The following is a 71,586-nucleotide window of genomic DNA, read 5'->3' on the forward strand; positions in this document are numbered from 1 at the left end:
GTGACCATGTCGTCGACATATACTTCGATGTTTTTGCCGATTTGATTTGCGAAGACTTTGTCCATAAGTCGCTGGTAGGTTGCTCCTGCATTCTTTAGTCCAAAGGGTATGCTTTTGGTGGCCATGCTAAACATTCTAAAAGATCCTTTGCTACCACACAGTCATCAGTGGTGTGGCCATGCTTCTGGTGGAAGGCACAATATTTAGATTTGTCTACGTTCTTAGTGTCTTGGTAGGTGCCGGCCTTTCTTGGTGGCTTGATGAGTTTTGAATTTAGAATTTCTTTGATGATGTCCTCCCGTTTATTGTTAAACTACGTGTAAGAATCAAAGCGAGGTGTTAGTTTAAAACTTTTCTTACTGTTCGGAGGTCTGTCATCATCTCTGTAGTTCGGTTTGTCGGATTTCCGAGCTTGTCTGATCTCCTCAATATCTATTTGGCCCTTGGCTTTCTCCCGGAACTCGGCAAAGGTTTTGGGCTTGGCTACCGCAATTATTTCCTGGAACTTCCCAGGTCTGAGGCCGCTTTTGATTGCATGCAAATGGACTTCGGGATGGAGGTCGGGTATGCTGATGGCGACTTTCGTGAAGCGGGTCATATAATCCTTCAGACTTTCGTTTTGCCCTTGCTTGATTGTATTCAGATAGTCAGAATCATGCAGGTATATTGCTGATCCGGCGAAGTGATCCTCGAAGAGCTTGGCCAGTTGTTGAAATCGCGAGATAGAACCTGCAGGCAAAGCACACAACCAATCAAGTGCAGGACCATCTAAATAATTCGGAAAACAGCGACATAGAACAATATTTGATGCCCCGTTGACGATCATTATTGATCGGAACTTTTTGAGAAACTTCTTTGGGTCTCCGAGCCCATCATAAGGTGTGAGGGTTAGTGGCAAGGTGAATCTCTTTGGCATTTCGAAGTTCATCACTTCTTCTGTGAAGGGTCCCACAAGTTCGTCGGACTCTCCTTTGTCATCGTCGGGTTGAACTTCGTTGGCTCGGATAGTCTCCGAGACGTGTGATGGTTGAGAATGATGTTCATTATCCTCTGGTTGCTGATGATGAGTCTCGTCATGTTCTATCCGAACATGATTCAACTCGGCGATTTGAGCAGCCATTATTTGATTTTCATCGGCCATCCGTTGATTGGCTTGTTGTAACTCAGCTATCATCCGCATAAGTTCAGATAGCGAAGGAGGTGGTACGTCAGCCATGGGCGTAAGCAGGGGTAATGGGACCAAAAGAAAAATTTGATTTCCTCGGCCCACGGTGGGCGCCAATTGTTCTTGCTTGCGAAATGGAGATATTAACCGAGCTTATACGCTTTGAGGCTGATCGTCCGATCCTTGAATTCTGAGCTTTTCTTTATTGTGTGACGTGAATAGTGCGAACAAATGAGGGGGGAGTGTACCTGCAAAGGCACTCCAAATCTTAAGTCAGTATATTGCATTATCTCTTACTTGTCGAAGAAAATACTTTACCTGGCTTTTATATGGTCGACTGCTCGGCTGTTACGTTTCTAGTATTTAAAGTCGGTTACAAAAAGGTAGGTAACGTCCCTTGATTATGTTACCGTTTTATCGTCGGTTATGACGGAGCATTTATCTGACCGAGTTATGGCTCATGAATGGAGGAGCTATAACGGACCATGCCGAGTTATAGCTCGTTTATGACGACCATATCACTACTCATAAATGCAAGGTTACTACGCAATTGGTAATAACATGGTGTTCCACCTAATGTGATTCTATTTGAACCCAAATAGACATAAAAGGCTATACCACTTTGAATTGATTTGAATTATCCTAAATAAATTCAGTTTTTCTAGAGCATGAAATAGTGACAGTGATATACATAAACTGACCTGGAATCATTTTTGAGGATTTTGCCAGTACCTGCAAGCAGACAACAAAGCAAATACACCACCACCATTAAAAACCAGTATATTGAAGACACAGAAATATATCACATCCGTGCAATGGAGGTAGGTCCAAAATCTCTAAAAAGGCCTCTTTCCAAAAAAACAGTTTGAAGAGCTCATACAATGAAGAAAAGTAACATGCCTGAGCCGGGTAACTAATATACTTGAGTGCTTCAATTCCCATCGCTGGACCAATAGTGTTGGTAATTCCACAACTCCAGTAAGACCACCAAGGTGCACCACCAGTACTCCCATTTGACCATATCTTAATCACTGTATTATTATTATTTTGCAATATCAAAATAACATAAGCAACCACACTAAAACGCGCATAAACACAAAGCAGAACAAACAAAATTTCTTTCATTCTATACTGTAACTTGCAGAAATGAAAGAACCAAACAAAGAAGTAAAACAGGGGCTCACTTATGTAAGACCATATCAAACAAACCACATTCTGCGCCAAGTTCAGAAATGCAAGGTGCTCAAACCTCTCGCCATTTGGACCGAACCGCTTTGTGGATCTGACTCATTTTAAAAGAGAAAAACGAATTCAGAAACGAAAATTTAAAAATTTTTAACAGAAATGATCGAATCAGCGTGTCTTACAGAGTTTCCTAAAGAACGCCTTGGTAGATGTAGGCAGACCAGATGCCGGCGACACAGAAGGCCAGAACCAGGATGCGGCGGAGACCGGATCCGTGAGCCTCCATGAATGAAACGACGGCGTTTTGAGGTTTATGTACTTTAATTATGATGATGAATGAATGCCACGATATGTGTGTGCTTCGGGAGAAAGACGGGAATATAGGACGGTGGGATCGGTGCGCGCCAACTTACGTCGAAATTCCACGTGGACGTTTCTTATTGGTTTCATATACACTGTGGCTCTGCTCATTCGCTGATGCTATAAAGTGGTGGCATGTTTCTTCTACAAATCTTCACTTTCATAGAGCTGGATCTTTATAAAATTTTAGATTATTAATATTTTTTCTTTTTAAATTTTGCTATTTAATTTTTTACACTAAAATATTAATCTTTTAATATTTTTATGAAAAATAATAATATCATTAATTCTTGATAATATCATTACTGTATTATATATTTGTATAAATTTATAAAAAATAAATAATATTATTAGAATAAGAGTGTTATTATTTATTTATTTATTTATATATTATTATTTATCTTATAATCAATACAATTGTATTTTTTTAAAAATAATTTAATTAATTAAATCTTTTGAAATTAATTTAGAGATAATGTAATATTTTAGAAACAAATTTAACTGTTAACTTTTATTTTTGTGCTAACCAAGAGGTGCATTAAAATTAATTACTTTAGGTGTATATCAAAATTAATTATTAAAATAAAATATATATGTAATATAAAATACATTAGACTTACAGCTGATTTTAGCGTGTAAATAATATTTTTAATTAAAAATGTGCTTTTAACTTAATGGTATGTGTTAAGAGTTTGTTTAGGTAAGCTTTTAAAAAAATATTTTTTTGAATTTTTTTTAATTTTATAGAAAAATAAAAATAATTTTATGTTTGGTTATCTTATGCAAAAAAAAGTTTATTTATTAATTATGATTAAATATAATAATCTAAAAATATTTTTTTTGTTTATTTATTACGTAAAAATATTTTTTTTTTAAAAAATTTAAAAAAATAAATTATAACTTCTCAAAAAAATTATTTTTTAATATTTTTATTTTTATTATTATAAATTTATTAAATATATTAAAAATAAAAAAATTCATTAAAAATTTTTTTACCAACTTATTCGTGCTCAAACAAATACTAAATATGTGTTTGGATTAGAGTTTGCAAACGAGAATTTGTATAAAATTGATTTTATAAACTTTGATTTTGATAAAAAGTGAGTTCGTGTTAAACGTGATTTATGTTTAGCAATTTTGTATCAAAATGGATTATAACAAAATGAATATTATTTGGATTACATCATTCAAAATTACGTTTAGACAAAAAATACTAAAAAAAAGACATAAATTTATATCATTCAAAACTATATTATTTTAATACTATTTGACTATAATTTCTTTTAAAAATAATTTAAATTTATGTGTTAAAATTTAGTACTCTTTTTGTATTTAATTATTTCTAATGAAATTTATATTATAAAAATTAACAATAATAAATAAAATATATACTAATTTAAAAATATATAATAAAAAATATACAAAGTCAAATAAAAAAATAAAGTTCTATAAAAAAATACGTATTAATAAAAATGATTAAAAAAATTTATATGAACAATGAATACTAAAAAATCTATTAAAAAAATACAATAATATACCTAAGTGAACATTAAAAACATTCTAAATAAAAATATTCATACTATTAGCAAGAAAAAAATAAAAATTAAAACTTTAACAAAGAGTACTAATAATAATATTAAAAAAAATATTTGTTTATAAAGCATAGTTATAGCTATAAAAAAAATATTTAAGAACTCTTATGATTATTTTTTTAGTATTTTTTATTGTAAATGAGATTAAATGACAAAATTAGTAGAATGTCAATTAATTTTTTAATTGATCAAGTGAACGCAAAAGCTAAATGCAAAAGTTACAATTGGTTGCTTCTGATAAACGGGAGTTCAAATCCAGAATTATGTTCGCGTTTAAAGAAAAAAAAGTTAACCAAACAAAATTATAACGTTCAAAAAAAATTAAACATATTTTTTGTGCTTCCAACATGTTTACCAAACATTAATACAGCCTAAATCTTCATAACTGAAATCTATTCCCATGATAGCAACTTCATTATTTTTCTGGCACACACCTAAACCACCACCTCTCTCTCTTTTCCTTACCTTTCTCATCTTCCCTCTTCTTCCAACTTTTTTTTTTAAATTCTGAATCTGATGTTAATTATTTAATTGTATTTTATGGTGATTATTTAATTGTATTTTATAGTGGTGGTATGACATACTGAAATGCGATTTTCCTCCTCATCAAACATGGAAAGAGCTCAAGCGACTTTAAACTAAGAATATGCATATTAAAATATTGAATAGGGTTTAAGTTCAATTTGAATAAATAATTTAATTATTTTTTTTTAAAATAACTTAAACAATAAATTTTTATATTAAAAGTAGTTTATAAATAAATTATTTTATATTTAATTTTTTAATTCTAAAAGTGTTTATTTAAAAAAAAATATAATAAAAAATTTTATTATAAAAAAATTATTTTTTTTATTTTTTTATAAAATATAAATACTTAAATAATTTTTTTTAAAAATTTTAAAAATTACACCAAATATTAATACTATTATTTTTTATAAATTAAAAATTTAAAAAAATAACTTTTAAAATTTCTCAAACAAAACTTTAAAACACCTCAACCCTTGGAATCAGGTCAGTGGGATCCAATAAACTACTCCATGTCTTGCTTGACTGAACCATTAGTATGATTTATGAACCATTGACTCGGCCATGTATATCATCATTGGGGTATTTCATTATGTATTTGTATTCCTTTTCAAGTTACTTTGCTACAATTTTCTTGGTGCACCAGAGCTAGCATAGCTTTTCTGCCTCCGTACATTATTTTATTTTTAAAAGCAATTATTTAAGGTCAACCATACGTATTCCAAAATTATATTGTGATCGCCTGATCGAAGTTGGCTGGTTAAGACTTTGCTTACTTTTTTTTTAATTAAATAAAAAACAATCATTCAACTATGCATATCCCCAATTTCTCAATATTTTTGGTGTTATTTAAATTATTTTTTTAACAATTTTAACTTTAGAATTTAAGGTCAAAGGAATTTAGAGTTTGGTTTGTCTGTAAATTTTTTTTTCTAAAAATTTGATTTTTTAGTATATATATTTTTTTAATAGGAGTTTCATAAATGGATTTGGATCCTCTAAAGTTTGAATTTCACTTTAGAGAGTAAAGTGTGATCTTTTACCATTAATTTTATAGGTGGGACCAATAATAAATATGAAAGAGAAACTATTCAAGGGTAGAGATCACACTTTACTCTCTAAAGTGAAATTCAAACTTTAGAGGATCCAAATCCTTCATAAATAGATTCCTAGTTTGTGTTTATTAAAAAATTTGCTAATAAAAAACAAAACGAACTAAATCCATGAGAATTTTTCAATTTGAATATAATTGATTATTTTGCATTAATAAAAATTGAATTTCAAACAGTATTTTTCAAATGAAAAACGTACATATAATTTTTGAAAAATAATTTTTTTAAAAGTTATAAGTGAAATTCAAATCCGTAATTTTTTAAATGAATATAAAAAAATTATACTATTTAAATTATAATTTATTAGCGACTGCTATCTCTTAGCTATTACTGTTAAAATTTAAAAATATATCCAACGTGGCATATTAAATATCTACTTCACACATCTCTGATAACTCAAAACTTTTATATTGGAATGCACACTTATGAGTCTTAAGCCAAATAGGCATCAGATTGTGAATTTGTGAGTCAAGAATACACAAATTTGAGGAATTAGACTTTGTATTGGAAATTAGAAATAGGATTAAAAGTAAATCAAGTCACTTTATAACTCAGTTTGAGCTCGATTCGTTAATAGCTCGTTAAGTTGAGTTGAGTTTGAGTTTAAAATTGAGCTCATAAATTAAATGAGTCGAGATATTAGCTTATGAGCTGAATTGATTATATATATATATATATATAATAGTTTAAATTAAATGCATATAGGATATATGTATTAATAATAATAATAATAATAATTTTACGTATATTAATGTTCTTAATTATTTAAAATTTTATAATAACTTTTTATATATAATTTTGATAAAAGATATAAATAAAAAATTTATAATTTATAGATAAATAATATATAAAATTAATTTTTTAAAAATATTTTTAATATATATAAGTTATAATTTATTGATATAAAATTATAGATTATGTTCATATTATTTGAACCAGTTCGTGAGTTCGAGCCAACTCATAAGCTTTCGTTTAATCGAATTTAAACTTATAAAATAGGCTTGATTGTTAATGAGTCGAACCATGAGCCAAGCTTAATTTTTGTGAGTCGAGCTTAAACTTGGTCTAACTCAACTCAACTCGACTCACTTTCGTCTCTAATTAAAAGTTATACATTTTGGAGGTGTTTGATTGACGTGAAAAAAAGAGAAAGGAAATCGAAAAAAAAAATTGAAAAAAAAATTATTTTTTTATTTGATTGAATAAGAAAAAGAATGAATAGTATAAAAGAATTAGAATTTACTAAATTTTTTCTTTTGATATTAGATGGAAAAAAATGTACGTGATATTAATATTGTTTTTTATAATATTATATATTATTTTTTATATTTTTTATTCATCTAAACATATCTAAAAAAAATAAAACTTTACTCAATTTTTTTTTCTGTTTTCTTTTTCTCTATTTCTTTTCTTTTTCTATTTCAGCGGTTAGTGGCTAAATAGGATTGGCAACATAATTTGTATCCAATCTATTCTAATTTTGTCGTAGCAAATTGGCAACCGAATTACAATTAGGAGAATTGAATTAAGCGTCGAACAAATTTTATTCGAATACCCAACATCCAATTTGCAACTTTAATATAATCTAAATATGTATATATAATATATAAATGAGTAAACATTTGAACTCAATTTTTTTCACAAATAATAGCTAATATTATAAATAAATTTGCTAATCATACATAAATAATAGCTAATATTATAAAATATAAAATGATTAAATATTGTATTTGAATTAAAATAAATTTATTTTTTAAAATTGAACTAGTGTATGTTCCCGTGCCCTGCACGAAATAATACATAAAATCATATAAAATTTTTTTATTAAAATTTAAATGAAAAATATCTATAGTAATTATTATTATAAATACTTTACAACTTAAAAATATTAAAAATAAATAATATTTATTTTAATTAGTTTAAATTGGTTGAATGATCATCTCATTTGTCTGCTTAAGTAAGTATTTGGAGTTCGAATCTTGCATTGTATTAGTTAGCAACAGACCCTTAATAAATAGAGCATCAATATGTGGTGGATTAGTCATCTATTTGCCGAGTTAGGAAATCCGTAAAAAAAAGTGTATTTGACTTTAAAATAGATTAATTTTTCCTTAATAGCAATACTTATGGACTTTTGTCTTTGTTAAAATTTACTTAAAATAATTTTATTTGTTAGTATTATATTCATTCTTGAAGTCAAAACAATATGATCAACATTGTTTACTTGTTAAAACTTCACATTTTATGAAATGATTTTTAAATTTTCAAATTCATAAACTTATATCATTACAAAAGTTATTAGATCGATTAATATTTCTTGGTAATATGGTGTACCGAAACACCATCATTGAGTATTAGTTAGTGTGAAGAGAAAGTGAGAAACCAATAACAACTTTTATTATTCGATATATAATTTATTCTATTGAAAAATAAATTAATATTTTCTAAACTTGTAAATATATTTTCTTCTAATTTCTTACACCATTTTATTTGACAATATTTACCATTAAAAATAACAAATAATTATACTGTCCTACAATATATATAATGTACAAAGTAATTTCTTATCTTAAAATTAATTCTGGTTAGTGAGATAAAATTTAAAATATTTTTATTTTCTTACTCAAATTTAAATTTAAATTTAGAATTGATTAACAACTCATCTTTTTTTTAATTTCAATAAAAAAAAATGTATTCGTTAGATGCAAAATATTCAGCATTTAATAATTTCAATCATTTAAATTTTAATTATCAAAAATTAGGTTAAAAATTAATTATAAACTTAATAATCGATAATATATATTATATTAGTACGTAAAGAACTATATTTTTTCTGATAATATATATATTTTTTTATTGTGTGCTTTTATAATTTAACATTTTAAAATTTTTTTATAATAATTTTAAGGTAAAAAAATGATATAAATAAGATTATGTCAATATTAAAATAATAAAAAAATATTTATCTAATAAATTTGAAGAATAAATAATATATTAACAAAAAAATATATGGCAACAGATGAACAGAAATAGCGAAAGTGGTTTCAGGAAGGTAACAAAAGTCATTCTCCTCTTCATGCACATTTAGAATGGAAATTGTGTGAACATTCAAATCTTATTGATCATGCTTTGTATGCAGAACGGATAATGCTGTGAAAAATCGCTTCTCTACACTCTGCAGAAAGAGGCAAAAATATGAAGCTTTAGCTAAAGAGAACAGCATTTCATCACACATCAATTCAAATAACAAGAAAATTATTTTCCAACATGCTTATAATACAGATGCAACATCAAAATCTGCTATATCTATCAAGAAAATGAGGTAAAGTACGATTTATGAATCCCAATACACAAATTTACAAAGAATGATGCTAAAATATTCTCCTATTGTAATGCAGGAGGGCTCATATCACGGATGATGGAAGGAAGATCAAGTTTGGAGATAGATCACATTTGCAAAATGGAACTTTGATAAATCAGCATCCAAGGACACCATTCGCAGTATCATAAACAATTTGCTAGACGAGCTTCAAATTTGTAATGCCAAGTTTAGTAGTTCTGGGAACTATCTCGAAATTGAATTTTATTAGTTACATACATAACATGATTCTCAAATTTTGAAACCTAAAGCATAAAACAAGTTGTAGTTAAGATGTTCAGCAAATGTAACTTTGGCCATCCTCCTATTCTAATATTAAACTGGTTTATTATGCCTTTGCAGCTCAAAATAATAAAACTCAAGGAACATTCCTAAAAAGGGATGACCCAAAAATAGATGCATTAATGCAACAAGCAGAGTTGCTAAGCTCACTAGCTCAAAATATTGATACAGAGGACATGGACCAAAGTCTTGAAAACACGTGGAAGGTGAACCTCCATAATCTCTTGGCCTGTATTGTTTTGATTTTGAGCATTGAGCACGTTATGTTTTTGTCATAATTGAAATATGTAGTTGGTTTCATGACCACAGCCTCTAGTAGAGACAACATATTTCTAGTCTCTAATAAAAGTTTCAGCATCAACAGAACCAAAGCAGAATCATAGAAGTCACATTTGTAGCATCAAAATGTTTTTGAACCGAACCAAAGAAGCAAACAACTCGAAATGCAAGATTCAAGGTTTAAAAACTTGCTGATATTAAAAATATGGTTGAAGACTTGAGTAGTAATGAGGGAGGCCAGCCATGTTGGAGGTACTTTAAAGACTTTAAAAATATAATTTCCTGTATGCTTAACAAGAAGACTAATATTTTTTAAATATGATTCAGGCAAATGGATCTGTATGAAGACTCTCCAGCCAGTTCTGAATACAGTACAGGATCAACTATCCTCCCTCTCTCAGCTGGTGACATTATGGAACACTCTTCACACCGGGATATAGAAACTGAAATGAAAACCACACAAATTGAAGATAAGAAAGAAGTAGATGGATGTGAGAGCGGTGTTCTAGTTACTGCAACCCTGGATCAAGGTAACATAATTCATTATTAAGAATGAAAATTCTATCATTTTTCTAAAGTATATTACTTTTTCTCCTTCATGTATTAATACCCTTATCATTTTAATGAACCAAAATGCTAATAAGATATACATATTTCCATAGTAGATATGCTGCTGAATTTAGAAGAACAAATAAACAATGATAGCGCTGTTTCTGTCTCATCAAGAGTGGAGTTTGGTTCCCCTGTTCAAGTAACTCCGATATTCAGATCTTTGGCTGCAGGGATTCCCAGCCCACAATTTTCGAAAAGTGTAAGTTACCTAAACACCTTGGGATTGAACAATTTTAATACCAACAGAAATACTATCACAGTAATAGTAACAACTAACAAGTATGAATATACTGTTAATAACATTATATATTTGGAAACCCCACTGAACTAATGTTCCTATAAAATCAATAATCAATATGAATCAGAAGCAGGACTTCGAGAAAGCTATTAAATTATCCATTCCAGCAGTAACATGATAATGCGGTGCAATTTAGGTGTGGTGTTGGTTAGGTTTTAATGTAAGGGAGTGGAAGTTGATAGATGATATCAGCATCTACAATTATACAAGACAGACATATGCATTGCTTAAATCATAATTAAGCTAAGCTCTAGAACAGAAGGACTAGAGTATTATAACAGTACTAAATACATAGCATGAAGCATATTTTGTTATCTCCTCCTAATTAGTTTCATCTGTATACTTGCTATGAGCAATTAGCCAATTAGTCGTTACCCTTTTTCTTGTCATGCATTCCAATTTGTCAAAGTTTGAAGCTAGACTAACCATTTGTTCTTGAACTTCTTTCAGGAAAGGAACTTCTTAAGGAAAACACTAGGAGTGGAGTCTCCATCTCTCAACCCAAGTGCTCAACCATCACAACCGCCACCCTGTAAAAGAGCCCTACTATATAGTTTATAATCCTAGATCCCAATATCCATAGGTTATTTTCCCCTTTCTGAATCCTTGACATCCTTCTTTGCCTAGTTTGAGAAACATTTAAATTTTATTCTGCCCTAAAACTTTGAAAGGCATACCCTTGGCAAGAATGTAATGGTATGTTCTTGCCATCTTCAACATATCTAACAATATCCTTCCCTTCACTCAAGGGTTACCTCCTAGATAATGGCACCAAAAATCAGTGTGCTTTTAGAGTGTGATTCTTTGGTTTGTCTTCTTTTCACATTATTCTGGGTTTGTTTTTCTCCAATCCAGCATTTTGCCTTTTTTTATGTACAGAGCCTGGTGTGTTATCATTAGTCATCTTGCGCATATGTATACATTGGCATATCGCCTTTCCTACTACATATAATGAACAAAAACATAAAGAGAAAAGTTGCAAAAAAAAAGGGGGAAAAGAAGTGTGTAATAGAGGATTTTCATTAATTAGTTGGAACCTAGATTCTTATTTGTTTGTTTTTGGTGTACATAGATTATAGAATAAATTATCTTCCCCCTTTTTTTTTGTTTCTGATGTACCGAAACTTAAGTATAATTGAGTGGTATTTTGGTTTTGGTGTGCTCAATGTTGTATCTATTTCTTACACAACCAAATCTAGAGAATTCTTCAAACAAGTAATCCCAATTAGGCATAAACAAATTCTCTCACTCTCTGAACATGAAAACAGACATGTACATTGTGCTTTCATACAGAAGAAGAAAAAAGGGTTCTAGACAAAATTATGTACTTACATAAGATAGAGGGACCCTGTGTTGTGTTGTGGCAGATTCATGATGCATGCAGATTGCAGAGCTTTCCTTCATGGAGTGCTTGATGAGTTAATTAGTTCCATGGCTGTTGATGGTGGTTGTGAAGTGGAATCCAGAAGGCATTACATAACAAAATATAATGATGAATATGAAAAAGGCATTAGCTCATAAAGAAGGAGGGAACAATCTACAAAATAAAGCGCCTTCCTTTACTCTTAACTTTCTTCATTAAAGGCAAACTGCACCTATGACTCTTTTGACTACAGAGTCAACACTTCTAGTGAGTTTTTTGAAAATCTGTAGTGCTCTTCATATAATTCCATGCAAGTATGCAATTTCAAGGGTGAGAAATTTAGATAAAATTTTTAACTTTTAGTATAAAAGAAGTGCTTTTTCAATCAATCCTGTAGCACTCTCTATCCAACAAAAGGGTCTTTTTAGCAACATACTTATCATTTGAGAATTCTAAAGTGATGCTACGAGCTAATTCTATCTAATTGTTTCCTTCATTAAGTATTTTCATTGACTTGCAATTACTATTATTTACAATTTTCAATAGATTTTTTTTTTGGTGTCACAGATTCAAAGTCTAGATTTAAGTTACAGTTACACAATTGATCTTGCTTGCGAAATAGAGGTGATAACTGAGTTAAGTCCTCAGAGGCTGAACGTCCAACTCTTGAGTCCAAGCTTTTCCTTTGTGTTGTGGTGTGAAAGTACGAGCTATAAAGATGAGGGAGAGTATACCTGCAAAGGCACTCTGAAACTTAAGTCAGTATATTATCTTGTTCGAATGATCTTAAAAGAACATTTTACCTTGCTTTATATTGTAGGCTATTTTTCCGTTACGCTTTTGGTATTAAGGTCGTTTATGAAAAGGCGAATAACGTCTCTTTCTCATATACTGTTATATCATCGGTTATGGTGGAAGCACTTATTTGACCGAGTTATGACTCATGAATGGACGAGCTTATAACGGATTATACCGAGTTATAGCTCATGAATGGGTGGGCTCATAACGGACCACGCCGAGTTATAGCTCATAAGTGAGCGAGTTTGTAACGGATTTCACCGAGTTATATCTTATTTATTATAACCATATCACATCCCCCAAGCTTGGCCTGTGAAAAGTTTTTAATGAAGCAGATTGAGCTTATTAAGGAGTTATAACTCGGTGAGATAGGTTGCTGAGTGAGCCCCCAGTTCAACTTACTTCATTAAAAATTCTTTATGTTTGTGACGTGGGGAGTCGTGTTATTGTTTTTGGTGAGGAGAGAGAAAGAGTAGTGGATCATTAAAGTCTCTTATTTTCCCAAAGCAAATGCACCGTTTGATGTGATTGAGGAAGTAATTACCTTTACAATGTGGTTAAGTGAATGGTTTGGGAACTGAGTTGCTTATCCCTGACCCTTGGTATTTCTTCTTTGAAAACAGAATGAGTAAAAGAGGTATGCATGATTTTTATTTTATTTTGTAATTTTTCGTCTTCTTCTTCCTTCTTTGTTTTTGCTTTTGGTTCTGGGTTTGGTTATGGGGTTTGAGAAGGAGAAGAAAAGGGAGATTGATTGGTCCTATGACTGGGTTAGTGAGGATGTGAAGGGTTGGGTGTCTTTGTTTCGGGATGATGCGGCTGTGAAGGAGGTTGATGTTGGCAGAATCGTGAGGCCAGGGTCTGGGGTTCAGGTGGAGTTGCTGCCATGCAGTAGTGAGGATAGGATTTGTCATAGGGGGCAGGGGTTTGAGTATTTTTATATGCATAGTTGTGAGTTGGAAGAACTGAGAGTGAGGCTGCCATTTACAGTGTTTGAATGTCAAATTTTGAAGCAACTAAACTGTGCTCCTTCACAATTGCATCCCAATGGTTGGGCATTTCTGCGTTGTTTCAAAATACTGATGGAATTTCTTGAGGAGGATCCTTCTGTAGATTTGTTTTTTTCTTTGTTTCAAGCTAAAGAAGTTTGGAAAGGGGGTTGGGTTAATCTGAACAGTACTCCTGGGTTTGGTATCTTCAAATTATATAAGTCTTCTTTCAAGGACTTTAAGGAGATGTATGTGAAGGTGAGGAATGTTGAAAAAGAGTTTCCTTTTTATATTGACGAGTTCTTGGCTGAGAGGTTTTCCCTTTGGTGGTGCTCGGAACCCCAGAATATACTCGGGGATGAAGTTATAACTTCGAGGAATGTGTGTATAATTGAGTTTTTGGTGGAACAAATTGATCGAAAAGATTTGATCTCCATTTTTGAACTGTTAAAGTGGGAGGAAAATAGGGCTGCTGTGGTAGATTATATGGGTGAGTTGTGTATATGTGTTAGTGATTTACTTGTGTATTTGAGCCTTACTGAGCTGCTGTTTTGCTTTTTGAATTTGCAGGTGGTAAGTATCCGGGGGTGTCAGCTGCTTCACTTAGGTTGCGTTTTAAAAGTAAGAACTTGGAGAAAGAGGTGTCGTCGTCCAATCGCGAAAAAGGTGGTGGAGCTGGAGAATTTAGTCAACCTCGTTAGGGTCGGAGGAAGGTGATTGGAAAGAAGAGGAAATCGATCGTGGTCGATGTGTCCAAGGATACTAGCGAGAAGGAACAAGGGGTTTCTTTAGAGGAGATTCAAACTTTTGTTGTGAATCAGAAAAAGCTGCATGAAATGACCGAACATAGTGAGGGTATATCTATATGGGGGAAGGAGTATCCCTATATGGCTGTTCACGATGAGCATTGTCAGTCTGAAGCTGACGTATCGTTGGCGAATGAGGTTGGCAAAATGGCTGTTGGTCAGTATATGCAGGTAATGTCTTGTTATGGTTGTTTTGTTTGTTGGGAGTTACTTGTATATTTTATTGTTTTTTGTTGTGGTTTGTAGGTGGTTGGTTTGAGGTTAGCTAGTTTAGGTCATAGTCAAGAGCTGAAGCATAAAAAGGTGTTGGTGGAGAAGAATGAGGTTTTGCTGTTGAAAGAAGAATTGAGTAAGTCTAAAGGTGCTGTTGCCGAACTCCAGAATAAGTTGGCTGAAACTGAAAAAAAATTGAAGGAGACCAAAGAGAACTATGCTAATGATGTTGAGGATTTGAAAAAGAAAGAGGCTAACTTGGCGAGCATGGAAGCTCGGTTGATTGAGGTAACTGCGAAGCTTAAAGAAATGGAGAAGAAAAAGGGTGATGAGATTTTAGATTCGTTTGTTGAGGATTTTGAGAGGGCGTCTTTGCAGATGAAGTTCCTTGTGCCTGATGCTGATCTGTCTGAGATGGACCCTGGGAAGATTGTCCGAGATGGTAAAATAGTTGAGGACGATGGCATTACCGAGGATGAGGCAGAGAATGTTTAAGATATTATTGTAATTGTTTTAGTGCTGTTTATGTTTGTTTCTGTTTTGATGTTTTGATTTGGCAAAGACTTATTGATATTTGCTAAATAATTATCTACTATTTTGTAGCCTGCTAATAGAGTTTGTTTGACTTATTGTTTATTTGTGGCTAATTTGGATTTTAAATGTTTGAGAGGCCTTTGCATAATTGATGGGAATGTTCCGTTAAGAATATCCCTGTTAGAGTTTGCCGATAATGTTCGGATTGAAATTAGGCGAGGATACTCGTCTTTTTGAAATCATAGATAAATCTGTATCTTATGATATTTATTGTAAAAGCAATCATAGGAATGATATAGTGAGAAAGTTGTTATATAAGAAAGAGTGAAATAGACTTTATTCACATAGTAATATTGGCAATCCTTTGGATACAAAGGTTCAGGTAGGCTAGCCTCGTTAAAACCTCTCCAAGCAAAACCCTTTAGGGATAAAATCTTGGTAGTAGGAAAAAGAGTACAAGCCTGTCCCTGAGTTTTAACTATAGAATTTCTTTAAGGAAGATACATTCCAAGTGTTGGGTAGGATTGTACCATTTAGAGTTTCTAGTTTATATGCTCCATTGCCGAGGACTTGTGTGACTCGATACGGCCCTTCCCAATTTGCGGCGAGCTTGCCATGCGATGGTGGATGTCGCGCGAGCTCTGTCTTTCGAATGACCAAGTCTTTGAATGTTCGGCTTCTGACCGATTTATTGTAGCGCCGAGATAATGTTTGCTATGCGGCGCGTTGTCTGAGTGTGGCTATATCTCGGATCTCTTCAATGATGTCTAACTCGGCTCGCCGAGCTTGATCATGTTCGCCGAGCTGTGTCCTAATTGAGCTTTGGGAGATTTCTAGTGGTATCATTGCTTCAGATCCATAGACAAGTCGGAACGGCGTCTCTTTTGTTGATGATTGGGGTGTTGTATTATATCCCCATAGGACTTCAGGTATGAGGTCGGCCCATAGCCCTTTTGCATCGTCCGGCTTCTTCTTGAGTGCGTGCAAGATCACTTTATTTGCTGCCTCTGCTAGTCCGTTCGTCTGAGGATGTTCAACAGGGGCGAAATGTTGTTTGATTTTGAGGTTCTGCAAAAAAGATTAAAATTTCTGATCGGCAAACTGGCGACTATTGTCAGTTATGATATGACGAGGAATGCCGAAACGGCAAATAATGTTCTTCCAAACAAAAGATATTACTTGTTGTGATGTTATTTTAGCTAAAGGTTGGACCTCGACCCATTTTGAGAAGTAGTCAATTCCAACTATAAGAAATTTTACCTGGCTCGGCGCCGTAGGGAACGGGCCGAGAATGTCTAATCCCTATTGGTTGAAAGGCCATGTGACATCGCTATGATGCATATCCTCTGCTGGAATGTGGATGGTTGGGGCGTGCTTCTGGCAATTTATACAGGTCCTAACCTAGTTTCGACTGTCTTGTTTTAGTGATGGCCAGAAGAAGCTGGCACAGAGGATTTTTGAGGCTAGGCTCCGAGATCCTGTGTGTGTTTCGCAGATCCCCTCATGTGCCTCCCGTAGTGCTATTTCGGCTTCGGATCTGCTAAGACATTTGAGTAAAGGGCAAGTGTATCCTCGTCTGTATAAGGCTCCGTTCAGTAATGTGAAAAAGGTGGCTTGTCTTCGGAACCTTTTGACATTCCCAATGTTGTCTGGAATGTTGGATGTTTGTAAATAATTTATGAAATCTGTCTGCCAATCACTTTCCTAAGTAACACTTAGCACTTTTGTCAGGCCAACACTGGGAGATTTTAGAGTAAATTGATGTAATGTAGATATCTCGGACTGAGTACTGCCGAGCTTGGATAAAATATCGGCTCTTTGGTTTTGTTCTCTTGGTATGTGTTGTATTTCAAACTTTTTAAATTGTGAAATTAAATCTTTGACTAATAGTAAATATTTAGATAGAAGAGGGTCTCTTACTTGAAACAGGTCGTTTACCTATTGAACAACCAACAAGGAGTCACAATATACCTTGATTGTGTGGATTTGAAGATCTAAACAAAGCCGAAGTCCTACGACCAAGGCTTCATACTCGGATTGATTATTGCTGGCTTTAAAAGATAGGTGTAAGGAATGCTCGAGGATGGAACCATCGTCGGCTTCGAGTCGTATTCCAGCGCCGCATCCTTCTTTGTTGGATGAGCCATCTATGTACAAGGTTCATTGTTTTGTGTGGTTATCTTCTAATGGTATTGTAAGCTCTGGAATAAAGTCGGCTAAAAATTACGATTTTATTGCCCCTCTGGACTGATATCTGATGTCGAACTCAGATAGTTCGATTGACTATTTTATAAGTCTCCCTGCAATGTCGGGCTTGTGTAGCACTTGTCGTAGTGGGTGATCTGTTCTGACATTGATGACATGACTTTGAAAATAAGGTTGGAGTCTTCGTGCTGAGAAGACTAATGTTAAGGCCAGCTTCTCTATTCTCAGATAATTAAGCTCGGCATGGTGGAGTGTTTTGCTGACGAAGTAGACTGGTTGCTGAATTTTGCTTCTTTCTGTGACAAGAGCCGAGCTTATTGCCCAATCAGTAACTGATAGGTACAGAAATAAATCTTCCCCTTGGAGGGGCTTCTGTAGAATCGGCGGTTGCGAGAGAGTTGTTTTTAGTGTGTTAGAAGCTCTTTCGCAATCGTCTGTCCACTGAAATTTGTTTTTCTTTTTAATTGTTTGGAAAAAAGGATTAGACTTTGAAGCTAAACAAGGTACAAATCTTGATAATGCAGCAAGCCTTCCTGTGAGGCGTTGTACTTCTTTTATAGTCTTAGGACTTGTCATATCCAAAACTGCTCGGCATTTGTCCGGGTTTGCCTCGATGCCCCTGTTTGTTAATAAAAATCCCAAAAACTTACCACCTTGTACTCCAAAAGCGCATTTTTTCGGGTTCAGGCGCATGTTGTAATGGCGTATCTGGGCGAATATTTCTGTTAAGTCGTCAATATGGTTACTGCCGACTTTTGTTTTGGCGACCATATCATCAACATAAACTTCGATGTTTCTGCCGATTTGTTTGGCGAAAACTTTATCCATAAGACGTTGGTAAGTTGCTCCTGCATTCTTTAGTCCAAAAGGCATAACCTTATAACAGTAGTTTCCAAAGTCAGTAATAAAAGCTGTTTTACATTGATAAGAGGGATGCATAAGTATTTGGTTGTACCCTGAATAGGCATCCATGAAACTTAAGGTAGCGTAACCGGAAGCGTTATCTACCAAAGAGTCTATGGACGGTAAAGGATACGAATCCTTTGGGCATGCTTTGTTTAAATCAGTAAAATCGACGCACATGCGCCACTTACCATTTTGTTTCCTTACCATAACCACATTGGCGAGCCAGGTGGTAAATCTGATCTCTTTGATGAATTCGGCACTTATCAGTTTTTGTGTTTCTTCCAACGACGCTTTTCGTTTTTCCTCACCGAGTTTTCTTTTCTTTTGCTGCACAGGTCTCGCAGATGAGTTTATAGCTAGTTTATGGCTGATGATTTGTGGGTCTATGCCAGGCATATCTGAAGGTTTCCATGCAAATAGGTCAACTTGCTCTTGTAGGAAGGTGGTGACGGCGTTTAGTTCCTCTTTGCTTATTGAGTTACCTACAAAAGTGAACTTGTTAGGGTCATTGTTGAAATAGACCTTCTGTAAGTCGTCGGACGGAGTTGGCCTTTCCCGAAAGTCGGTTCTTGGATCTAGGTCGGCTAATGCTGAGCTATTGTGTGTGAGATCGACATTGTTAACTTGTTGTTTTGAATAATTTTGGAACTTCATGCCGATGTTGTAACAGTGCCGAGCTTCCTTATGATCTCCATGGATTGTGACGACATGATCGTCCTGCAAAGGGAACTTAACACACAGGTAAACTGTAGAAACAATGGCGCCGAACTTGTTTAAGAAAGGGCGGCCAAGGATAATATTATATGGATTGAAGCAATCTACTACTAAATATTGAATATCACAAGTTTTTGAAAGAGGATGCTCACCCAGTGTGGTTTGTAACCACACTGACCCTATTATTGGGACCCGTTTGCCTGAGAAACCGACCAGATCTCCCCCTGTTGACTGGAGAATGTTGTTATTGAGCTTCATTTTTTGAAATGTTGAGTAGAATAGAACGTCGGCACTACTTCCAGGATCCAGCAGTACTTTTTTTACCAGTAGATCTCCCAACTGAAGAGTTATAACTACGGGGTCATCCAAGTTCTGTATACTAGAGTTGTAGTCTGCTTGTGTAAATGTGAGCTGCGGTAGTTGTGTTGGATTTTCTGTTTCGTTTTGTGGTCTTTCTAACGAGCATATTGCTCGGAATGACCTTTTTCTCGCCAAGTTTGAAGAGCCTTCACTTGCATATCCTCCTGAAATATAATTAATGACTCCTCGTGGCTTTTCATAATTGTTCGCCGCTACCTTCTCTTTTCCTCGGTACTGTTGTTCTGATGAATCTTCGTTCCTGGAAGGTGTGGAATGTTTTTGGATGTGACTTCTGATGTACTTATCGAGATGGCCTTGCCGAGCTAAGCATTCTAAGAGGTCCTTTGCTATTACACAGTCATCAGTGGTGTGGCCGTGCTTCTGGTGGAAGGCACCATATTTGGATTTGTCTATGTTCTTAGTGTCTTGGTAGGTGCCGGCCTTTCTTGGTGGCTTGATGAGTTTTGAATTTAGAATCTCTTTGATGATATCCTCCCGCTCAGTGTTAAACTGCGTATAAGAGTCAAAACGAGGGGTTAGTTTAAAACCTTTCTTACTATTTGGAGTTTTATCGTCGTCTCTGTAGCTTGTTTTATCAGACTTCCGAGCTTGTCTGAGCTCCTCGATATCGATTTGTCCCTTGGCTTTTTCCCGGAACTCAGCCAGGGTTTTGGGCTTGGCTACTGCAATAGTTTCTTGGAACTTTCCAGGTCGGAGGCCGCTTTTGATTGCATGAAAATGGACTTCGGGATGGAGGTCGGGTATACTGATGGCGACTTTGGTGAAGCGAGTCATATAGTCCTTCAGACTTTCGTTCTACCGCTGCTTGATAGTGTTCAGATAGTTAGAGTCATGCAGATATATTGCGGACCCAGCGAAGTGTTCTTCAAACAGCTTGGCCAGTTGCTGAAATCACGAAACAGAACCTGCAGGCAAAGCACACAACCAATCAAGTGCAGGACCGTCTAAATAATTTGGAAAACAACGGCATAAAACAGTGTCGGATGCACTGTTGACGATCATTATTGATCAGAACTTTGTGAGGAATTTCTTCGGGTCTCCAAGCCCATCATAAGGTGTGAGGGTTAGTGGCAGGGTGAATCTCTTTGGCAATTCAAAGTTCATCACTTCTTCCATGAAGGGTCCTACAAGTTCATCGGACTCTTCTTTTTCATCCTCGGGATGAATTACATAAGCTCGGATAGTCTCCGAGACATGAGAGGGCTGGGAATGATGCTCATTATCCTCTGGCTGCTGGTGATGAGTGTCGTTATGTTCTATCCGAACATGGTTCAGTTCAGCAATTTGAGCCGCCATTATTTGCTTTTCGTCAGTTATCCGTTGATTAGCTTGTTGTAGCTCGGCTACCATCCGCATGAGTTCGGATAGTGAAGGAAGTGGTACGTCAGCCATGAGTACGAGCGAAAACAATGGGACCAAAAGAGAAAATTCTATATTTTCGGCCCCACGGTGGGCGCCAATTGATCTTGCTTACGAAATAGAGGTGATAACCGAGTTATGTCCTCAGAGGCTGAACGTCCAACTCTTGAGTTCGAGCTTTTCCTTTGTGTTGTGGTGTGAAAGTACGAGCTATAAAGAGGAGGGGGAGTGTACCTGCAAAGGCACTCCGAAGCTTAAGTCAGTATATTATCTTGTTCGAATGATCTTAAAAGAACACTTTACCTTGCTTTATATTGTAGGCTATTTTTCCGTTACGCTTTTGGTATTAAGGTCGTTTATGAAAAGGCGAATAACGTCTCTTTCTCATATACTGTTATATCATCGGTTATGGTGGAAGCATTTATTTGACCGAGTTATGACTCATGAATGGACGAGCTTATAACAGATTATACCGAGTTATAGCTCATGAATGGGTGGGCTCATAACGGACCGCGCCGAGTTATAGCTCATAAGTGGGCGAGTTTGTAACGGATTTCACCGAATTATATCTCATTTATTATGACCATATCAACAATCATATGTTATCATAGAACTTTATGAGACCCTTATCTTAGGGGACTGTGTTTTAGATTAACTGTTGTAAAAGAATTAAAGAAATGATCTTTTACATATTTAATTTAATACCACAAATAAGTAATAACACAAGTAAATATTTTTTTGAGTTTGTATTTCCATAAAAGATTTTAGTGTATTTAAAGTTGAATATGTACATAACAGCATAACGCATTATCCCAACTGTAATAATCATTGGTTTAAGTAACAAAAATTGAGTTAATATCAATAAAGAAATACAGCCGATTAAAAATTATTTAAGTTAATCTCCGAGGCGTGTAATAAGAGTCATACAGAGAATCCTGATATGAGATACACCACTGTGTGAATTCAAATTTTCTGAAGGTTGCTCCTCAAATAGCTAAATCTTCTGCAGTCTTTGTAGATTCTTCCCACTCAACAGAGAAGATACCACAATGCTAATGAATTTGCGAGTGGTAGTAATGGTAGTGTCAACCAAGGAAGAATGGAAAAAATAATGGATAGAGTCAGTGAATTATGAAGGGAAAGAAGGTGTCAAGGAAGTTTTTGCAGTTTATAAGCAATCAGACAGATTGAGAGACAAGGTTTGCTTATATTACCTTGCTTTTAAAGAATCCTGAGTTGCATTTGTAAATCCATCAAATGCAAGGTTCAGGAAACATAGTCCATATCCAAGGGGAGCATTTGGATGTGCTAACTTGCTCATAGTCCGAGTTAGTCTGCCAATAAGCATAAGCCAAGATGAGAAATTTGAAAGCTAAGCTGCATTCTCAGTCCACATGAATTTATATAAAAGATGATCATAGACTTCTCCATTTTTACATACATAAAGATGGTAAACAATAAGGAAACATTTTCCCCCCAAACTTCACCGAATATATATCTTTCATGTCCTACAAGTGAAAATGTGAAATGATGTGAAACAAAAATAGAAAGCTTAAACATAGTGCATTACTACTTAGAAATGCAAGTTAATATGCCATTGGTAATAACATGGTGTTACGCCTAATATGATTCTATCTGAACCCAAATAGACATAAAAAAAAAGACTCTATACCACTTTGAGTTGATTCGATATATATATATATATATATATATATATATATATATATATATATATATATATATATATATATATATATATATATATATATATATATATATATATATTGTGGTATTGAATCGATTTGATTTATCTTAAATAAAATTCAGCTTTCCTGGAGCATGAAATAGTGTTGGTGATATACTTATACTGACCTGGAATCAGTTTTTGAAGATTTTGCCAGTACCTGCAAGCAGATAAAAAAATAAAAATAATCGCACTTAAAAACTAGTATACTGAAGACACAGAAATAAACAAATAAATCACAGCCATGCAGTGGGAGATAGACCCAAAATCTCTATAAAAGCTTCTTTCCAGAAAAGAAATGGTTGAAGAGCCCATATAATGAAAAAAAAGGATAGTAACAAACTTGGGATGGTTGTGTCCAAAAAAAATTTAAAATAGTCTAGTGGTTAGTTTATTAATCTGCTTAAACAAGTGTTGGAATTTGAATCTGCCTTGTACATGAAGCAACTCATTGGCCTTAAATGAAATTTCGATCAGCGATAAATTAATTCTTGACTTGCTGAGCTGAAGGATACAGTTGCCAACCGAAAAAAAACAGATAATCATAAAATTGAAAACTTTAGTATCAAGCTTAGTCATTAAAAAAAAAGGCTTAGTCATGAATTTTAAGGTTACATAGTCGAGGAAACAGTCCCGTTAAGACAGCAAGTAACATACTTGAATGCTTCGATTCAGGGGCGGAGCTAGGCTAACTATTTAAGGGGGGCAGTGTTATATTTTATATTATTATTTCTATTAATAAAATTAAAAAAATATATATAATCTCAATCAAAGTAAGACAATAATATATAAAAATTACCACTTACAGTTTTGTATCATGAAAAGGCTATTCGACGTTTTTTTCTATTTTCAAAATCATCTATAATTGAATTTGTGTCGAAAATAGCTACTAATTCTTTTTCTATATAGATGACCAAATTGTCTGCAAGAAATTCATCAGCCATCTTACTTCGGAGTCTTGTCTTAACAATTTTTATTGCTGAAAAAGCTCTTTCTGTTGTTGCTGTAGACACTGGTAGAGTCAAAACAAGACGTATTAATCTATCAACCATGTGATAAGTTCTTGATTTTCTCGTTTCTTGCAACTTGTTGCACAATTCAAAAAGTGTACCAATGCCTTTCAAATGATTTGGTATATCATGCTGATAATGTTGCAACTGAGATTTCAAAATATTTAGCTCATTAGAAGGAAAGTCAAGGGGATAAAACTTCTCTGCTAACTTGCTAATTTCTTCAATATTAAATGATTTGAAATTGTCCTTAGGATCCAAAGCACAACTCAAAGTCAAAAGCTCTATTGTTTGCTCATTAAATCTACTATTCAACTCTTGTATCTGAAAGTCAATTGTTGTCAAGAATACATCTATTCGATAATGATGCTCAACTATCACACTTGGTTGACGAGATCGACCTCTTCCAAAAACATATTGTGCACTCATATTAGGGACTTCAATTTCATATTTTTCACAAAAATCTTTAACATTTGCAAGAAAATTGCACCATCCACCATCTCTTAATTGTTGAAGAAGTAACTTTGATGTAGAAACAATATGCATTGCATTAAGAATATCTTGAGATTGTTGTTGCAGTGCTTGGTAAAGAACATTAGTGATTTCCATAATCTCTTTCATTAAGTGCAAAGTGAAAATAAATTCAAATGACAATAATATTTTACTAACACCATAAGCCTCACCTCTTTGTGCATAAGTTGTCCCGTCTTCAATGATATTATTGAGAACAATGTTGGTAGCAGTAAACATTTTTACCAAACTGCAAATAGAATTAAAGTGAGAGCTCCATCGAGTATCCCCAACTCTTTGTAAAATGCTTATTTGATTCGCACCTTTGCCTGTTTCTAATTCATTTTGAGCAACTAAGTTTGCATTTTCAATTGCTTGCGCTTCTTGTAATTGATCATGTCTTTTTGAAGAAGCACTAACAATAGTGACAATAGAGTTTAATTGAGTAAAAAATTCATGAATTTGAAGTACCTCTCTTAAAGCTGCCACCAATGCTAATTGTAACCTATGAGCAAAACAATGCACATAGTATGCTTGTGGAGAATCTTTAAGAAACAAAGCTTGCAAATCATTCCACTCACCCCGCATGTCGCTAGCACCATCATACCCTTGACCCCTAATATTTTCAACTTGGAGATTATAATGAGAAATGACAGAAATCAATTCTTTCTTTAAAGTTGTTGCACAAGTATCAGTGACATGCACAAGATCAAAGAATCTCTCTTTAACAAAACCATCTAGAGTAACAAATCTCAAAACAATGGCCATTTGCTCCTTTTTAGATTCATCTCTAGCTTCATCAACAATAATACAAAATTTGGCATCTCCAATCTCTTCTCTAATTGAATTTCTCACATTAGTAGCAAGAATATGTAGAATTTCTTTTTGGACATAATTTGAAGTATACTTAGCATTTTTTGGAGCATTTTCCAAAACATTCTTTTTCACTCTTTCATTGTAAGATCCCAAAAATTTCAACATTTCCAAAAAGTTACCTCTGTTGCTTAAACTTTGGCTTTCATCATGTCCTCTGTATGCACAACCTTAAAATGGCAACCATCTAATGCAATCTATAGATGCTCCTAGTCGAATTCGATTCTTTTCAATCTCTTCTGATGTTTGCTTATGAAGAAGTCTGTCAATATGTTGTGATTGTTTCATCAAATCATCACATGATTTCAGCGCCTTATGATGGAATGAGTTAGGACCTTTGCCAATGTGATTCAAAAGAGCACATTCTTTTCCACTATTTACTTTCTTTCAATTCCTGAAACCATTCTCAATAAAAGCATTTGAACCCGTATTGATTGAAGGTTCCTTAGCAAAAAGAAAGCACGGAAAACAATATATAGCATCATCTTCTATAGAATATTCTAACCAAGATGGGAACAATTTAAACCATGAAGCTTGAAAGCGACGATGACTTTTATCACCAGAAAATGGATAATTATCAAGAATTGGTTGATTTGGCCCAACTTTAATATAAGCCCGACGGATTTCATCTCTTTTATTTGGAGGAAACTTCCAAATCATTGGTCGCATTCTAGGATCTCTTTCCAAACGAAAAAATATCCAGTTGATTTGGAAGAAGTCGTGGACGCTTTGAGCTATTCAATTGAGAACTTGAAGTAATGAAATTTGATGACCCCTCAAGTATTGGAGTAGTAATAGTAGAAGCATCTTCATTCTCTTGATCTTTTCTTTTTAAAAATGTATCAATAGTTTTGAACTTACTCATAATTCGAATGGACAAATAAGTTCCTATAATTAAAAATATATTTAGCAAAAAGTGCAAATTACAGTCTAAATCTTTATAAAATATAAAAATTATATTTCAATTTAAAATAAAATATTAAAATTCAGAACAATAATACTAACATCCTAGTATAAATAATATAAAATTGTAATTAAATAGTTAACTAATAAAAAAAACTAAATATACAAACTAACATATAATAACATAAACTTAATTAACAAATAATAATAAATTAACTAATTAAGTAAATAACTAAATATATAAAAAAGAATAAAAATAGAACCTTTTTTGAGAAAGAGGAGTGAAGAATCACTTATTGAATTACTATCTTTTTTTTAATCTGCAAAAAACAAAAAAAAAATAAGAGTCAAGGAGATAAAACCGTAAAAGATAAGAAGATTAAAGAGATAAAGAAGAAGAAGAATAAAAAAAGTTGTTCACTGAAATTTTGGAAAGTCAAGGCGGGAAAGGGGAAAGGGGGAGACTGGTTGTACGCTGGGAAATAAAAAAAGGGATAGGAAATGGGATATTGGGCTGGGTTTTTTGTAGGAATTAAATGGGAGGGGGTTGGGAAAGTTATGGAACAAAAAGAGAGAGGGGAGCTGGGAAATAAAGAAAGGGGGACCAGACTAATTTTTTTTTTTAAATAAAAACTAAAATTTTGGGGGGCCATTGCCTCCCTTTACTTATATGTACATGCGCCCCTGCTTCGATTCTAATAGCTGGACCAATAGTATTGGTAATTCCACAACTCCAGTGAGACCATGAAAGGGAATCACCACTGCTCCCACTTGACTATATCTTAATCACTGTAAACTTTTTCTTGGATTTAACTAACATGTATTAATATTTAATAGAATGTTTTAAATGTTTCTATTTAACAAATAAAAAACAAATATATTAAAAATTTAATTCTTTTACATTTAAAAAAAATTAATTTATTATCTTAACATGTGCCTTAGAGCACAAGTTAGATAAAAAATTTTTTTTTTGTAATATTAAATTAACATAGGTAATAACACCGAAATTAGGGATGGTAAAACTCCCCGAGACGCAGGAATCCCTGCGGGGACTGCCCCAAATGGAGATTTGACTGTGGAGAATTTTTTCTGCGGGGATGGAGATGGGGGACAAAATTTTTCTGAGGCAGGCGCGAAATCCGAGCGGGGATCTCCGCCCCGTCCCCGCTATTCTCCGAAATTTATAAATTTATTGAACACACACACACACAACACACACACGCACGCGCACACGCGCGCGTCTCACACACACACACACACACACAAAACTCTTAATCTTCATTTACATAACCCTTCTTCAACTCAGAGATCTCTAACGCTATCCATACTCCATCCAATCTCTCTGCAGCCACCCCCTCGCCACTCTCCCTTCTCACTGCATCGTCACACCTCATCGTGCCATCACCCTCACCACATCGTGCTTTCTATTTGCGGAGTTCCTTTTTGTAACTCTGCCTCGTGTTCATTCTCCTCTCTGTTGCCGCATCTCCCACCTCGTCCACTGCTTTGTCCTTTAGCTTGCCGTTGCGTCCTCCCACTGCGTCATTTCGAAAGAAGTCACCATCGTATTATTTAGACTTTTTGTATAAAATCTTGCTGTTTTTGTATATGATGGATACTTGCAGCTCTAATCATATGAAAATTAATAATTAGTTAGAACTATCAGATAGATGGGAAATGGGATCCTCGCGAAAAATGGGACCCCGTAGAAAATGGGGATGGGGAGCAATATTCTCCCACGGCGGAGAATGGAGACGAAAATGGGGAGCAAATCTAAGGGCGGTGATGAAGAGCAGGGAGGCATCTCCCGCCCCCGCCCTGCCCCGTTGAGATCCCTAACCAAAACACGCACACAAAGCACAAAGCAGAACAAACAGAGCAGAGTTTCTTTCATTCTACGCTCTACACTATAACTTGCAAAAAGGAAGGAACAAAAATAAATAAGATATCAAAGAACAGGGCCTCACTTATGTAAGTCCATATAAAACAAACCACATTCTGTGCCAAGTTCAGAAATGTAAGGTGCTCAAACCTCTCGCCATTTGGACCGAACCGCTTCATAGACCTGAACCATTCCAAAAAAGAAAAACAAATTTAGAAAAGAAAAAAAACAAAAAATTTAAAGTTTCCTTAAGAACGCCTTGGTAGATGTAGGCAGACCAGATGCCAGCGACGCAGAACGCCAGAACTTGGATGCGACGGAAGTCGGCTCTGTGAGCCTCTATTAACGGGGACCTATTAAGAGGCCTGATAAAATTTTATTGACATGAAAAAAATTAGTTTAGACTCAATTTAATCTCTTTTAATGAATATAAAACTCTAACAAGTACTAAATTCCCAATTTGAAATCTTTAAGCTGAGCATAAAAAAAACTTTATACTAAAGAGGAGATATTATAAGGAGGAAATAAAAGGGAAAAGTATGTGCGCCTTAATTGAAAATTTGATACTAAAATATACTGTTAGGAAAAAGAATTTTTAAATCAAACATTGCAATTTTTATTGAGTTCAATTTTACTCTTCAATTCATGTGAAGAAAGAAACAAATGCAAAAATTATGTGAAAACAAGCTGATAAAAAAACAGAAAGTATAATTTATATTAAGCAATTTAAAATAAAAAACAACATAAGAGAATGGTTTTAATCAATGTTCTGTAAACCGGTTCGGACCGGCCGGTCGAACCGATTGAACTGTGATCCGTTGCGAAAAACGACTTGGACAAATGTTAAAATTGCAATTTCAAAAGTCGTAATTGAACTGTTGAACCGGCCAGAGATCGGTTGATCAAATCGAACCGTGACCCGGCCGGTTTCTTGAATAAGGGGAAAACGAAGAACGCGTTGCTCTGTGGTGTGCCCCTCCCCTTTTCGTTCCTAACTTTCCTTCCTTCATTCATTCTCAAGGTTCTAAAAACCGGTTCGAACTGGCCGGTCGAACCGGTCAAACCGCGAACTGATAGAGAGAACGATTCTGACAGATGCTAAAACTGGCATTTTGAAAAACCGATATTAGACCGTCGAACCGGTCGAAAACCGGTCAGTCGAACCGAACCGGCACCGGACCAGTTTTCTGAATTTTCGCAAAAAGCCAAAAACGGCGCCGCTTGGATTGAACCCTAACCATTACCCGACCCTCACTCCAAAACGACAAAACGCGCAGCACTCCCCCCCATCACCCTTGACCTTGAGCTACTCCTTCCTCATGGTCATCGAGCTCCTCCCTCACTCCCTAACTTCCGTCCAGCCACCGGCCTGCTACTGCCGCCGTCGCAACTTCGAGCTTCGAAGTCACCGTCGAAACCTCCTTTTCCTCCATCGTGCAGCCACCGTTTGAGCTTCGAAACCACCGTCACTGGTCCTGCCTCCTGCCTCCTGCCTCCTGCCTCTGTCCCGCAGTTACTGTCCCGCAGTTACTGTCCCGCCGGTGCCAACTCTGTTCCACCGGTCAGCCCTTCGGATTATATACTCTTCCTGAGCCAGAGTTGTGCTTGATATGTAGTTTCCCTATTCTGATTTTAACATGGTGCTCATTTGAAGGGCAATATTATTTAAAATACTCTGCTTTTGTCTTACTTCATCCATACAGAAACCTAAAAGTGTACTACATTTTGTTTGTCATTGTTTTAAAAAAGACTTCATATATGCATTTTTAAAACTTTTGTCGGTGCAGGTGAACTTCTTAGCCAAACTGGTGGCTTTGAAACCCAGAGATACTATGCTTGGCATGATAAGAAATGTAATGCAAGAAAAAGATGAAGGTGTTGACAATGCTGGTAATGATAATGAAGGAAATGCTGAAAGGGTAAGTTGAATCGGCAAATGTGTTACTTAACTGGAGTATGTTAAGTGTGAGTAGTAAGAAGTAAAAATTTAGAATGGGGTAGAAAAGCCTAAGATGAGGAGAACACACTGTGTTATGCAAATTTTAGGCAATAAAAATATTATACCCATCATATCAATGCACTCCTTTTCTTCTGTCATTTAGTTGTTAGGGGGGATTTTTAGCAAATTCTTTAGGAAAATAAATCATCTCTCTTTTCCTGTGTGAGAACTTATTTAAAATTTTATACACAAATCTCATCTATGAAACATTCTCCCCCATCTTGATTCTGTTAACATACTCACCCTAAGTTTTATGCATGAATGCAAATTATAGCAACATAACATGTATAACTTTCATTATAATCAGGTGAGTGCGACAGGAAGGAAGTCGCATCTAGTACATCCTGGCATGTTTCTTGAGACCGTCTCCAAGTTAATGTCAAAGTCATGCTTGTTACATTTTATTCTTTGGTATGAAGCAAATTGGACTAAGATGATATCTTTTATGCACTTTTTTATTGTTTTTGTTGTCTGCAGTGAATTTGAAGTGTCGCGGGTTTCACCCATGTGATCATCTTATTAAATTAGAGCTTGTGAGTTTATGCTAATTTTGTAAAAGAGCTTATTTGGTTTATGTTTCTTTTGTTGAAAACTTTATGTTCCTGAAGAATTTCTTTGTAAAGATTTTATCATAGTATATGTTGCAGCTTATAAATGGAAATCAAATGAGCTCTAAATCTCTTGCATGCTTATGTCTTTCTATTTGTTTGATTAAAGTGCTTGACTTATGTATTCTTAGGACTGAGTGAACTTATATCAAGACAAATTGGAATGTTTGCTTGATTTAATGCAAGGTATGTGCTTATTTTTTAATAATGCAAGGTCTTTTTACTCATGACTGATCTTCTTGGAACACCATCTCTTGAAGCCATTGCTAGGGTCTGTTCTTCAGTTTCCCGTTTCCCTTCTCTGCCCTCCTTTTTCTTTCTTTGTCTTTTACTGTGGTGGCAATATTACTTTCAAATGTTGGCTGAATTAGCCATTGATGATAATACAGCTTCATAAAATGCCAGCTCTTAGAAACCGCTATTGACGTTAGAGAAAGACGCAGCTTCAAGGTAATGTTTCTTGTTACATCATTCCATCCTTCATTTCAAAATTTTAATTTTAATCTTTTAATCTAACATGTCCAAATTTATGAGAAACATTCAAGATGCCAAAGTGCTTGTGGGCTAAAGGAAAGAGAGACTAGATATCAAGGCTGCCCTATCCATTTCATTTGGTTTTGAGGGCCGCAATTCTCCAGCATTCCAAACTTGCTTTTGCTCTCCAGGTATATGTATAGATAATATCTCCTCAAGTCCTTATCTAAAGCTGCTGAAACTTTTTGTATCTGTCCTTTCAATCAGAATTAAATATTTCCTAGATTTGGGCTTTCCTTCAATTGCTTTCTTTATGTTGCAGCTCAAGCGGGTCATGGAATCAGATTCTGCGTTAACGGAGGACTTGATAGCTTACAACATCATTCCCTTAGATGCTGCATCTTCAACAAATGCTTTTGTTTCTTTCCCTGAGGTGATTGATTTTCTTTCTTACCCGTTTACCATTACAACTACTAATACTACATAGTGTTAGAGGCTTAGTGCCGCACCATTGTTTCATAGTTTTGGATAAAAACATATTCATTTCAGGAGTAATCTCTGCTCCTTTCTCACCCCAAGCTCCTAAAATGTTCATCACACAAAGCCTCTCCACTCCGCTCTCTTCTTCTTCCTCAACTTTCCTTGCTCCTTCCACCTTCAATCCCAGATAGTTTCCCTCCACTTCAGTGCACCCCATTTCATTTCCCTCTTCCCAGATAATGGGACCTCTTCTTACCCAGAAATCGTTTTTCTCAAAAGATTTAATCAAAATTGCTTCTTTGCTCTTTTTGCCCTCCAAAGTTTTTATTTTTGTTCTGGGGGGTCGTCTTTATATCTGGCCTAATGCAGGAGTCAGGTGACGTTGCCCGTGAAGAGCTTGGGCGTTTGCAAATGCATTGCGGCACCACAAGAAGCTAATACCGATACCATGCAAACAAAGCTCCCTTTTTTTCGGGTTGATTTGAATATCATGATTGTTCTTCTTATTATCCCACTATGCATTAGCTATATGGTCCCCTTTTGCAATTTCTTGAGTGAGAAGTTCATCACACAAGCTTCTTGGGTAGCAATTTCCGAGATTTTTAACTGCCTTGGAATGGTAGTCTTGTGCTGTTACTATTAAAGGATCAGGCACATAATCCTTTACAAGTTTTTTTTAGCTCGTAATTTTAGACTTATGTGTGGACTATTGATATTCAAATGAAATTTAAACCGTGTGTTGGATCCAAAAAGAAGAGCCTAAATTATTTTATTGTTGCTGAATTTGGATGGGTTGGCTTGTACTAGATTACTAGTGGAATCTAGTGGATTGTGTTCTGGAAGGGTTATTGGTAATGTCATGGTGGTTCTTGAAAAAGAGCATACACGTTTCTCCGTTTATATAGTATTCAAGATAAAATTTTTTGTTTCTTCTTTGAAGCCTACAAGATGAAGGTCTCTCGCAATGGAAATATTGCTAAACTTCAAGCCGGGTATCTCTTTCCGGAGGTATTTGCTGCTACTTCATCTTTCTGCTAACCTTCAAGCAGTGGTAGTTCATTAGTTCGTATGTACTTGAGTTCAAATGGAAATTCACTATGCATGATTTCTTCCCACGGGAAGCTTTGCACCGAAAAGATTATTTACATAAATGATTTTCATATGTTGAAGGGGACTGAAAAATTGGAAATGTATTGAGGCATTGAGCTTGATGTTCCCTATATATCGAGATGAAAGATTGCAAATTCTTTCAGGATAAAGAACATGTCAATGATAAACTTAGGAAAATTTTAAGTACTCTATTTATTTATTTTCTGTGACCAGTTTTCCCTTTTTAGTTTGACTATGGGTAAGTCAATTTATTTCTACTTGAACAGAATTAATATTCTTTCAGAGCCATGCATGTAATGTTAACAAGGGATGCCTTTGATTAACTCGTCAAATGATTTTAAAGGAAACAACTTTGATTAATTATTTTTAAGTATCCAAAAAGGAAATGAGGTGTAATATCTCACATGGTCTCACTCCTTAACAAAGCACTTCATTACTGAGATTTGTTTATCTATCACTAGAGAGGCATAAAGGAATAAGTTGTGGGATTTGTGTCATTTTACTCAATCATTATTCATATACATTATGTAATAAATGTGAAAGTGAATATCCTTCTCTTTCTTTCAACCTTTGACGTTGCTTTTTCATATGACATGCAACTACTTTTTCCCTCACTTTTCACTTCTCCTGTTTCCTTTGCTGTGCATATTTTTTTTAATTTTTTTTTTTGAAAAAAAAAGATTGCTAGAAGAAGGAATGCACACTTGCTTAAGTACCCTGATGCCAAAGTAATAAGCCTTGGAATTGGTGATACTACTGAACCCATTCCTAATGCCATAACTTCTGCAATGTCAAAGGTAAAACTTCAATGTGAATGAAGCTTCTATATTTTTCAAGTGTAGACTTTGAGCACTAATATATGTTTTGTTCCCTCTCTCATGAAAACTGATTAGCATATCTTGTTTTCCATGTATCAGAGATCACATGCATTATCAACTGTAGAAGGATATAGTGGTTATGGAGCTGAAAAAGGTGAAAAGGTATGTTGCATTGACATCTTCTAGAGCTTTTTTTGCTTTGCCCATTTTTCATTCTTGTATCCTTCCATACCTACTTTACTTTTTTGTCCTAGTTCCAATTGTAAAAATAATTCATTGCAATGCTAACTGGAAAATAAGAGGTGCCCTTTTTTTATCCTTGTAGAATTTCAGGAAAGATATTTTGACATATTTGTCTTTAGGAGCCTCCAACCACATCCTCATATGTTTGTCTGTTGCATAGTATATGCCTTTTCTCAACTGAAATTTTAGTGTAAAACAAATTCACGACTTGTTATAGATTTAAGCGGGTAAACTTTTGCAAGTTCTTCACTCTGGTTTTGAAAATGGATATTTAGCCTTCTTTTAATTCAAAATGAACTATGCAACATAAGCTTTAATTCAGAGTAACAAGCTTTAATTCACAATTGAAAAATATAGTTACTTCATTTTTTAAATCTATTATGTTTTTTACTTCATTTTTTAATTCTATTTTGTTTTTTCTTTGTTGCTAATTATTTTCCACATCAAAATTTATGATGCTTGGGAATTGAGGCCATCTCTTATCCATGTAGTCATTAAGAAGTGCAATTGCTTCAGCATTTTACCGTGATATATCTCGCCTTCAAATTTGTTTTATTTCCTTCCCCCCAAATCCAAAACATAATCTCCCCAACTTAAAATCGCATTTTATGCCATGTCTTTGGCCTTGACCACTTACTCTGATTGGGTTTGAAAATTCTTCCTTCAGAGAATGGGGCAGGGCCGTAGGGGTTAGGGGTGGCATGCTAATTAGCATCTGAAGTTTTCTGTAAAGCAATCAATTAGCTCTTCCTTAATCTAACTAATTTATTTCTTGTACTTTAATTCTGTGGCAGATTGTCTTAATCAAAGGCTTTGTGTGGAAAACAAGTTGGAACACTAGCTGACCAAACTAGATCAATAAGCTAACATTTAATTCAACCAAATTCAGTTATATTAGTTATCAAGCTGCTGCCGTTAAGTTGAGCACTGTGATGGATGCCTTGAGAAGAAAATATAAAGAAGACCAAACAGTTTCAGAGTGCATGGTGCAATCAATGGAAACTGTGTTTTGGAGCTGAAATCTCCAGTTCCCTATCCCTAGGATTTGAGATGGTGTTGTATTTAAGTATGTATTTCTGTAGGGAAAAAAAGAAAAGAAAAGAAAAAAGAATGCTTGTGTATATCATCCCTACATGAATTGTACTGTAGTATAGTAGTAGTAGTAGTAGGCTTCCTTTGTTAATAAATATAAACATATTTGGAGTAATTTAATTCAAAATCCAACTTTATTATTTGCAAGTCATTATGGATAGTAAAACCTTTAGTCAAACGTATTAGCATAGATTTGGGTACTCATCATTATTTGTAATTTGAAAGTTATATAATATCTGAGCATGCCTGCCTTCATGATAGCTCATCATAAAACTGCATGATTTCGAAGTTGAGAATGATTTTAAAGATTAAAAATAGTTTCGATGAAGTTGCATCTATGCTTAGTGGTTCCAATAAAGAAGTACTGAAAGAAACATAGTTAATGAATCAATATCTCCAAATTGCACAAGAACCTAATGCATTCCACTATTTTTGATCGGTTATGTCTAAAAAACTACTGATGAAAAATTAATTCTAAAGCCCAAACTCATTTTTAAACAATGGAATTTCACAAAGCTCTCAAATTTTATAAAAAACACTTAACACCAATAAGCAAGGTGCGGTGAGACAATGCCAGTAAACCACAAACTCCACTCCCACTATATATTTGAAGTATACGAGATCCTAACACTATATAACAACATTCTCTCCAAAACATGTAGAGAAAATAGGAGAATGGAGACCAACAATTCAAACTACCAAGACCTTAAAAGAGAAAAATAAATTAAGCATCATAAAACAAAACCGCATGAACCCTACTATTTCAACAGACATTCTCCAACAAGAAAGCTTTCAGCTACTGCATAAATCATAATAGATAAACTTCTACTGCTGCTTGCACTCTGGAGGTCACTCACCCTGTTGACCTTCACCAGCCGGTGCTCTTCCACCCTTCTAAAATTTTCCAGTCAACGTTGAAACAAGTTAGAAAGAATAAACTTATGGGCCTCAGCATCAAGCCCTATTTCGTTTATAATTTAGATTACAAAATTGACTATCTTACCTTGTGTGATGGCTGAAATGACATTCCAAACAAAATCATCGCCACAGCGGAGGTGATGGCAAGAAATAAAATACTTTAGATACAAAACTAACTAAAGAAATACAAGTGTTTCAGCATTTCAAAGCAATTAACATGAAATACCTTCTTTTTGGTCTTGGTTTCTTCATCCTCATCCTCATCTTCCTCATCATCATCATCCTCTTCAATGTCGTCTTCATCATCATCTTCCAGGTCTCCAAACTCCTCTCCCTGAATGGCCTCATCAATAAACCATGACACAGCATGAGGTATAATCTTATCCCTTATTGTTAACCTGAGCAAGTGTGATATGAGAATTCATCAATCATGGATTCAGAAAACAACATCAAAAAATATCAGAGGGAATGGAGGGAAACAAGTAAGCTCACCCAATGTCATAGTCTTGCTCCATCTGATTCTGAAGTTCCTCGGCCTGTTAAAGAGAACATTAATTAGCTCTGGCAAATAATCTGGTCATATCTAACAGCTAAACAGCAGGTTTTCAAATTTACAGATTTTTTACTTCTGCTTGTGTTCCTCTTAAAGGTTCAAACTAAAGACTTTTATAAAAAATGACTGTAAAAAGTAAATAAAATAAAATAAAAAGATTTACCATATCTTCATCAATATCTTCACCATCTTCAGGAACTTGTGGTGGATTGAAGAAACTCTCACAGTTTTCGGTCTTGTAATAGGTTTTGCGTTCTTTGAACCCTTCTGGGGCTTTTTCTTAAGAATCTTATGCGTCAAGCATTTCCTTGGGTGCCATTGAATTTCAGTCCTACAGGAAAAAGTAACCACCAAATTTATTTAAGAAAAAACCAACCCATTGTGACACAATATAGAGTTGTGGATAGCAAACAGCGTAATAAGCATAACAATAGCTCACCCTGTTTGTTCGAATGTCAATATTTGTTAATATTTGTTCAAATTAGTTCACTTGCTATAGTTATGGTGTCAGTATAAGCATAACAAAGAAAAAGGTAAAATGTAATAATTATCACATAACTACAAGATGTTCTGTCCCTTAAACTTTAATAATAAAGAATAATATATTAGATAATTGTGTTCCTGAGCTAGTTCTCACATAAAAAATAATCACCTAAAAGAGAGAAAAAAAAGGAAATGTCATAACATGCTTCCACGCTAGATAGATATGCCTGAAGGCCTTAAAAAATAGCAATAGCCTTCTTCTTCTTCTTCTTCTCATATCTGATTGGTTCTCATCAGACTGATCTTGCTTGACTATGGTATCCTCCCAGCCCTGTTCAAGCAAACAAAAAATAAGCAGGCTTCTTGGATATATTACTCCATGAGATCTGTTTATATATAACTGCAAAGGAGATGATAATTGAGATTTAGTAAAAGCAAATGTGCTTACCCTCCAGGGTGTACTCAAACATAAAGCATCATCCTGTTTGAGATCTCGTGAGACAATGGCAGAAAGTTCATCAGATAGCCATAATATCCATAAGTTGTAAGCTCTAATGCAAAGATCCCCTATAGTTCTATTGAGTTCTTCCAATTCATGGGTGGTACCTTCTCTTGCTCCGAAATTGGACCAAAATAGGCATTAAGACAAGTCTGAAATTCATTTTCCTCGGGCTGGACTTTAAACATAGAAAAAGTAGCTCCTGTCTTTCTAGAATTGGATTCTAAAACCAAACTCCACCAGCCATAGAAGGTCTGTTCAAGTAAACGTCAACATCATTCAGCATGGCAAAAGTGTCCCCTAATGATGAAATCGAGCTCATCACATCAACAGTACCAGTTAACTTTTCTGTATTGTAATTTGTAACTGCAAATAATTAGCATAATTAACACTTAAGAGAGCCAAAATGGATACTAAATAATTGGATGCTTCAATTTACACAAGAAGTAAATCATCTTAAATTTTAGGCATTCAAGTTATCTAAATGCATCAAGGATAAAATTTTAAGGTCGTAAGTCTGAATAAGATCCATAGTAATTTGACCTTTATGTTGATTGATTCAACTTACTTATATTTTTTATATAAAAATTTTGCTTAACTATCCCTAACCAATTTACTTTACAGACTGGAAGGACAGGATAAATTAAGCTAGCACTTCATCCTAACTTATAAAACCCTCAAGTTAAACAGGCAAATTGGCAGACTGCAACTACATTGAATGAGTGCAAACATTATTAAGAGAGTAAAAGCTTTATATTCTTCTTGCTTTCCCACTGATCCAAATTAGTTCACTTGCTATAGTTATGTAATTAATCTTCATCCATTTTCATGACTATACAATATATAAGCACAATACTACATGATTTTTATCTGCTAAGCAAAATAACTCTAATAACAGGTGCTAACTTGTAATACTCCCAGCAATCACGTGTCCACAATGTCCTGCTTATATAAACAAGTATACGAAGTCTTGGGGTTTTAGTTTGAGACAGTCTCAAGCATCAACAATTTTATTTATAATGGTTGATATTTTTAGTCAACACTCAGCAGTCTAATAAATACCATAGTTATAAAAACCGAACTGGACCGGTCGATTAGATCGAAAAATTAGTGAACCGGATTTTAAGTCGGTTCGATTTATGTTTTGAACCGTTTAAGGAAGAGAATCCGATAAGAATAGAAGAAACCGATTAAAATCGGTGAAAACCGATACAACCGGTCTAACTGAACCGGTCTGTTGTAAAAATTGTCAAAATGCTAAAGCGAAGGTTCGGAACCTTGGGAATGCAACCTCTTTCCCTTGCCATTAAGTCACCATGCTTCTTGCTATTGCATATGTCAAATAATAATTATATAGTATACATTTAATTACATAATATTATAAATATCTAATTTAATTTAATTTTTTATTTTTTATTTTTTGAATTAATTATATTTTAATTATGTGCCATTATTAATATAAATATAAAGTTCACTAAAAATTTATTAATTTGCTTGATCTATTTAAATATTAGTATTGTGATTAAGATTATTTGTTTTGACTTTTGATACTAGTGTTAAAATCTATTGATATTATAGTTAGATGACAGGCTTTATGAATGAATTGTTACTCTTATTGTGTCAAATTAAGATACTATTGTAGTAGTATTGATAAATTCTATATTTTTCTATTAGTTATTTTTAGAATTTGAGACTTGATTTTTCATAAAATGTTAGTGTAGATATGTATTTCAAATTTTAATTTTAAGTTTTTGATTATTTTATATTTTTTATTTACGTGAGACCGATTTTATCGGTTTAAACAGTGATTTATCGGTTGAACCATTAAACCAATAAACCAGTAACTTAACCAGTTTGATCACCAGTTCGATTCTAATAACTATAGTTAATACTATATTTTTAAATATTATTTATTAATTACTGATATTAAATAATAAATTGTGCTGATCATATAATATTATTGTTTTAGTTTTAATTGGGTCTGTAGTTATTTCTTTTGTGAAGTTCTTATTTACTTCATGTTTATTGTTTAAGTTTATTGCTTTTTGAGTCATGGTAGTTGAGTTTGGTTTGAATGGTCTGATACCAATTATTGAAGAAAATAAGTATCCATTCCAATCTTAATTCAACCAAATTTAAACTTATATTCATATGTACGGTTAATCTTGGTACAGAGAGGATTTGGCACACCTGATTAAATAGTAACATTGAGTAATAACTTCTAAGCAATAATAATTGCTGAAATAATAATAGATAACGATGTGTATTTATTTGCAAATAACTCCCATGCTTTTAGTTACCAGTTCAGGAACAAGACTATTTGATAAACATCTTTTTGCAAATTAAGTTAAAAGAATAAATGAATCATTGAAACAATGAATGAAATTTTAAAGGAAAGGACCTCACATATTAATAACAAACAAACCTCTTTTGTTTTGGTATGCAACTGGCACTGTAGCCTACCACCTAGTAAAACCAGCTACCAATAGGAGCTGTGCAGGTGAAAATTTTTATATGTATTAATGGAATTTCAACCATGTTCCATAATTATTATAATTTCTAACTCTTTGACTAGTTAAAAGACAATTTCAAGTTACCACTCATTGTCTATTTTCGAAAAGCATCTATAGATGGATGTTGATGCTTTTCTTCAAACATAATTTATTTTCCTAATCACATTGTTCTAGGTATACTTTCTCTTTAATGTTAAATGACTGCAACTACTTTCTTAACAGCGGATGCATTCCCACTGATCCAAATTAGTTCACTTGCTATAGTTATGGTGTCAGTATAAGCATAACAAAGCAGAAAAAACTCTGTGTACATATTTTTATTTAAAAAACGATGAGTGTGAGAGCGAGAGAGAGAGAGCGAGCGAGAGCTTGGGTGGGAACATGGCAAGGATCCTAGGGTTTGGAATCAAGAAGAGTATCGGCGGCTGGAGCATGAATCCTTTACCATTTTCGTGAGTAATCTTCCTGAGGACGCATCAAAGAGAGAATTATTCCAATTATTCAACTGGACGGAACACATCAATGATATATACCTATCCCGAAAACAAAAACGTGGGATCTTATATATGTTTGCTTTTATTCGGTACACAACAAAAGAAGGGGCGTTGAAAGCAATCGCAGAAATGAATTGACTGAGGCTGAGAGGGAAAGTGGTATTTGTGGGAGAAGCTAAGTACAGAAGATTGCCAGGAACAGCGAAAATTACCGAACGACAGGGAGATGTTAGGCAAGAACTCAATACTCGGGAACCACGCACGGAAGCAGTGCAGCATGATCCTGTGTCATCTGGACATGAACTAAGAATAAAGAAGGTTGAAAAGGACCTGTACGGAAATGGATAGACAAAGAAGGTAGAAGTAACAGTAGCGACATAGAATTTGAAATGGCTGCAGCGAAGTCTCGTCGGAGGCACGACGAAGGCTATTAATTTTGATTCTTTGAAGGAATTGGTTGCGAAGAACATCCCAAACGTCGTACAGATTCGGGAAATGGGAGCATACAAAGCGCTTTTAACGTTTGATAGTGTCCTACATGCTGAGGAAACATACACTTTTAAAATGAATAGCCTCCTACAACTGTTCCACAGTGTATGGAGGTGGGAGGAATCAGACCATAGTGAAACTCGTAGAGTGTGGCTGGAATGCTTTGGAGTTCCACTGCACGCATGGTCAGTCAACACGTTCAAAACGATAGGAAGTCAATGGGGTGAAGTGGTTGGATGTGATAGAGAGACAGAATTATATAATTCTTTTACTGTAGGATGTGTTCAGATTGATACTTGTGTAATGGATGTGATTCAAGAATGGATCCATATCACAGTTGGCTCAGGAAGATTTGATGTTTTGGTGAAGGAAGTTGGTCATGAGGCATGTAATCTGCAATGCATGGGAAACAGTGGAGATGAAGGAATAGGTGTAGTATGGAACCATGAAAACACTAATAAGACCTCAGGATTGGTCATAAGGCAAAGGCAGGGGACGAAAGTTTTGCATGAAGGAAGCCAGGACGAAGCGATGGTGATAACGGTAGCACGCGAGGAGGAAGAAGACAAGGGCAGAATAGTAATTCTAGATTTAATTTTGAATGAATGGCTTAATGGCAGTAATTATACCAAGCGCGAAGAAATCGGCCGAAATCAATCAGTTAGTGGCAAAAATCAAGGATTGCAGAATTTGGGGGGAAGGTACGTTATGAGCTATGAGGTAGATTCTGAAAAAACTGACATGTGAGGTTAATGGGCTGGGCAGATGGCCCACTAGTGACAAACAAAAAAAGAGTGGCCTAACCAAGCATTGGGCCAGCGGTAACAAGGAGCTTGAGGAGGGGAAGCTGGCATTGATGGGCCCAACGACATCAGCAACAAAGGAGACAGCTACCGGGCCCATTGTGATGAAAACGGTTCGGGTACCCAAGACATGTACCGGGTGCGGGTCTGGAACTGGAGAGGGCGAGGTATGCGGATCTGAGGGATAAGCCTTCGTCCAGGGCGAGAACGGCACGCACTATGGGGAGAGCCACAGCGGGACTCGGCTGGTCGGAGACCTACACTGCTGGCTGACTCGTGTAGGGGAGGAAGATGCCAGAACCATTGAAGAGGCGACGTTGGACGACGACGTAAGTGGGATGAATGGCAGAGCAGAAGTATTAGCAAAGAGGGACGGTGTTAGGGGTTATGGCATAGCGGAACAACGGCGGGTGGAAGCCGGCGGAAGTGGAGAAGCGGAGGTGATCAGTGCGGATAGGGGCGTGATATTAAATGATGCTTACAAGGATCAGTTCCTGATTCAAAATGGAAGAAAGGTGTTTCTCAAACATGTCCAGGATGACAATTTAGAGGATGAAGTGGGCCACAGAGGTACCGAAGTTGAAGCAGAAGACAGCAGCAGTCAGAGCTCAATATTGAGGGAACAATTACTGGAAAATGGGAGGGCTTGGGAGCTGGCCAAAAAGTCAGGTGCTATGCTTCGTAATGAAGAGGATGACATCATGACGATCCTCCAGGCACAGAATTAAAAAATAGCTCGAAAAAGGAAAGTGGCTAAGCAGAAGGAGAAAATGAGACGATGCAAGCCCAAACATAAAAAATAGGTGTGTAAGAAAATTTTTTAATGATTATTAGTGCTTGGAATGTTAGGGGGTTACGGGGGGAGGGGAAGTTGAGAATGGTGAAGGATCTTAAGAAAAAATATGGCTTAAATCTGTTAGGATTGATTAAAACTAAACGCCAGGTTGTGACAAACTTTGACGTTACAAGAATTTGGGGGCATGATGGTTCAAGTTGGGAATATGTAGGCTCTGATGGTGCGTCTGGTGGTCTTTTATTAATATGGGATGAAGGGGTCTTTAAAATGAATAATTGCTATAAGGGAGAGAGGTGGTTGTGTGTTGAATGAGTAATGTTAAAGAATAGCTTCAATTGCACATTTATCTTGGTCTATGGCGCACATAATAGAGATGAGAAGACTCGTGTTTGGGAGGAGCTGAGCTATATAGTTGGGCTATGCCAGGTTCCTTGTTGTTTTTTGGATGACTTTAATGAAATATTACATGTGGAGGAAAGGAAAGATGCAACTAGCTTACCATGGTCTGCGGAAGAATTCAAAGATTGGATACAAGATATGCACTTAGTGGATCTGTCACTCACTGATCGCAAGTTTACATGGTTTCAAGGACGATCTTGCAGTCGTATAGATAGAGCACTGGTTAATGTGGAATGGCTAGAAGAGTTTCCAGAGACTCGGCTACGAGGTGGCCCTAGGGGGTTGTCAGATCATTTTACTATAATAGTGGAGGACAAAAAGCTGAGGGGGGGCCCAAGGCCATTCCGAAGCCTTGATTCGTGGTTCACACATGACGATTTTCTTAGTATGGTTAAAGAGGAGTGGAGAGGGTTGGGGGACATACAGTTCACAGATAAACTGAAGGCGCTGACAATTCTGCTAGGAAGATGGCATAAGGCCAATTTTGGTGAGATGGATAACAAAATTAAAAGATTCGAGGAAAAAATCAAGAAGATTGATGACCTGGTGAGCAATGGAGTGTATGATGAAACGATGGAGGCTAGAAGAAAGGCGTTGGTTACTTGTTGTGAGAGATGGTATGTAAGAAAGGAAGTACATTGGAAATAGATGTCTCGGTCCCGACATGCGAAGGAGATGTATAAAAATACAAGGTACTTTCACAATATAGCTTCATCAAGAAGGCGGAATAATAGGATTGATACTCTGGTAATAAACGGCAGGTAGGTCAGGAATCAAGCGAGAATCAAGATAGCTATCAGAGACTTCTATAAGGATTTATATCATCAAGAAGCTTCTCCTATGATAGGATTCAGAGATGGTTTGGTAGGCAAGATAGATGAGGTGGATGCTATAAATATAGAAGAGATGCCGTCGGCAGAAGAGATCAAAGAGGCTGTGTGGGACTGCGAGTCATCTAAAGCGCCAGGTTGTGACGGGTACAACACGAATTTCATTAAGAGGTGCTGGGGTGAGATTGGGACTGAATTCACGGCAGCAGTGCTGGAATTCTTTCAGACATGCAGATTACCAGCGGATACCAACATCACTTGGGTGGCACTAGCACCCAAGTTCGTAGGTGCAAAGGAGATCAAAGATCTACGACCTATTAGTATGGTGGGGTGCGTTTACAAGGTTATCTCGAAGGTGCTAGTCAGCAGGATGAGGGCAGTGATGCCGGGGTTAGTAGGGGAGACTCAGAGTGCATTTGTTAAGGGAAGAAAAATACATGATGGGGCACTTATTACGTATGAAACTGTACACTGGCTTAAGTTGAGGAAAAAGGAGGTAGCAATAATAAAGTTGGATTTCCAGAAAGCATACGATAGAGTGAAGTGGAGTTTTGTTGACACTGTTTTACAGAAGATGGGTTTTGGGCATAAATGGAGAGCGTGGTTCATGGAGTGTGTGACAACTGCATCTATGTCACTTTTGATAAATGGCTCGCCATCTAAGCCATTCAAGATGGAAAGAGGTTTGAGACAAGGCGACCCACTCTCTCCCTTCTTATTTGTCCTGGTTGTCGATGTGCTACATCGAATGATTGGAGAGGCAATAAGGAACGGACGTATATCACCGTTCTTGGTTGGAAGAGATAGTATAGAATTGTCACATCTGTAGTTTGCGGATGATACTATTCTACTCTGCCCACCTGTAGAGGAGACTATCAAGAACTACAAGCGACTTCTGCGATGTTTTGAGTTGATGTCAGGGCTAAGGATTAATTTTGACAAGTCCAGTTTGATTCCAATTAATTGTGATGAGCAGTGGGTCCAGCGTATGTGCAACTTACTGGATTGTAAGGGGGACACTCTTCCAGTAAAATACCTTGGAATCTCTTTAGGAGCAAATCCGAGATTGGTGAAGACCTGGAAGCCTATAATAGGCAAAGTGGAGGAGAAACTCAGTCTGTGAAAAGCTAAGGTGCTAAACAAAGCTGGAAAGGTAGTGCTCATTAAATCAGTCTTAAATAGTCTGCCAGTATATTATTTAAGCTTGTTCAAGATACCGAAGGCTGTTGCTGTAAGGCCCACATCGGTTGGGGAGGGGAACGAAGCATGCCTTATAAGGGTGTGGATACCTCTCCCTAGCATGACGCGTTTTGACGAGTGAGTGTGGGGGGCTTCGGCTAGCATCCCTATCGTCAAAGGCAAAACCGTGAGGCCTTGTGTGCCAAAGCGGACAATATTGTGCTAGCGGGTGGTCTGGGCTGTTACAGATGGTATCAGAGCCAGAACCTGGATCGATGTGCCAGCGAGGGCGCTGGACTCCTTTAGGGGGGTGGATTGTAAGGCCCACATCGATTGGGGAGGGGAACGAAGCATGCCTTATAAGGGTGTGGATACCTCTCCCTAGCATGACGCGTTTTGACGAGTGAGTGTGGGGGGCTTCGGCTAGCATCCCTATCGTCAAAGGCAAAACCGTGAGGCCTTGTGTGCCAAAGCGGACAATATTGTGCTAGCGGGTGGTCTGGGCTGTTATAGTTGCTGAGAAACTGATCTCTTTGCAAAGGAGATTTCTGTGGAGTAAGGAGGATGGTAGAAATGGTATAGCATTAGTAAGATGGGAAGTGGTGCAGGCTCCTAAGAGATTAGGCGGGTTGGGAGTGGGAGATGCTATGATCCGTAATACAGCACTACTGTTTAAGTGGTGGTGGTGGTTTGCAAAGGAAGAGTGCCCTTTGTGGAAGAAGGTCGTATGCTCGTGTAATAGTCTGAACCCCAACGAGCTCCTGTCAACTCAAGTGCTACCTGCTAGAGGAGGCCCATGGAAGGATATTTGTCAGCTACAAATCACAAATCAATGTATAAGGGATAAGATGGTAACATGTTTGTGTATGGAGATTGGTGATGGGCGACAGACACGGTTTTGGGAGGATGTCTGGGTACTTGGTGGATCTCTGAAGGATCAATTTCCGAGGCTTTTCTCTGTTTCAAACCAATGTGGATCTGTTATTGGGGATTCCGGGTTTTGGGATGGGTTAGAGTAGATTTGGAACTTCCAATGGAGGCGAGAGCTGTTCCACTGGGAGTTAGAACTCCTGGGTCAATTACATGAGGCATTGAGACCTGTGAAATTAGTGCATAACAGAGAGGACAGAGTGGTATGAAAATATGATAGGCAAGGTATTTTTTCAACTAACTCATTCGTGCAGGTGCTACAGGAAGAAATGCTTCTAGAGGAGGTGACCAGTTACAGCTTCATGAAGACCATTTGGAAAGGGTTGGTCCCACTAAGAGTTGAGCTGTTCGTTTGGTTTGTTGTGATCGGCAGGGTGAATACAAAGGAGAGGCTAAGCCGGTTTGGGATTGTCAGCGCGGAAGATAGTGTCTGTGTCTTCTGTAATAACGAGTTGGAATTTGTACATAACTTTTTTCCAGGCTGTGTTTTTGCTTGGAAGGTGTGGAATGCTTGGATAGCGGTGTTTCGCCATCAATGGTCTTGTCCGGGATCCATGAAAGAGCATTTTCTAAGTTGGACAGAGGAACCGAGAAGTCCGGCGGATCGGAAGCCGCGACTAAGATGCTTTTGTGCCATCGTGTGGAACATTTGGTTGGAAAGGAACATGAGAATCTTCCAGAATAAGAGCAAAGGTGTTGATGAGGTCATTCGCATGACCGCGACTAGCGTTAACGAGTGGACAGGTGTTGACCCCCTTTGTTGTTGATGGCAATGCCGAAGATGACATGGGGACTATTCGTTGTTTGTAGTGATTATTTTAATTAAGTAGGTTTGTAGTGTTTATCTAGCACTTTATGCTCCACTCTATTGTGTTGAGCTTTTACTTAAAAAAAAAAAGCATAACAAAGCAAAAGGTAAAATGTAACAATTATCACATAACTTCAGAGAGAAAAAGTGTAGTTCACTCTTACAGAATGAAAATTACACATAGAATCATTGGAAAAAAGTAAATCTAAAATGAAAAAGCTTTTTTCGAGGCTGGACTTAGAAGACGAGCAGAAAAAAAGATAATCAAAAGTAGCAATAGAAAGATAAAATCACTCAACAACAGAAAATTGAAGAAATCGAAGAGTCATCCAATAAATTTAATAAGTGACATTGTTGATAATGACGATGATGAAGATCAAATAATCATTCAACAACCGAACAATTTTAACACAGCAACAAACATTACAACAACATTTGACCAAAAGTTTTAGAAATTAAAAAGAAGAAAAAAAAAACGAGCATTCAACAACCTGAGCAAAATTAAAAGCAGGGCCACTAACCTTCGACGAAATCAAAAATGAATCTTGATCTCCGAAAGCGTTTTTCTTTCCCCGCTGAAATTGAAACAGTCTAAAAGAAAAGAAAAGAAAGGCTTAGTCTTCTCCTCTATCTGCTGTGGATCAATGTAAAATAGTGAAATGGCCACATTCCCAATCCAATGCGGCAAGGGTCCCTCATCCCCATGACACATGGCCTAATGAAAGAAAGAGGTAATTTGTTTGGCGCCTAAGAATTCTTTATGCTGGCTGTAACCCTGTAACCTTTACCTACCTAGCCCTTGTTTTTGTTCTAGACTCGCCCGGATATGAATGTGCAACAGAGCGAGCCGGGATAAAAAAATCTGAAGTTTGAAGCCGAAGATTCTCGCACAGGAACAAGCGTAGACCCGTAGCTCGCCTTTCACTCAGTAGTTTGAATGGAAGCCATCCCCTTCGCACACCCTATCTAGCCCAGTTCTGGCAGCGACCGACGACACGACGGCGATAGCAGAGAAGCCAGCAAGGATGGGGACGACGTGCCGAGCTACCTGGGTTCCGGACAGAGGGAAGAGGAAGAAGCGGAAGCGCTGAGACAGGGGACGGCGGCGGTAAAGAACCTAGGGCTAGGATTTTGCCGTTTTGGTTTGGGACTTTCACTGTTTTGCTTGAGAAGGGGGGGCATGAATGATATTAGGGGAATTGGAGAAGATGAAGAACGATTGATTTTTAGTTTTATTGATATGTTTTGCTTTGCTTTAGAGGGGGACACGAATGATTAGGGGAATTAGAGAAGATGAAGAACGATTGATTTTTGGTTTTTTTTTTAATATGTTTTTGTTTTGTTGTTTAAATTATTTGAAAGTTAAAACTATAAAATTAGGATTAATTGAATTCTAAAATTTGATTAATTTAAAAGGGTATTTTTGTCTAATCAAATAAAGTAAGGATGTTTAAGACTTTTTATAAAATTAAATTAAAAATATTTTTTTTATTTAATTAAAAGGGATGTATTAGTAAAAGTGGTGATATAATATATATTTAAAAAAAATTAAATACTGATGTGAAAAATAAATTTCACGTGGCTTGTTACTATTTATCCATATTTTAACGTATCGGTACATATGAATTTATCATCATACCGTAGTAAACACCTAAAAATTATGCAAATGGGATACTTTACTAATATAGTGATATTGAAGTTAAGTCTCAAAGTGGTCCCTGAACTTGCACTCGAGCCTTAAAGTGATCCCTGAAGTTAATAATTACTCAAATTTGTCCCTAAAATTGTTCTCCGGGACTCATAGTAGTCCCTAAAATAATTTCCGTCCATCCTTATCATCGGAAGGACTGAAACAACGTCGTTTTGTATTTATCCCAAAAAAAATCATAATCTCCAACATGATGTTGTTTTGTATTTATTAGAAAAAAAACATAATCTCCAATTACCTTCACCAATTCTCTTCTTCATCCTGTTCTTCTTCTTCAAATTCACAGTAACAACAACAACATCATCATCATTGCAAATAATAATTAAACTATCAAATTCATATTAGTTTATGTAGACATCCGATAATCATGCTCAAGCCAATAATTTGATTTAAATAAGAAAAACTTTTATAAATCATAACAGTGGCAACAATAAATATGCAATAACATCACATCGATCAACAACAAAAATTAAAACATAAGCAACAAAAAGAATAAATGATGGAAGAAGAGGCAGAGCAGACCGACGGAGTAGAAGAAAGAAGCAGGCTGCCGGAGCAGAGAAAAGTAGAAGCACATGCATGAGAGGAGGCGCCACGGTGGCCCAAAAACAAATTAATGAAAGGGCGCGACGGCGGCAAGAGAGGTAACGCCCGCAAAAGGTTTGCCTTCTGTAATTCTTTCCATCTTCCATTATCTCTATGTGAATTAACAAATTATTATTTTATTTCTTCTGAGAGAAAAAAGAAAAGAAGAACTGAGGATGAATTAGGAAAGGAGAAGGGGAGCGTGTAAGGAAAAGGAAGAAAAAAATTGAGAAAGAAAAAGGAAGAAAAATTTTGGAGAAGGAAAAGAAGACCGTAAAAAGAAAAAAAAAAGGAACTGGGAATGGGAAAGAGAAAGGGGAGCGTGGAAGGGGTAGGGGAAGGAGAAGGAGAACTGAGAAAGCGTTGGGGAAGGGGAACGGGAGTGTGAAAGGGAAAGAGAGAAGGAAACTGGGAATGGGAAAGGGGAGCGTAGAAGAGGAAGGGAAAGAAGAAGTGAAAAAGGATTGCGGAAGACGAAAGGAAAAAGGAAACCGGGGAAGGGGGTTGTATTTTTTTTAAATATAAAACGACGTCGTTTTAGTCCTTTCTAATGGTAAGGATGGATGGAAATTATTTTAGGGACTATTATGAGTCTCGGAGAACAATTTCGAGGACGAAAAAATTATTTTAAGGACTACTATAAGTCTCGAAAAACAATTTCATGGACGAATTTGAGTAATTATTAATTTCAAGGATTACTTTAAAACTCGAGTGCAAGTTCAGGGACCATTCTAAGACTTAACTCGTGATATTGATATATGATTAAATATTAAATAAATAAATAAATAAATAGATGACTTGTTTTGAATTTTTAATACCAGAAATCTGTCAGAATTAGATTCTTATAAAAGCCACACAAACACGTAGCTATTTTCGCCGGTTACCAAATCAAGTTGATTACCAATAGTATGATTTCACGTTGATTATTACGTCTTTCTACGTGATTAACAGACCTTCCTCCTTGCACACACACCACTCGCTTGTAGATATGGATAAAAATTTAATTATAATTTTATAAAAAAAAATTATCCTTTCTGGGGATAGTCAATTAGATGTTGCGAAGGCAAAGCCAATTGACTAAGGCCATGCAATATCTATGTTGTCCATGCTAAGTTTGAATTATTGAATGTGATGCAATATTTGTTAACCTACTCTATGGTGATGCTAATCATCATATATGTCAAATAAGGAACACCAAAGGAGGTAATGCTCTCTTTGACCATTTTGACGACCAAAATAAATTACATAGGGCAACAATATATTTGGCTTACAAGTAATTTGGGAAACAATGACATAGGTATATATCAGAAAAATTTTCATGCATCATAAAAAAAAAGGCTAAAGTATATTTTGTCCTTGAAATTTATCAAAAATTTTAAAAATATTTTGTTTCAATTTTGTTTCAATTTTAAAGTAAATTTTAAAAATATTTTATTTTGTTTCAATTTTAGTCCAAAAGTTTTTGATTTGCATAAAATATATCCGCAATAGCTAAATTTTCAAAAAATTTAAAACCAATCCAACAAAAATATATAAAAATTATGTTTGATTTGCTTGTGTTGGAAGAATGTTCTTATGAAATTGTCGTTGCATTGGTCTTAAAATTTTTGAAAAATTAGCAGCCAGGGAAATAATTGATGCAAATCGAAAACTTTTAGGATAAAATTGAAACAAAACAAAACTTAAGAGTATTTTTAAAACTTTTGCCAAATTTCAAAAACAAAATATACTTTAAAAATTATGCAGACAATTAATTGTGTATTACAGCATTAATAAAAATAACTAATTTTCAAACTCACTATTCAAAAGTCATCTAAACTTATAAATCTGATTGAATAATAATACACAGCATCAAAATTAAACTTTTTTTTTTATCAGGGTACAAGTAGACTTTCCTATACTTATTGTAGATTGTCATATCCCAATCAAGCAAATACAAACCACCTTTAGTGTTGGATAATAAATAATAAACAGAGAATAAATTATTACAAGGATAAAGTCTTAATATAGCAACTGAAACTTTTTCCTTGTAGTTGTTGATTGTTTACTCTCTTTTAACTGTTAAATTAGCATTTCCTTAAACAAAAGAGATATTAAAAGGGAAAAAATAAAACCAAGTGGTAGAAATTGTTAGGTTCGCTGTTGATATGAATTCCAAAAATGAGTAGCGATAAAAAAATTTCTATCCCGATTTCATTTCATTTGGTTTGTGATAAACTAACACTCGCACTCATACACATAAAGACCTACTTTCAGATGAAATCATTGAAATCAGAATGCACTTTTACAAAGGTCCTAAGTATTAGAACAAATATATTGATATTGGATTTATAAGTGGTTCCTAATCACTTTGGGGGGTACTCCATGTTTGCTTCTTAAAGAGTAGATGATGTTACAACAGCAAGACTGAGACCGAACCTAGTTACTGGTCAATTGTCATTGCTTCTGAGCCTCCACTTCCATTCTCCATCCCATTCTTAAGTTCCTCGGTTGCTATTCTTATCTCCTCAACCAGATTCTTCTGCTCTTCCTCTACCGTGTTCTGCAACTCATCCACCTGAAGAAAGGTTAAGCAACAGCGACAGAATGAATGTTACTGTAAGTTGTTTTACAATGCACAACATTTTCCTTTCCAAAATGCAGGATGCCAGGATACAACATACAACTACAAGATGAAATATTAGATAGAATAAAGAAAAAAAAATTACATATACGCAGTTTTCCTATCATTAGCCGACCCCACCTAGTGGGACAAGGCTTTGTTGTTGTTGTTGTTTGTTGCAGTTTTTCTATCATTCTAAGCATCACACAACATATTCAGCAAGCTTAAAGGTTTAAACATGGCACAAGATTTTAAGACATGAAAATCAGTGTTGTTTCATAAATTTAAAAACCAAATACTGTAGTCATAAATCTTGGCCTTTTAGAAGGATTGGCTTGTATTTAAAATTGGCAACCTTTGATCGATATGTACCAAAAATATTAAGTACAGACTGGAAGAACAACTTCAGCAACACAGAAGAAGAGAAAAGCAGAATATAAAACATTGTTTTGGAATATTTGAACGGAAGAGTCTCACTGTCTGAATCACAATCACCATCGACATACTAATTCAACAGTTTCAATTTTACATCTGACAAAGGTGAGCATAACAGAGATATAAATCTCCTGCAACCATCAAAAGATAAAGATAATAGTTGTGTTAACAAGTATGACAATATACGTTTGGATAAAGTTGTAACTTTTTAAGAATGTTGGACTAAGATGGGAGGTGCTTACATTTGCAAAATAGCACATGGTCACAATATGTTACTATAAGGAACGTAAGGAAATGACAAATATGGCATAACTCTTGCACATTTAATCCCAAATTTTAGACTAGCTTTATAAGATAAGAATAAGCATTTGTGTTGAGTTCCATTATCATCAGCGCAACGCGAGAATGGATAGAAAGAAATGTACAATGTGAAGTGTAATTCACCCTTTTATAGGGGGATGACTAAAACTAATAACAAGTTAACTGGATCATTATAGAAGAAATGCTGAGAGAATGAGTTACTACTAAGCACTAATTCACTAAACCCCCAAGTCTTATCTCCTTAGGCAGGGTTGCCTATACATATTACATGAGGCCATAGTTCCTTGTCATAAATCATATCTGAATTAAACCCATTTAAGCTTAAATCTCTATCATAACATGAATTACTACATTGATAGTTTTTTTCTATTATGTCTATTTGTAATACTTGTTCTCCACTAAATAAAATCTCCTTAACATTATTAAGAAATAATAAAGAAGAAAAAGTGAGACATGCTTGAGTCCAACTTTTCATACTAGTATGCCACAGCTATTCCTCAGCACAAATGACTTGTTCTGTCTATCTGTCTGTTAAAATAGCATTCTATTTTTCTGTTTTTGCATTCTCTTTTACAAAAATGAGTTCTATTTCTAAAATCATTCAGACTGCACCAATAAGTAATGCCTCAATAAGTAATGCCTCTGTGCATTCCATGGCAAGCCTATCAATTTTAAATCATCATGCAATTCCAATCTATAAGAGTATTTAATTGAATGCCGTATGTGACCAATGGCAGCTAGATATTATGAACCTATACAATTTATGCATTTTTAGAGAGTTTAGTTTTACTTTGACACCATGATGCAGCCAGGACCAGGAGCATTTTTTCCCTTTTCGATAAAAGAAGATTTGTGTTGATCGTAAGAAAGAGTATACAAGAAAGAAGATGGAAAAAAGATCCTCTACACAGAACCAAAACATACAAAAAGAACTATGAACAAAGCATAGCTTTCCAATCTCTCAAAATATATGAGCGAATATCCTCTAAATAGACTGTGTACTTTACATGAACAAGAGGCCAAGCACTTGAACTCTATCTATCACAAAACATGCTTGTCATAAAATGAAAATGAAATTGAAGGTGCAAGAATTGCACTTCAACCACATACTCCAGTTGGGGGCATACATTAGACATTGCCACAAGAATTTGGCCTCCTTCCCATTTGTTATACCCATAAAGCTTCCAAAAGCCAAGGACATTATATAGAGGGTTGAAGAGAAGGTAAATAACGGAAGTGGGTGGGTAAGTGGAGGGAAAAGAAGGGTATGTGTGGGTGGAATACTGGAATTGACCTCCTAGCATAGGATCTAATAGAATCAAAATTTAATACCAAATTGGATTGAAATACTAGATGTTCCAATTTGCAAATGTACTTCACTTGATTATACTAAACTAAACATGCTCTAGAGTAAATTACCAACGTTAATTGAGTTTGGAACTAATCAATTAAACTACATGAAAGCCATAATTCATAGTATCTACAATTACCACACAGAAGCATAACAGATAAACACAAAAAGGCAACCCTAAACCACAAAATTGATTCAAATTCTACAAAAGAAAAACAACAGAGCAATCAGATAAAGCCATCAATGCATATAGCATAAGCAACAACCACTCACCACATGCAACAAAAGAGCAAATTGCTTCTTCCGAAGCTCCAACAATCTGGAACCAGCAGTATTCTCCATGTCCAACGCCATGATTTCTTTCTCCAATTGCGTAATGAGCTTCTGCGTCTCTGACCTTGGCGGTTGCTGAGCAACCAATTTCCTGATAGCCTCACACTCCTCTTTATGCCTTCTCTCAACTTTACTCTCTTCCAGAAGCTTCTTAAGATCTTCAATGTCGTTCTGCGCTATCAAGATCTGTCGATTCGTTTCGTCCTTGAGCTCGTTGAAATTCTCCTGCTCTCTGATATTTGCATCAACAATGGCTTTGCTCTTCAGAAGCGGGATCTCAAAAGTCGTGAGCTCCTGCAAGAACGCTCTCGCGAGCTTATCGCAGTCACTGTAGTTGTCGGCGTCGTCCTTTTCAACCTCGGAGACGAAAGCGGTGAACTTCTTCTGAAGCTTCTTCAATGGAGGCTCACCCCTCGTTGTTGTTGTGCGAGTGAGAAGCCTGTGTTTGATGATGACGTCATCTTCGGCGGGACCGAAGGCGTATGTGGCTGCAACTGCCTCTCCCCTCCCTGAAACCTTTCTCCCTTTCAGCATCTCAATTTCTTCACAAAGCCACTCTCAATTCTAAGGTTCTGAAAATCGGACCGGTCATCAAACCGCTTTAGTTATTATTATTGATTTATTGGTCTAATCGGTCTAACCGTAATTCAATTGGAAAAATTGTTTTATAAAAAATAATAAATAAATTATAAATAAACATCTTAAAATATTTTTTAAATTTAAAATCATACATAAAATATCACCAATTGAATGTAATTAATCATTAAAATATGCAAAAACTTACTCCAAATTTGTTGACAAGTAATAAAATTATACTTCCATTAAAAAGATATGATTAACAAGGTTAAATATTGAAGTTAGTTAATCAGACCAAAAAAGAACATTTCCCAGTTGTCTCACCGAGTCCAGCTAGATGGAACAAACATCACTGTGTACTATAGTAATTCTAGATCATATCTTACTTTTCCATCAGACGGTGAAACAACAGACTCAGTTACAGAAGATGTTATTATCTTCACCAGCTCCCAATTTTCATTTGAAAGTTGAAGCCAACACTGAACCTTCAGAAGTAAGGGAAAGAAATAGAAAATTCTAAACTATCCATGTCTTACTAATAATGAGAACAGAAAAACTCAATCTCTTGAACTCAATAATTACTTCAGTTATCCAACAAAATAATTGCATCACAGTTATCATAAACTGATTTCAAAGCCTAGAAGTAGAGTGAAATTAAAAACATGAAGCATATAATAAATCAAAAGATCACTAATTGCAAATTTTTTAATAAGAACAGAAGTTAAGAACAATGAAAAATGAAGAAAGATTAACAGTTTTCAACTCAATTTTAATAAAGAGTGAATCAGTAACATAGGCAGTGCAAATTTAAAATTTTGAAGTTATCAATTTAAAATTTATCATCAAATACAATCAGTGAGCAAAGCCAATCAACCAAGCACTGACTGAGCATTCTGTTCTGATTCCGCGACTGGGAAGCAACAAATTCAAGTTACAGCAATAAATTTAACAAATCCTAGTAAAGTCCCGATTTACAGCAACATTTAGACCAGCAACAAGGCAAATTTATTGATTAACAATTCAGCAACATGCAAAAATACAGGGAGAAGGAAAATCTGGAAAAGAGAGAACAGGGAAGCGATGGTGCAGGGACTCACCAACGGTCGACGGCGAGTCGGCGACCACCCGACGGAAGGCGACGAAGCAAGAGACAACCCCACGAGTTGCTTCTCCCGCCGGCAACGAGACAGACGAACCACGAGATGCCAGTGACTGAGACGAGACTCAAGTGAGAGTGGGAAGCAGAATCGAGCAGAGACAACCACGGACGACGAGCAGCAACCAACACGCACAGCTCGAGCACTCACTGGCGGAGGGAGGCGCGAGCAGCCGAGCACAGAGGAGAGAGGCGATATGCAAGCACACGACGCGGAGGATCCGGCGAGAGGCCCGAGAGCACGAAGACGGAAGTTCTTGAGTGCGACGGACGGCGGCAGCAGTCTCTCACTCCGACAGACGGCGACAACGATTGGTGGAGGCTAGGGTTTGCTTTCTTTGGTGGAGGCTAGGGCAGTTTGCTGAAGGAAGGAGTTGGAGAAGGCGGGGATAACGCGTGCAATACTGCAATGCCTATTTGGCTATTTCCCTTTTTCAAGGAAGGAAACGACGTCGTTTTTCATAAATCGGCCGGATTCCAATCCAATACGACCGGCTAATTCAGTTTTCCAACAGTTTTTTTTTTTCAAGTATTTTCAAACAGTTTTTTTTAGTCAAGTAGATTAGACAACTTCAATCCTAGGTATTATACCTATACATTACATACTTACACAATACACACATACACTACATGGGTACACTACTACTAACATGGATTCTATATTCCTCACTGAGGATTCGAACCCGGGTGCAGCTCTTAGTAAGATAGGTGATACTGCTATTGATCCAAGGCCTCGACTGCATTTTCGAACCGTTTTTAATTAGATGGTTTTATACATTTGGATCGGACTGTTTTTTTCGTCGATTTTCAATTGAACCGATTTGACTAGTTGGTCCGATCTGTTTTTTATAACCTTGCCTTTTTTTAAGTGATTTTTTGTGAATTAAAAAAAAATTAATTTTCTATGCCAAAATTTCTTATAAATTCACCTGAAAGGCCTAACTACAAGAAAGATTGATCGAAAAAGATAAAGAAAAATAATAAAAAATATTATTAAAATCATTTGTTAAATGAATCTAGTAATGTACTGATTTGTTATTGATTGTAAATAAATTGTTAATGGATCTTAACGTACTGATTTGTTATTGATTGTAAATAAATTGCTACGATTACGAATTTCACTTCTGTTTACACTTTACACTGTCATCACCTACAAGACGTTAGAAAACAATGACTTTCATTAGTTTCATAGGACACGCGTCCACTGCATGACCATGATACGATAGTTCCTTAGGTATAGTAAATTTGCCTTTCAGCACCATATGATTTTTTTTTTTTTTTGAGAATATTGACAAATTAAATTTGAATAGATGTCTAAAATGGTTCCTAAAATTTAAATCACTACCCAATTTAGTCCTCCACTTTAATTAATGACCAACTAAATTTCTGAAATTCCAAAACGTGCATCTCCATTAGTCATTTAGAGAAGTAGCATTTAAACGTCTTATGACGTGGAACAAGAAGTGCTAGGTAGGCATTCGAGCTATATGCTGAGGTGTATAAAAGTTGAATAAGATTCAAATTGGTATCTAGAATTGCTTAATAATATCCAAATTAGTCCATCTTCCATTATAAAACCCTAATTCCCAAATTCTTGACTTCTCCGCTACTTCTTCTTCTTCTTCTTCTTCTCTTCTTGTCTTCTCTTGCTCGAGGCTTTCAGGTCCTGACACTTTGAATACACATCAATTAAATTCGTACCAAGGACAACATTATGGTCAAACTCCACTTTCTTTAAACACGAAAATGCAACTGAGTTCCCAGCTCATAAGCTTCCATTTGGGAGCAAGCTACCAGAATAGCTGACATGGTCAATGGCGTAGGATGGATCCCCAACTTAAGCATATCCATAAACAAAATTACAGATATCATAGGGCACCTAACTTGCAAATACCCACAAATCAAAGAATTTGAAACAACCATATTCTTCTCAGTCATTTCATCCAACAGTTTCTAAATCTCAAATACAAAACCATATTTGCAGTGCATACTAATGAGAGCACTGCCTATATGAACGTTAAAAGAAAATCCTAATTTGACAATAGATACATACAGCTGAATATCCACATCAAGAAAAACTGACTTTGTGCAAACAAATACAAACTTGTTAAGAAGAAGAGGAGAGGATAATGGATCACTTTACAAATGGGGCAAGAGTTCCAAACGAGTGGGGTCTAATGGCTTTCATTTGTAACCAAAGATTTGGTAGTAAATGGACTAAAATGTATGGTCTTTATCAGTGTCGCTGTGATGTGAAACATGGGTAGTTGAAGGTCATGAGAGCACCAAAATTGGTGGTTTTTACCCCTTGTTGGTACACAATTGAAGGGATTGGTTGCTTCTTCATGAAATTCATTTGCATCCTTCCCATTTCCATCCCTATCCCCAACCATGGAAGCTCATGATCTCCTTCCTCGAATGGTGGGAGATCCATATGGAAAGGGGAAGAGTGACCGAACAAGTCGTGGTCGTGGAGAGCGTGAGGATTTTCGTCGTTGTCTTCTTCGTCGGAGTGGAAGTGGAGGTGGGAGCCGAAATTAGAGTGAGGCGGAAAAGACAAAGGAGAAAAGGAGAAGCATGCTTCACTAGGTAAGCGTTCACTGGAAGGGAAGGTGGAGGAGAGGCAGCGCCGCCTCCTGTCGCTAATACCCTATCTTGTTGAATGAAGAGGTGGAGAGAGTGGTTGATTCTCTTGAGTGAGTTGATGTACGCCACGTGCACCACGAGAGCATACTTTCAGTGGATAGCTTCGTTTAGGAAGGTGCATCAATCTCAGCAGAACGCCACCATTGGCAGATCCTCCACATTAGTGTTATGGTAGAGGAAGGTGGAGAAACGTTGATAATGGGGGACTAGTGTGAATAATCTATTCGAAGAGGAGAGGTTGAAACGACGTCGTTTTCATATGTTTAGGGTGTCCCTCCCTCAACGACGACGTTTCATCTAATGTTCACCTGACACTTCACATTCCATGTCATCAACGTTTAGACAGTATTTCTCTAAGGGACTATCGGAGATGCACGTTCTGGAGTTTTAAGGATTTAGTTGGTCATCTATTAAAGTGGGGACTAAATTGGGTAGTGATTTAAATTTTAAGGACCATTTTGAGCATTTATTCAATTAAATTTATTTTAATAATTTTTATTTGTATAATATTTTAAAAATTATTGATTATATGACAATCAATTTATGTTAAGATACTTGGGGAGCTTATTGCTCCTCTTTATACAATAAGTTACTTGATAAAAAAAATTAACTAGTTTATAGACTCAAATTCATCTTTACCCCAAATTTTATGGGAACTTGAGAAATTAGAACAAAATTTTAAATGATGAAAAGATGTTGAGATTGTTTGCATTATTTTAGGACTCCTCTTAGACCATCTCCAATAGGGAACTCATCTAGTTTCTATTTGTGGTCCACCCTGTCATAAAAAGTAATTCCACAGCAGTTTTTGCATCATAAACAGTAAATAAGAACTCAAAACATCTCTCTCTTTTTCATTAGGAGAAATTAACTTTAGTCCATATTGTAGTCCCACTTAATTAATTAATTAAAATAATTAAAATTAATGTAGCTATTATTTTTTTAATAATATTATTTAAATTTATAAATTCAAAAATAATTCACTATTAAAAGATATTAATATTAAAAAAATTCATATATAACAATAATATACAATATATAATTCGAAATTACACTAATTTGTAAAATTACTTAATACAAAGAAAAATATAGTTGACAACAAACATTATAAAATTGTCATATATATTCAATTAAATTCTCTTTAACTGTCTATACTACTGTCTATTTAATTATTATAATTATTAATTAATTTAAATTAATTTATAAAATTAATTAATATAAAAAATATAATTAAATTAATTAACATACATATAATATGTATGTAATATATATTTTAATTTATTTATATGTAACATATTTTTTAATTCATTTATATGTAATATACAACGGTCATAATATATATGTATACAATACAATAATTATTTTATATATATTTTAATTTTTTTATTAACATTTCACTTGTCAAATATTTGTTAGAGGCTGAAAGTTCCTCTAAGTAGGAACTTTTTTCATCGATCCATATAAAGGAACTCATTTGAGTTCACACTCTAATGAGCAAAAATGTCCTTATGTCAGAGGAGGAACTTAGAATGATTACTGTTGGAGTTGCTCATAGAGCATCTCTAACGGTGAGTCTGTCTCTCACTTTTTTCTGACACACAGGGACTCTAACCGTTAAAGAGAAGAATAAATGGGTCTTTGCACAAGTTTCAAGAAAGAGGAACTCCTCCTTAGAGGGAATCTATCCCACCAATAATAACTTGCCATCTTTAAAATAATAATTAATTAAATAATTATATTATGATTTAATTATTTAATATTATTATTTAATTTATTATTATTTAAATAATCATATTTTTATTTAATTAATAATTTATATTAATTATTTAAATCATAATTAATATAAATAATTATATTAAATTATAATTAATTGAATTTATTTACATAAAAAAATTAATTCAATTTTTTACACATTAAAAAATAATTTTTTAATGAGTTTATTTTTATTCATGAAATTTGGAATGCTAACACATTACAAACTTAACCGTTACAAGACTAGCCGTTGACTAACTGTTATTATGTTACCGTTATTATTAATAAATTAATATTTTTTTATTCTATATATAATACTTACATACACTTTTATTCTCACACTTTCTTCTACTCTTCTTCATCTTCTTTCAAAGTTTACGAAATCAAATTCTATTGATATTATTTTTTGTTCAAAAAAATAGATGCAAACTAACTCAACTATTTTTTTCAATTACTTACAAAACTTTTCTCAAACTTCAAACTCTCAAATTCCAAATCAAAACTTCACACTACCAAATACATTTCAAAATCCAAATCCATAAAATCTTTCTAATCTCAACTTTCAACCTCCTTATAATAATCAATTTTCTATATTCCAGCCACAAAATCAAAATTCACAAATACCACATTTTCTATTTTCATCCATATTTAACCCCTCTATCAGAAATATTACTCCAACATCATTGCCGTTTTCAACTCAATTTAGTACATCGAGACATAGCTCATCTGGTGTTGGTGGCTCTTCTAACCATCCCTTCAAACTCCGATACAATATAGTCTAAATTCGCAATATTCAGATTTTGCCAACCTTCGTAGATTAGATGCTATCGACCTCAATGACGATGACATTAAAAATCGTAGGCAAGATAGTATTTAACACTGGCAATGCAAAGAGGATGAGATGTTAATCAGTGCATGGTTGAATGTTTCAACCGAGCCTATAGTTGGTACTGACCAAAAGGGCGAAACATTTTGGAGTCGAATTCACAGCTATTGTATACAATTCAACGCCGGCATGAAAAGAGGGACAATTGCATGTAAGAAACGATAGTATAAGATCAACAAGGCAGTTGCACAATTTGCTGGTTGCTACGATCAAACTAGTCGAAACATCAGGAGTGGTTTGAACGCTGATGATATAAAGGAGTTGGCCTATAAAATTTATTTCATAAATTATGGTAAAAAATTTATTTTTGAGAGGCATTGGAATATGCTTCGTTTGGAGTAAAAATAGAGAAGCCAACTACCTACACAGAGTTGAGGCTTAAAGAGAATCAAGATTAATGCAACTGGAGTATACTCATCATCATCAAATCCAAAAATACCGTTGGTTGACGAAATTGGTGTGGACTCTCCCGTTCGCCCACAAGGATCAAAGAAGAGCAAGAGAAAGGGTAAGGAAAAAGCACAAATGTCTGAAGATCTTAGCGAAAAGAATTCATCGGTTGCTAAGAAACTATCACTCATGGAAGATATTAAGAATGTTAGAGAAAAAGAACTAATAGATAGGAAAAAAAAAGAGAAGAGGAGAGGGAACATAGAGAATGGCAATCAAAGAAAATGAGTTACAGATTCAAGCAACGATGAAAGAAATAGTTTACTTAATGGTTTGTTGTATTCGTAGAGTTAAGTAGTATGTTTTTATTTTTATTGCGTATTACTGGTATGTGATGTAGTCTGTTTTATTCATCTCTGGTGTAACTTTTCAAATTAGTCAATATTATTGTGCCGTTATTGTTTATGGAAGTGACCTTTGCAAAACTAGCTATTTTAAACTTAGACAAGAAAAAACTAGCCGTTAAGTAGCCGTTGCAAAACTAGCCGTTTTAAACTTAGACAAAAAAAACTAACTGTTAAATAGCCGTTGAGAAGTAGCTACTTGTTGCGAACACACTTATAAATACCAATTATCAATAATTCAGCAACTCCATTATTCCAAATCTGGTTTCTTACCTCAAAAGAATAATATGGCTAAAAATTTTGATGATATGTTTAATGACACTTTGTATGGTAAAAAAAAGGCGAGATAACACACTCATAGATAATTGGATGGATGAGTGTTTATTCGATGATTTAGAAAAGAAGATATCGTTAGAAGCTCTATTCCAACTCCTCGTAGATGGATCAACCGAGATCGAGAAGTAGAACATGATCGCATGTTGATGATTATATGCGCATAGGCGAGAGCACTACAATTGAATACTTGAAAAAATTTGTTGAAAGTGTCATTTCGGTGTTCGAGGATGAATATTTACGAAAACTAAATTCAAATGATGTACAACGCCTGCTATAAAATATTGACAAATTTGCCTTAGGTATAGTAAATTTGCCTTTCAGCATCATAGGATTTTTTTAGGAATATTGGCAAATTAAATTTATTTTAATAATTTTTATTTGTATAATATTTTAAAAATAATTGATTATATGACAATCAATTTATGTTAAGATACTTTGGTTGAAAATTAGTTTTAAAATAATTTATTATATTTGAAATGTAAAGAAAAGAAAGTTGTTTTAAGTTTTAAAATATTATTTTTACTTATATTAAGAAAATACATGGATGAAGAATTGATTTGAATGAAACTTAAGAAGTTCAAATTTTACGAAATAACAAAAGATTGTCAATTTTGTAGATAATAATACCTACAAAATATTCTAATGCTCAAATTAAAATAATCTTTCAATAAAACAGAAAAAGTCAATTTGTCAAGTGTGAGGAATATAAAATTATGTTTGGAGAATTTATTGTTCCTCTTTATACAACGAGTTACTTGATAAAAAAAAATTAACTAGTTCAAATACTCAAATTCATCTTTACCCCAAATTTTACGGAAGTTTGAGAAATTAGAACAAAATTTTAAATAATTCAACTATGTATCCTTTAAATATGGTATACTATTCAGCCTTTTCTTATAATATTTCAAAAAAAAAAAAATAAAACAAACACATCTAAAAATTGTAAATAGATTTAGTGTCTTTAAAAATTAAATCCATATTTAAAATACACATTAACTCAAACTAAAATTTAAAATTTAAATCATAAATTTCTGTTTCAAATTTAATATATTTAATATATTAATATATTATAATTTAAATACAGATCTAAAATTCAAATTACTCAAAATTTAAAATTTAACTTTTAAAATTCGAATTAAATTTTAAATAATTTAAGTATTTACTAAACATATTCAAAATAGCAAGCAGAGAAGTCACAAAACCCCACATCCAAAACTCAAAAACTCAGAACGGCAATTCAGCGGCACTCTGAAGACACAGAGAATCCATCCCCTACCATTGTTCGTCTGCACCACAGTCTTCCTCGGCCTTCATCGTCGACGCCCCACATCCAAAACCCAGAGACTCACAACGGCAACTTAGCGGCGCATATTGAAAACCCAGAGAAGTCATTCCCTGCCGCCGTTCGTCCGCGCCACCCCTTCCTCCATCATGATGATCATCCACAACGTTGCATTCCTCTCCTTCCAAGCTCATCTTTGTCGCCGCCGTTTGTCCACATCAACCACGCCGACGACTTAACTGAGGTTTGGATTATTCTGACACCACTAATTTTTGTATTATTTTGTATAAAGTTTTGATTTTTTTATTTTTTTTTTGAAAATTAAATTCCGAATAAAATGGCTTGAGAAGATTTACATATATATTGTAATGTGAATTTATTTTTGCATGTGCAATTTCTGTATTTTAGAAGTGTTTACATCTTTGAATCGAGCTTTTTGTGTTGGTTAGCTTGCAGTAATCGTTATTTGTAGGTAAGTTCATACTTGCTGCTTTACATTACATCAATGTAACTATTACTGGGCAATTGGGTCAGAAATTAGCATAGGCTTGAAATTCATATCGTAGGCTTGAACGATTATTAGACTTGAGCACTAATATTCTTATTTGTGTGTTTAAGTGTTACAACATTACATGAAAGCTTTCTTTTCTTCCCCCAATAATAAATAATTTTCTTAATTTTGGATTTTTTACTTTTTAGAATGGATTAACTCTGACGAGTGCAAGAAAATTATGATTAAGTTCTATTTTGTAGTGTGTTAATGGTCGAAAGGTGTTATTTTTGTTACATGGCTTTCATAGTCAATTAGCTTGTTGGGTGGGTTGCATGAGCTGGTTGCACTGCAATTAAAAGAAATATATCTATTTGTTGGGATGAGAATAAAGATAAGAACTTGTACAAGTAATTAGCGTGGATTATTACGATTCAGGATGTGTTTATGTTGTTACCTCAATTCTACAAGTATTTTCGGTGAAAACTTTATGTTTAACCTTATGATATGAATAATGTGCAATGTAGAATCATAATGCCAGTTAAAAAACATACTTCATGTGGTACAAAGAAAGGAAAATCAGCAACTAGTAAGGCTTCCGATGGCAGACTTGATGAATCTAATGTTAACAATGTCAAAAAGAAATTTGGAAGGCCAAAGAAACTAGAGGGTCCTAAAAAGGTAGTTTGTTTCTCACTATGGAAATTTTCGAGATTTGCAAGTGAGGTACACAATTTCACATATACAAACTAGTGGCTCAATTTTTTAGAAAACACTTGATACCCGCTGCTCTCCAACTACCATTGCGGATATGATGGAGCATTTAAAAGATAAATATCCAATCAAATACTAAGAAGTTGAGAAAATGGGTTTTGGATGCCTGAGGCACATCTCTAAGTGGTCGATGAACCAAGATTTGATTGTTGCCATGGCATAGTCATATAACAAGGATTGAATGCATTTGGAAGTTGAGATCAGAGACATACCAGTGAATGCACGAGTGATAAGTCAAGCATTGGGACTCCTTGAAAATGATAATACGTAAAATATATATTTAATGTAAAGTGCATATATGTTCTCTTTTTACGGTGCCTAGTAAGACTATTGCTAGTCAATATTTTTTGGATATAGTAATACGTCTCTCAACGCTGTGGTTTCTGCATTACAGGTGATAGCTTTTTAAAATTAGATCCGAAGAAGCATCGTCACCTCATAGAGACCTTTGAAGGTAGAACCCAAAAAGAGGTTAAGACCCATGTTATTAGATGCTCGGTTACAACAGAAGTAGAAAAGGAGGAGTTTCGCGGCTACTTCATAATATTTGTCATGAAGGCCTTTCTGTTTGCTTCCAGTAACAAGTATATTACCACTTCATTCATCCCGGGCGTGATAGATGTGCGTAATCCAATGAGATTTTTTTGGGGTAGACACATCTATAACTGTGTTAAGGAGGGCTTAAGGAAATATAAGGAAGATGGCATAAGGACTATTGATGGATGCATGTTTGCTCTCTTGGTAAGTTGAGCCATATCACTTGTTATACCTAGATTTGCTTGAATGGTAGTGCTAATTTGCTCATGTGTTTTTGTGGCAGATACTTGCATACAAAAAAACACGGGGACCTTAGGGGATATTCTAGTGGCGTTGAGCCATGGACTAAGGAATGGACTGTTGCTGAGCTTAGAGAAGTAGTAAAGAAAGAACAAGTTCGAGAATTGGTATAGATACATATGTATATGTATTTAATTTTTTTACTATGAACCTACGCTTGAGAATTAATTAATAGTGTTAATAGGGTCTAATTTAGAAGATTGATGAGTTACGAAAATCCGAGAGGGAAAAGGGCAACATCGATAAACCACAAAAGAAAATACATGATAAGCAACGGGGTGCACAAGTTAGACCTCGAACTAAGGAGCGAACAAGAAAAAGGCCAAAAAAAATTGTTGCCGAGTCAGATGAGGAAAAATTTCTCACCGAGACTGACATTAGCGATAAAGAATTATGTCATAGAGAGAATCCAGGCTCAACATCCTCAGATAAAATTAATGTTCCCTTGTCTCGAGATTGAATGTTGAGTGGCACCAAAAATCGGTAGGAAAGGCAATTTTGAATGACATTTTACTTTAGAATTAATTTTATATTCCTTTTGTGGCTAGATTTGTATGAGTGCAATTATTCATTATATTATATAATAATTGAATGAATTGGTGTGTATAGTCTTGATCTCCAAAAAGTTTTTGATGCTAGCATTGAAAAGTAAGTGCATTTACTAATTATTGATGTTATAATTTACCTATACGATATGTACACTAGTATTGGAATGAATATGTCTTATTTGTATCATTTTGGATGTGTTTCAGCAATTAAATGTGTAACGTTGTGTAATTTTAGATGTGTTTAAGTAAGTCCTATTATAATGAGTTAAATGACTTAGTGTGTGTAGACATGAGCTCCAAGAAGAAGTTGTTGCTGATTGTGGAGAACATAGTCCCGTGAGCAACGAAAAATACCATGCTGTCATTGCTAGTATTGAAAAGTAAGCACGTTTACTAATTATCGCTGTTATAATTTACCTATGCGATATGTATAATAGTATTGAAATGAGTAAATGTTACTTGTATCAATTTGGATGTGTTTCAACAATTATTTGTATGCCATTTTGTAAATTTAGATGTGTTTAAGTAACTCCGTTTCTGTTATATTATATTGACATAAAGTACATAGTGTGTGTAGTCATGAGCTCCAAGAAGAAGTTGTTCTTGATTGTGGAGCACCTAGCCCCGTGAGCAACGAAGAGCACCATGTTGTCAATGAATCAAGTGTAAAGTAAGTACATGTACCAATTATTGTTGTTTCAATCTCGGGATACAATATGTACACTAGTATTTAAGCGGTAGTAATGTGGATTTCTTTGGATTGGCTGTCCATCTTTTATTTGGAGAGTGCAGGACATTAAAGTGTTTAGATATGGTTGTGTATTCCGGACCCTATGAAAGTTTGAATAATATAGAAAGCGGCGAGGTTGATCATGGAATACCCCAAAATGATGCTGAAGAGTGCAATAAACTTTCCTCGAAACCAACATCTGTCAATAAGACTCCACCAACACCTGCTCCAGTTATAATCCCACCGGATTTTGATGAAGATGCAAAAGAGAAGGTGTACAGATGGGTAATAGATGACAGAAATCCGTTGGATGAAGTTATCGTGTGATACCGGATACATTATACGTTGAATCTAACACGAAGAGATCTGAAAACATTAAAAAGGAGGGAATGGGTCGACGGTCGGATAAAAAATCTAACAAATAATAGCTATGTATATAGAATTTTAACCTACTTTTATTATCTCTTTTCGTTTTTCCCTTTGTGCTTATATGCATGTGCAGGTGATAGAGTACATGTGTGCACTCTTTAATGAGCTTCCAGCCAAGAGGTTTCAAGAAGACTTCTACTGCATTAATCCAATGATATTGGTATGATAAACACATATCAATGTTACTTTTTACTTGTTTTTACACTGATACACTTAGTAATAAACTAATACGGACTAAATGTGTACAGGGTCGTGTTATGACACCTATGAATGTTGAAAAATTTGAGGACAAACACAACTCAGAGTATGTGGGGTTAGCAGAATGTTGGGGGAACGAAATCCGTCTGTTCAACAAGGTAGAGGCAGCCAAGAGACATACGGTATATGTTCAAAAATATTACATCCAACAAGTATAAAGTTTTTTGTGCATCCCTTTATATCTTTGTAAGAGTATCGAAAAATAAAATCTGAGCATGATGCAGTTCTTTGTACCCATCTGCCTGGATAATCACTGGTGGTTGTATGCTTTTCATCCAAAAAGTGCGACATTCTTTGCTCTTGACTCCCTATTTAGACCCCCTCTTACTGATCATAGGGTGAAAGTGGATGAATATGCGGTAAGTATAAACATGGTCAATACAAATTTCAATCATGTCCAATTAAGATCAATAACCAATTGCATCTGAATAATTTTGGTATGTCCTCTTATATACAGGCCAAGCTTATTGACCAGTTGGCCCAACTCACTTTTTCATGGTACAAAGTCCAGGACAAGGGCATAGGAAAGCCCCTTTATGTGGATGTTCCGAATTCAACCAAACAAGTATGGTTCAATGTGATGTCTTATTTTATTGGGTATCAACACCAAATTAATTTGAAGCATATTTGCTTTTCTCTTGATTGATAGTTATGACTGCGGAGTTTTTGTCATTAAATTCTTGGACTCATGGGATCTAGAAACTCTTGACGTGGATGATTATGTTGTGCCAGTTTGGACAACGGTAGGCCATAGATCCATTTAGAACAATGTTTCTAATATTTTTTATGTATTATTGTTTGGTGACATTGAACATTAATGCATGCAAGAAGACATGGCCATAATGAGGAGGAAGTACCTACTAGACATCGTGCTTGATCCGTGGAATGGTTATCTGAATACCGTGGAGGCTGTTGCCCATGTCCCTTTACGCTGTGCACCTCAAAGGAATAAAAGAAAAGAGTTGAGAGATCCTTGAACTCCGCCAAACACTGCTGAGCTAACAAGAACAGCAGAAGAGGCAGCATGCAGGAGGGCCAATAGGAGAAACAAGAAAACATAGCACTGTGCAAATAAAATTAGCTATTAAAATGGACATATTTTGCTCATTAATCTAGGATATCATCTCTTTATTTTTCATGTTGTTAGGAGACTCAATTAGTCTTAGTTATTTTGCTGTGTTTATCTTTTGTGTTAATTGTTCATGCATTGTGGATAAATTATAACAGGTAGAATCTTTTTCAAACGCCAACTAGATTGAGTTGCAACACATCCAAACCAATTTTCCATCCTCATCTCTTGCATAATATAAGGAATTGTGTACAGAATTTGAGTAGTGTGTATGAACTTCATTTTCACAAAAAGTTATGTTCATAATTTAGTAGATGTTTGGAAACTAAAATGGGTAGAATTCAATTTATGTGACCTGAGATGAGTATAAAAGTAATCTGGATTCAATTTAATATTGGTACGATTCAATTGACTTATTTTAATTTTTGTTTTACTAATATAATAACCTTGGAAATTAAGTATAAGCAAAATCCTTGAGACCTGCTGTCCTCTAAAGGACTTGTCACGTGATTTTTTTAGTTCCACAATTTATTAGTCATTTAATTGAGGAAGTAAGTATTTTTGCAGTTCCATTCAGATATAATTAGTTATCAAAATGGATATATTTTTCATTTTAATCTAGGATGTCATTTTTTATGTTGTTAGAAGACTCAATTAAGCTTAATTATTTTGCTGTATTTATCTTTTATATAATTGTTCATTCACTGTGCATACATTATACTTGGTTATGGCAGGTAAAATTTTTTCCAACCGCTAACTAGTTTGACTTGCAACACATCCAAAATCATATCCCATCTTTTAAATTGGTTCCTGAACACATCTAAAACTCATTCATTTGAACCGATGAACCTAGCCTTTGCAACTGCTAAGTAATATAACATAAGTAAGGTCCTCCATATTAATTAAACAAATTACCACTCCAAAAATGAAAAACATACGCTACCCTTTTACGACACATCAAAAATGATATTTTTGTTCTATAAAAAAAGAATTAGAACACATCGAAAATTCATAAATAGAAATGAAATTGTCAAAAAAAAAAAAATTAGGATGCACCCTAATATGAAATTGGGATTTGGAATATGTAGATGCTGGAGCTGCTATTGCATGTGTTATCCTTTAGCCAATATTCTTATAAGAATGCGCCTACAAACAAATACAACAAACTAATGTCAACAAAAAATGGATGAATACAACTTAATATATAAATAAAAAGTCCTCTGATGCAAAAATCTTACATGAATAGAAGGGTTCTGGAACGAATTCAACAATGTTGTAAATCCCACCGAGCTTAAGGAATCCATTTGCGTATTTTTTGCATGATGAAAGTGTTCAGGGATACAAGAAAAGGTGTTGTCGGTGAAACAGTCTTCTTCAATAGGAGCAAAATCCTGCATCCATACATGAACAATATTTAAATTACAAAATACAAAACTTATAACATACTCTCTAGCAATAAACACTAAAATAAACCTTAGGGTGTTTGCTAGCAGTAATGCGTCTTTCGGTGGCCTTGTTTAAATGTTTGTCTCCTTCAACAACTGCAACTTTCTGTACATATGAGAATATCTTAAATTCAACAGGCTCAAGACATGAAAAATATAACCAGAGCAAGATAATTGTCTAAACCATGGCCGTCATAACTAACCTTTGTATGTTTACTACTAGCTCGACATTTCTTAGTACCATTCTTAATTTTTCAGTCGACATCCGCCTCAAGTCTCTTGAAGCTTGGACGCCCCCTAGGTACCACATGAGGAGGGCTCCGCAAAGCATTTAATCCATCAGGACACTCACTTGTGCGTATGCTTTCTGAATGTTTTGCCCGATGTTTGCTAAGTGCCACTTTAGTACTCGCAAAAGTGGAACACAATATATTAGCCTCCTCATTGTCATGCACAAAGTCTTGGGCCACATTGTAGAAGTCAACACACAGTCCCCAAAATATATTCATGCTTTCATCAGAGCGCCATGAGTCGTGACTACTTCTAATATGGGTGTGCTTACGATAAACATTCTTGTTCCACCGAGATAATATATATGACGAGTTCACCTTGTCAACCCTACAATGGGATAAAACCGATAGGACGTGGCAACAGAGGATACCATATGACTCAAACCTGAAGCAGTTGCACCTAACCTGGTGCAAAATAGGACAAAACACAACTTCATACTCGCTGTAAATAGACATCCCCTTAATTATCTTCTGTTGAGTCACTTCATAGAAGTATTGGTTGTCCTTCACTACCCTTGGAGACAGGTTGCAGTTGCACTTTTTGATAAATTCGGCTTGAACATCGCGAAATATGTAGTTGGTGTACTCATATTGGAACTACTTCTCAATAGGAGAGTTCGATACACATGGGATCAGGCCCCTATTGTCAGCTGCATTGCATTCCAACTTTTGTTGTTCCTTATCTGCAAGACAATTGTCATACTGGTGCACAAATTGAATTAAACTGCTCCTACATGTTAGGTACTTATCAAAGAAAGCATACATACTCTCACTCCATTGTGTACTCCTCATGCCAGCCCAAAATTCGTGCTCTAGAAAAACAGGGACCCATATAATGCAAATATGATATATATCTACATTTTGAAAAACATATATGCTTTTAAAATAGTCACCTATGTTGTGTCACTAAACATGCATAAAAGGATATTTAGCTTAAGTTAATTTCTTTTACAAAATCTAGTCAACACTTAAAACGACAAATAAACAGACCAATCAAGTTTTGGATGTGTATTCATACCATTAAGCCAGTTGCTGTCATGGAGGGTGTAGTCTTCACTGAAGTCATACCATAAACTTTCAAATGATTCTCGCGAACGAGACTCCCCAAATAATCCCATGCATTGTAGCTTTAATTTCCTCATATCGGCTCAACTTTCTAAGTTTATGGGGTATCTTCCTCGTGATGTGCCAAATGCACAATCTATGCCTAGTGTTTGGCATGACATTTCGAATGGCTGTTGCCATGGCCCCGCATTAGTCAGTTAAGATTCCATCTGGTGTTTTTTCCATACATTTTATAAATATTTGCATGAGCCATTCAAAGGACTCAGTCTCTTCATTTTCCAATAAAGCACACCCGAAAAGACATGACCTTCCGTGCTGATTAACACCCACAAATGCTGCAACTGGCATCTCGTACCTATAAAAAATCAACACGTGGGGCAATCAGTGAGCT

The 71,586-nt window shown here is 35.1% G+C and overlaps 6 protein-coding genes and 4 pseudogenes across 12 annotated transcripts in view; 4 read left to right on the forward strand and 6 right to left on the reverse strand.

The window, feature by feature from the left end:
* Nucleotides 1-2,653, reverse strand: part of LOC107627074 (UDP-galactose/UDP-glucose transporter 3-like) — a 15,543-nt pseudogene extending 12,890 nt beyond the window's left edge.
* A 6,291-nt stretch (nt 2,654-8,944) lies between these two features.
* On the forward strand, nt 8,945-11,797 carry LOC107627075 (transcription factor MYB88-like; annotated as a pseudogene).
* A 3,095-nt stretch (nt 11,798-14,892) lies between these two features.
* On the forward strand, nt 14,893-15,453 carry LOC148573424 (uncharacterized). Its single transcript, XM_088504554.1, has 2 exons — nt 14,893-14,916; nt 14,992-15,453. The coding sequence occupies exons 1-2, from the start codon at nt 14,893-14,895 to the stop codon at nt 15,451-15,453; spliced, it is 486 nt and encodes a 161-aa protein (XP_088360680.1).
* A 753-nt stretch (nt 15,454-16,206) lies between these two features.
* LOC148573425 (uncharacterized) lies at nt 16,207-17,639 on the reverse strand. Its single transcript, XM_088505768.1, has 2 exons — nt 17,583-17,639; nt 16,207-16,560 (listed from the first exon to the last, which is right to left on the reverse strand). Exons 1-2 carry the CDS (start codon nt 17,637-17,639, stop codon nt 16,207-16,209), a joined length of 411 nt encoding a protein of 136 aa, XP_088361894.1.
* A 4,191-nt stretch (nt 17,640-21,830) lies between these two features.
* Nucleotides 21,831-26,059, reverse strand: LOC107627077 (uncharacterized; annotated as a pseudogene).
* A 3,164-nt stretch (nt 26,060-29,223) lies between these two features.
* LOC107625166 (putative LL-diaminopimelate aminotransferase, chloroplastic) lies at nt 29,224-34,954 on the forward strand. Of its 7 annotated transcripts, XM_088505512.1 has the most exons (11): nt 29,224-29,898; nt 30,286-30,350; nt 30,456-30,511; nt 30,801-30,857; nt 30,976-31,036; nt 31,132-31,251; nt 31,383-31,493; nt 31,910-32,548; nt 33,331-33,447; nt 33,568-33,630; nt 34,506-34,954. In XM_088505512.1, exons 8-11 carry the CDS (start codon nt 32,489-32,491, stop codon nt 34,554-34,556), a joined length of 291 nt encoding a protein of 96 aa, XP_088361638.1. In that variant the 5' UTR covers nt 29,224-29,898; nt 30,286-30,350; nt 30,456-30,511; nt 30,801-30,857; nt 30,976-31,036; nt 31,132-31,251; nt 31,383-31,493; nt 31,910-32,488; the 3' UTR covers nt 34,557-34,954. The 7 variants fall into 7 exon arrangements, 4 of the variants coding, with proteins under 4 accessions (XP_088361638.1, XP_088361636.1, XP_088361639.1 ...); XM_088505510.1 differs by having other exon boundaries at nt 30,456-31,036; nt 31,910-32,015; nt 32,481-32,548; XM_088505513.1 differs by lacking the exon at nt 30,801-30,857 and having other exon boundaries at nt 30,456-30,772; nt 30,992-31,036; nt 31,917-32,548.
* A 355-nt stretch (nt 34,955-35,309) lies between these two features.
* On the reverse strand, nt 35,310-40,936 carry LOC110269202 (uncharacterized; annotated as a pseudogene).
* Nucleotides 40,937-42,666: 1,730 nt separating this feature from the next.
* Nucleotides 42,667-43,398, forward strand: LOC107627078 (uncharacterized). The gene has a single exon (XM_016329945.1). The coding sequence runs from the start codon at nt 42,667-42,669 to the stop codon at nt 43,396-43,398; it is 732 nt and encodes a 243-aa protein (XP_016185431.1).
* Nucleotides 43,399-50,951: 7,553 nt separating this feature from the next.
* LOC107625167 (THO complex subunit 7A) lies at nt 50,952-56,119 on the reverse strand. The gene is made up of 3 exons (XM_016327745.3): nt 55,506-56,119; nt 53,773-54,404; nt 50,952-51,347 (listed from the first exon to the last, which is right to left on the reverse strand). The coding sequence occupies exons 2-3, from the start codon at nt 54,364-54,366 to the stop codon at nt 51,213-51,215; spliced, it is 729 nt and encodes a 242-aa protein (XP_016183231.1). The 5' UTR covers nt 54,367-54,404; nt 55,506-56,119; the 3' UTR covers nt 50,952-51,212.
* Nucleotides 56,120-71,384: 15,265 nt separating this feature from the next.
* The window catches only part of LOC148573426 (protein FAR1-RELATED SEQUENCE 5-like), a 632-nt gene continuing 430 nt past the window's right edge, over nt 71,385-71,586 (reverse strand). The window contains exon 3 of the mRNA XM_088505769.1: nt 71,385-71,550. Within this exon, the coding sequence (XP_088361895.1) occupies nt 71,385-71,550 (166 nt within the window). The remainder of the gene's footprint in view (nt 71,551-71,586) is intronic.

This window comes from Arachis ipaensis, chromosome B2 (assembly GCF_059453495.1).
Source record: "Arachis ipaensis isolate K30076 ecotype BB chromosome B2, ASM5945349v1, whole genome shotgun sequence".
Taxonomy (NCBI): Eukaryota; Viridiplantae; Streptophyta; class Magnoliopsida; order Fabales; family Fabaceae; genus Arachis; species Arachis ipaensis.

Bases quoted from the DNA above. Each gene is read 5' to 3' on its own strand.
- LOC107625167 (XM_016327745.3), bottom strand. From the start codon at position 54,366: ATGCTGAAAGGGAGAAAGGTTTCAGGGAGGGGAGAGGCAGTTGCAGCC. The intron at 51,348-53,772 runs GTGAGTGGTTGT...ACCTTTCTTCAG, and splicing joins TTGCTCTTTTGTTGCATGTG to GTGGATGAGTTGCAGAACAC.
- LOC107625166 (XM_088505510.1), top strand. From the start codon at position 32,489: ATGAAGGTCTCTCGCAATGGAAATATTGCTAAACTTCAAGCCGGGTAT. The intron at 32,549-33,330 runs GTATTTGCTGCT...TGAAAAAAAAAG, and splicing joins CCGGGTATCTCTTTCCGGAG to ATTGCTAGAAGAAGGAATGC. The intron at 33,631-34,505 runs GTATGTTGCATT...ATTCTGTGGCAG, and splicing joins GAGCTGAAAAAGGTGAAAAG to ATTGTCTTAATCAAAGGCTT.
- LOC148573424 (XM_088504554.1), top strand. From the start codon at position 14,893: ATGGCTGTTGGTCAGTATATGCAG. The intron at 14,917-14,991 runs GTAATGTCTTGT...TGTGGTTTGTAG, and splicing joins CTGTTGGTCAGTATATGCAG to GTGGTTGGTTTGAGGTTAGC.
- LOC107627078 (XM_016329945.1), top strand. From the start codon at position 42,667: ATGTTAAAGAATAGCTTCAATTGCACATTTATCTTGGTCTATGGCGCA.
- LOC148573425 (XM_088505768.1), bottom strand. From the start codon at position 17,639: ATGGCTCATCCAACAAAGAAGGATGCGGCGCTGGAATACGACTCGAAG. The intron at 16,561-17,582 runs GTTCCATCCTCG...TCTTTTTTGCAG, and splicing joins ACGACTCGAAGCCGACGATG to AACCTCAAAATCAAACAACA.